The 64,071-nt window shown below is 45.9% G+C and overlaps 6 protein-coding genes across 9 annotated transcripts in view; 3 read left to right on the top strand and 3 right to left on the bottom strand.

The window, feature by feature from the left end:
- Positions 1-5,442, bottom strand: part of LOC307245761 (sodium-dependent neutral amino acid transporter B(0)AT2-like) — a 13,796-nt gene extending 8,354 nt beyond the window's left edge. The window contains exons 1-6 of the mRNA XM_080021427.1: positions 5,349-5,442; positions 3,069-3,282; positions 2,742-2,899; positions 2,529-2,649; positions 2,216-2,391; positions 400-510 (exon numbers count right to left, since the gene is read on the bottom strand). Of these exons, the coding sequence (XP_079877553.1) occupies positions 400-510; positions 2,216-2,391; positions 2,529-2,649; positions 2,742-2,899; positions 3,069-3,282 (780 nt within the window). The 5' untranslated portion in view covers positions 5,349-5,442. The remainder of the gene's footprint in view (positions 1-399; positions 511-2,215; positions 2,392-2,528; positions 2,650-2,741; positions 2,900-3,068; positions 3,283-5,348) is intronic.
- A 1,245-nt stretch (positions 5,443-6,687) lies between these two features.
- eps8l1b (EPS8 signaling adaptor L1b) lies at positions 6,688-18,399 on the top strand. Its single transcript, XM_080020749.1, has 20 exons — positions 6,688-6,801; positions 8,500-8,571; positions 8,971-9,129; positions 9,647-9,796; positions 10,054-10,136; positions 10,634-10,666; positions 11,485-11,597; positions 11,914-11,972; positions 12,119-12,248; positions 12,383-12,471; positions 12,634-12,708; positions 14,928-15,076; positions 15,552-15,696; positions 15,879-15,922; positions 16,260-16,368; positions 17,003-17,128; positions 17,278-17,425; positions 17,504-17,669; positions 17,802-17,934; positions 18,087-18,399. The coding sequence occupies exons 2-20, from the start codon at positions 8,542-8,544 to the stop codon at positions 18,171-18,173; spliced, it is 2,028 nt and encodes a 675-aa protein (XP_079876875.1). The 5' UTR covers positions 6,688-6,801; positions 8,500-8,541; the 3' UTR covers positions 18,174-18,399.
- A 247-nt stretch (positions 18,400-18,646) lies between these two features.
- luc7l (LUC7-like) lies at positions 18,647-25,663 on the bottom strand. 2 transcript variants are annotated; one of them, XM_080021431.1, is made up of 11 exons: positions 25,477-25,535; positions 24,503-24,572; positions 23,257-23,351; positions 21,827-21,925; positions 21,486-21,596; positions 21,226-21,369; positions 20,710-20,886; positions 20,494-20,582; positions 20,354-20,383; positions 20,037-20,204; positions 18,647-19,943 (listed from the first exon to the last, which is right to left on the bottom strand). In XM_080021431.1, the coding sequence occupies exons 4-11, from the start codon at positions 21,920-21,922 to the stop codon at positions 19,817-19,819; spliced, it is 942 nt and encodes a 313-aa protein (XP_079877557.1). In that variant the 5' UTR covers positions 21,923-21,925; positions 23,257-23,351; positions 24,503-24,572; positions 25,477-25,535; the 3' UTR covers positions 18,647-19,816. The 2 variants fall into 2 exon arrangements, with proteins under 2 accessions (XP_079877557.1, XP_079877556.1); XM_080021430.1 differs by lacking the exon at positions 24,503-24,572 and having other exon boundaries at positions 25,477-25,663.
- A 1,776-nt stretch (positions 25,664-27,439) lies between these two features.
- Positions 27,440-36,251, top strand: fam234a (family with sequence similarity 234 member A). The gene is made up of 12 exons (XM_080021656.1): positions 27,440-27,578; positions 28,253-28,558; positions 28,648-28,758; positions 28,856-29,038; positions 30,230-30,354; positions 30,455-30,587; positions 31,087-31,219; positions 31,312-31,455; positions 31,534-31,615; positions 32,268-32,420; positions 33,153-33,255; positions 35,161-36,251. The coding sequence occupies exons 2-12, from the start codon at positions 28,285-28,287 to the stop codon at positions 35,397-35,399; spliced, it is 1,680 nt and encodes a 559-aa protein (XP_079877782.1). The 5' UTR covers positions 27,440-27,578; positions 28,253-28,284; the 3' UTR covers positions 35,400-36,251.
- A 1,687-nt stretch (positions 36,252-37,938) lies between these two features.
- Positions 37,939-40,330, top strand: cox6b1 (cytochrome c oxidase subunit 6B1). Its single transcript, XM_080021448.1, has 5 exons — positions 37,939-38,058; positions 39,214-39,247; positions 39,336-39,450; positions 39,598-39,698; positions 40,096-40,330. Exons 3-5 carry the CDS (start codon positions 39,345-39,347, stop codon positions 40,147-40,149), a joined length of 261 nt encoding a protein of 86 aa, XP_079877574.1. The 5' UTR covers positions 37,939-38,058; positions 39,214-39,247; positions 39,336-39,344; the 3' UTR covers positions 40,150-40,330.
- A 154-nt stretch (positions 40,331-40,484) lies between these two features.
- katnip (katanin interacting protein) lies at positions 40,485-63,779 on the bottom strand. Of its 3 annotated transcripts, none has more exons than XM_080021444.1 (28): positions 63,702-63,779; positions 62,450-62,525; positions 59,990-60,078; positions 59,477-59,640; positions 58,956-59,071; positions 57,482-57,583; positions 57,127-57,273; positions 55,291-55,546; positions 54,892-55,023; positions 54,212-54,369; positions 53,346-53,452; positions 53,057-53,153; positions 52,581-52,790; positions 51,355-51,492; positions 49,335-50,175; positions 46,975-47,739; positions 46,649-46,857; positions 45,911-45,989; positions 45,434-45,611; positions 45,081-45,246; positions 44,758-44,930; positions 44,605-44,669; positions 44,307-44,417; positions 43,604-43,743; positions 43,346-43,447; positions 43,095-43,255; positions 42,055-42,140; positions 40,485-41,966 (listed from the first exon to the last, which is right to left on the bottom strand). In XM_080021444.1, the coding sequence occupies exons 1-28, from the start codon at positions 63,707-63,709 to the stop codon at positions 41,908-41,910; spliced, it is 4,935 nt and encodes a 1,644-aa protein (XP_079877570.1). In that variant the 5' UTR covers positions 63,710-63,779; the 3' UTR covers positions 40,485-41,907. The 3 variants fall into 3 exon arrangements, with proteins under 3 accessions (XP_079877570.1, XP_079877571.1, XP_079877572.1); XM_080021445.1 differs by having other exon boundaries at positions 44,605-44,666; XM_080021446.1 differs by having other exon boundaries at positions 54,227-54,369.
- Between the last annotated feature and the right edge of the window lie 292 nt (positions 63,780-64,071).

Raw genomic sequence — 64,071 nt, 5'->3', positions numbered from 1 at the left:
TTGTATCTGGTTGAATTTAGAAACCGGTGTGAAGGCACTTCAATTTGAGGTTTCTCCAATGGTCGATGTACGCTCTGATTGTCTCTAGCCTCCTCATGTAAGTCACTTTGGACAAAAGCTAAAGTACTACAAGCATATTATTTCCCATAGATTATTCACCAGTATATCCTATATGGACAAACAAGTCTCCAGAGGGGAAAAAAAAAATCAAGGATTATTACTTCAGTTGAATAGTAAAAAAAAAAAAAGGTGTGATGTCAACTGTAAGATGCCAGGTGAGGCGCTGCTGGGATTCGAACCCAGGATCTCCTGTTTACTAGACAGGCGCTTTAACCATCTAAGCCACAGCGCCACGGCATGATGCGCGGGTTGATAGAGAGACGTGCGAACCGCCGATACCTTGGGGTAGAACATGTAGGTGATGCCCTCCCAGGCTCCGTCGAGCAGCAGCCCTCGGATGAGGAAACAGAGCAGGACCACGTAGGGGAAGACGGAGGAGAAGTACATCACCTGGACAGCGACGGAAACAAGAGGGAACACCTTCAACCCGGTCCATGAACACGAACGTTTCATTTTGCGAATTGTATGAGGAAACATTTCACCGTCATTCTTAACTTTGAGAGGGATTACAGAGAATTTGAGACCTTGAATGTACGTCTACACATATTGCACCTGTGACCTTACATTGCAGAAATTCCCTGATCCGTGGGAACTCTTGACACTGAGCTAAACACATGACTTGGCGTGACCTGTACGTTCTGCGTCATTTTGCAGACCTTCCAACCGTGGGAAAATATTTTGAGGACCACAACAGTGAAACAGGGAGTCTATGTGGTGTTTGAGTCACTGCAGCTAAATGACTCCATCAGTTATTTACACTGTAGCCATTTCGTAACGAGGCTCCTCACAACGTATGCGAGCTACTACGGCTAAATACATACAATATACACATTCATAACATTAGGATATACCACTTGAAATGCACCATCTTATAAAGTTACCAAACATGTTCACCAACTAGAGACGCACCGATTGCCATTTTCTAGGCCGATTCAGATTTCTATTCAAATGTGTGTTCATAATAAAACATTGACTATTAAATAAATGTTACGTTGTAGAGAATACAACATGGAAGGGTCACTGACCTCCAATAAAATGGAATATGGGACTGTCCCCATGAAGGAGGGGGGCTTGAGGGCTCTGCGACTGAGTCACAAAGAGAGTCTTTCCCCGCGTATGACTTCAACTGGCAGTGTCATCTTCCATTGTTGGAACACAGGACTGATGACTTGTTGACATTTTGTTAAACCGCGCCATTTAAATGTTCTTAGAAAGTCTTTTTGAACAGGCGCGTACTAGTTCCAAAATAAATTGCAAAAAAAAAAGAATAATAATAAATGGCCGACTCTTCTCGCTCTCGTTCACTGGAAGTGCCTCCCTCACTCACCGTGTGTTAAACCAACTGGATCAAATGGAACGACGCGTTTGAGCGTCAACTACGCTTTTATGTTACATTACGTTGCGTAGATCCAGCTGACATTTCGTACCTGCGTATTTCGATCAAGAATTGTGTGGTTGGTACACAAGATGCTTGCAGGTCGGCAGGCGTGATTTTGTACATTTGGCTGAAGTTGATTTAAATATAGAAATATTATGGTGTAAATAAATATTTTTCTCTGAAGTACAGGACAATGAACTGTCACCAGAAAAAGACCAGCATCCAAAAGCTCTTACCCAAACCTACCTAACTAAACATTTGTAGGTTCTAATTAAGGATTTCACGCCAAATAGTATAAGAAACACCAAAATGGCTATGCTTAAATCCGCCGTCACACCCTGTCAACGCTAGGATGTTTGAAAAAGACTCCCAAATAGCATTTTGAAAAGTACCACACCACCGTCGAGAGCCACATGAGCACACGTCATACCCTCAGATGTAACGTTCCATGTTTTCCTATTTGCAGTTAGCTTTACACTCTCTTGGCCACGGCACCAGTAAGTCAGTGATCCATGGTTCAACACGGAGAGGTTCATCAAGGTTCAAAATCAACATGGCGGCATGAGAAGAAAATGCAAAAAAAGAAGCAGATCATTACACTGCTGAAAGATAAACAGACAGCAAACAGTGAAGCGTTGCCGACGGTGGCCCACATTCTGGAGTTCACAGAACACGGCCCAAAATGTCACGCCTCCTGGCGAAAACAAGAGGGTTTACCTTGGCGGAGGTCTTGATGCCCTTGAACATTCCCAGACAGACGATGGTCCAGGCCGCCAGCAGACAGCAGGTGATGTATGGGTTGAACTGGCCCGTCTCGTCGATGGAGTCGGTGATGTCCAGGGCCTTGCGGTACCAGAAGTACGTGGTGGGGGAGCTCGCCTTGCACTCTTTCACTGGTATGAGCGGGAGGAGAGAGCCGTCAATTGCTTCAATGTAACCGCGGTTGACTGACGGCAGAAGTGGTTGTGGGAGACGGCCTTGGTGGAGGCACGGACTGTGTGTTTTACCTAATGCCATCCGCAGTGTTTACCTGTGGCGTTCCCCTGTTCCGGACAACTCTCCCAGGGTAAGGGGTACTGGAACGAGCTCACAAGGTAGTAGATGCTCCACCCAATGATCACATTGTAGTACAGAGCCACGAAGAAACACACCTGGGGACGACAGAGGAAGCCCCATCAGTGCTCCGGCGGTAATCGAGCACAGACCTGGAACACCGACGCGACGGGAGCCACGGGAAACCGACCACGCAGCTGGAGTAGCCGATCCCGGAGAGCTTGGGGGAGATGTACTTCCACACGCCGATGCTGCCCTGCCGAATGGACTGGCCGGCCGCCAGCTCCAGGAAGAACAGAGGGGTACCGATAGCCAACATCAGCAGCACGTAGAGGAGGAGGAAGGCTCCTAGTGAAGGGAGAGGGAAGACGGAGGTTAGGAGCGAACGATTTAACAGCGGCAAATTTAAAATGTGAATACCGTGGCGCATGAGAAATACACTTCTAAGACGTTTATGAGGAGACTCCAGACACTGAGAGGCTACACACGCCCAGGGTCCATGCTGCTAAGCACCCACCTCCTCCGTTCTGATGGCACAGGTATGGAAACCTCCACACGTTGCCCAGGCCGACGCTGAATCCCACCTGCGCCAGGAAATACTCAATCTTGCTGTTCCACCCATCCCTGTCGGGGGCCTCCGGCGAGCTTGACGCCTCCTCCGCGCCGCCGTCGAGCTCCGACTCCGGGGCGGCGGTACTGACGTTGTCGAGGGGCAGGGGCTGCTTCTCCATCTAGGACGGGGAGGGGGAAACAGGCACAATAATAAAGGGAGTAGATGTGGGCAAACTAGAGAGTGACGGGGTACTTAATATAGTCAGGGTGTTTAGCTTCCTCACAGTGACACCCTTATACGGTGTGACTGACCACACAGTCATTGCTGACGGTGTCAATGACGTCACAAAAGGACCGATTCAAATCCCGACGACACAATGGAACTCATTACGTTTCATTGATTAATATTATAGTATTTTTGATCCACCAGAGTTAATTTTAATACTGAAAAAGGACCCTTTCTAGACATTTTTTTAAATTAAGTTTACGACTTTTGGACTCCTCGTCTCGCATGTATTAGAACTATGAACGTCAGAAATGTCGACTGTGATGCAGAAGAACGTGCCTAACATTGACAAAAGTGAACAAATATTCAATGCATACGTTTTAACATATGTTGAATATATATTCGATCTCTATCTATGTTGAAATGAAGACCTCACCGGTTCAAATTTAAGACAATTTCATTCAAAGACGACTCCAAACATCCTGGCCGCGCTGCTTCCGCACATCTTTTTACGTACCCCCGGGTGTCTGATCGTTTCTAAACGTACCTCCGGGTGTCTGATCGTTTCTAAACGTACCCCCGGGTGTCTGATCGTATCTAAACGTACCCCCGGGTGTCTGATCGTTTCTAAATGTGCCTCCGGGTGTCTCTCACCTGAACGCGGGGAACTGGAGGGAGACGATCCGGGTCGGAGCTTTCGCGCGGCGTGAACGCGACGTGGCCTTTTTAGTGGAAAAAAATAAAATAAAATAAAAAAAAGTCTTTCCCTCCCTTCTCCGTTATTACTGTGAAATAACGCCGCTAACAACGGACGCGACACGGCAGAACGAACGTCCAGCCGATCGATTGTGAGCGCGACCTCATCCGAGCTGCTGCTGCCGATGTGGGACCTCACATGGAGGCAGCCCCAGTGTTCTTCCGGATGATGCAACGAGATGGACCACTCCCACCGCACCACGCGGCCCCACGCTCACTTTGACCGTGACTAATAGTATTATAATTATAGAAACAAAAACACCAACAAAAATAGTAATAATAATAATAATAATAATAATAATAATAATAATTTGTATTATTATTATTATTATTATTATTATTATTATATACTTAAGTATTATTAAAAACAACAATAATTATTATTACGATTATTATTATTATTATTGTTATTATTATTATTATCATCAGTATCATTATTGTTATTCATACTTTATACAAAAAAAACAAACCCCATGTTTTTTCTGTTGTATTTACATTTGTAGTCATACTCTGCTCATTTCCTACTCGGACACTGTATCATTTTGTTCAATAAAACATACGGTAAAAAAAAAAAAAAAAATGCCGCCATACAATTATAATTCAAACAATAAAGCAGAGGAGGGAAACTAATCCAATGAAATGAACAAAACCCCTCCTATTCCACTGTAGCTCCGTGAACGGTGCAGTTATTATATTATATTGTGAAGTTATTATATTATTTTACGACGTTATTATAAGGTAAATATGTGCGGTGTGAGTGTGACCATAGTTATATCGGACGGACCCGCCTGGCACGTCAAGCACAACACGTGGCAATATCTATTCCTCTCTCGCGTTCACCGCCATGTTATAAATAATAATGACATTTAAGCCTTTTAAAACTTACATTCACGGTAGAACGGTGTCTAATTAAACCATTATCCGAAGCCGGGACGAACGCAATGCTTATACCATTACAAACACATCTTTGGCCATATGGCATCGGTTACAGGCGTTTATTCAGATACCGTTCACTATATCCATAAAGACAACACACAGGAATCTTTATTTCTTTAACGTGGGAAAATAACTCCAATAACTGAACAACTTGACTTGAAAAAAAAACCAACAGTTACTTCTGCCACGTAAGCCTGTGCGCACCTAACGAACAGAGCGATGTGTCTGCGTTATCATAGTAAAAACGGTGGTGTGGGTGGGGGTGGGAGGGTTGTATGTTTATTTGCCTGTCGATCATGCCATGCAATTAACAAATTGAAGAAATACCTTTTGGATTCAACTTATATCAACTCTTCCAACGCGCTTTCCGAGCGTCCTCCGCCCAAGCCCAACGGTGGTGCGCAGCCACTCTCGCTCCGCCTGCTGGCGCCGTTCAGCATAGCTCCACCCAGGTTTCCACATCTCCAGCTCCAAGGTGGTGTTGTGAAATGTGACACCACCCTTGTATGCGCACAGCATGCGTCATGACTGCACGGGCTCTTATTGTGTAGATTGTATCATGTCGAACCGTCTTTCATTTATTTTATTTTATTTTGCACTTATTTTCTTAGACCATCTTCTTTGTTCATATTTAAATTATATTGTTTTATTTCATAATTATTGTTGTCTATCTATCTATCTATCTATCTATCTATCTGTCTATCTGTCTGTCTGTCTGTCTGTCTGTCTGTCTGTCTGTCTGTCTATCTATCTATCTATCTATCTATCTATCTATCTATCTATCCATCTGTTCGCCTGTCCACCGGCCCGCCGGTCTGTCTATCTATCTATCTATCTATCTATCTATCTATCTATCTATCTATCTATCTATCTATCTCTCTATCTCTCTATCTCTCTATCTCTCTATCTCTCTATCTATCTATCTATCTATCTATCTATCTATCTATCTATCTATCTATCTATCTATCTATCTATCTATCTCTCTATCTATCTATCTCTCTATCTCTCTATCTCTCTATCTATCTATCTATCTATCTATCTATCTATCTATCTATCTATCTATCTATCTCTCTATCTCTCTATCTCTCTATCTATCTATCTATCTATCTATCTATCTATCTATCTATCTCTCTATCTCTCTATCTATCTATCTATCTATCTATCTATCTATCTATCTATCTATCTATCTATCTATCTATCTATCTATCTATCTATCTCTCTATCTCTCTATCTATCTATCCATCCTCCTTCTTGTACTCCTGGTGTAACTGCATCAGTGACAAAGATGAAAATATTCAACCTTTCCAGGCCTTGACAGAAACAAAATGCTATAGAATCATTATCTGCTTGTCATTCATTTCCCGATAGAATAGTTGTGTGGAACTCCTCTGAACTATGTAGGACTTTTTTTTTTTTTTTGCCAAGTGGCGTCTGATATGTACCCAGGCAATTTCCATTGAGCCTATTTGGGGTATCAATTTGATACACGTACCTGTGCATATTATGTGATTGTGAATCAGAGAGAGTGAGAGAGAGAAAGAGAGAACAATCCCGAAGTTGAAGCGGGCTGGGCGGGGCTGGAAAAGAAGTGACACACCTCTCCCCCAGAAAAGCTTTTTATACTCAGGTGAAGAACAACAGGAATGAGATACCTGCACTGACAGGAAATGAGACGACTCTTACCTTGGATACACACACACACACACACACACACACACACACACACACACACAATAAATATTGATTTTCTTTCTTCTAAGGAGCCGCAACAGAATATAGGGTAAGTTAATGAGCGATTCCTCTATTTAGTCCTAAGCATTGACAGGGTGAAGTGATTTTTTTAATCTATTCGTTTTATTAGAGTTTATATTTTTTGGCATTCTGGAGTAATTTCTATTGAGATCATGACTGAAATAGTTTTCCAGTATGTAATTTTTCTATTATTATTAACGCTTTGTGATCAGTTTATGAATGTATTGACTTAGTTGGACTGCGTGTCTTGCTCATGTGTGTATGTGTCTGGCGTGTGTGTTTATGACAATTCATAGCATTAAGATGATTGGAAAATGAATGATTTGTTATTAAATCATTTATTTGATTTAAAAGGAAAACCTCTGTTCAACAGAAACATATTCTGTGTAGGATACTTGGACCATGTATAAACGGGAGTTATGTGTAGATTTCTCCAATGATGGACGAAGTCTTGTGAGAAGGCTGTAGTTCGGATCTGAAAACTACAGGTAAACGATCAAATCTAGCGGGCAAATTGTAATGACACTGGTGATTTGGGGCTTTCCTGCAGCGAGATGACAGGCTTTAGCCATATTGTCTCAGAGTTAGGAAGGTCAAAGTGAAAACCAACTAACATCAAGGTCGTGGCCGATATCAGCTGATGTTAGTTTTGTACGTGTGGTTCCAACTTTAGGGGTGGAGGGGCCTGTGGAAAGAGGGGCGGCACAACCTACCTACATTGAACTAACCTGACAAAAGTACGCTGCCTCGGGAGGAAGGGATTGCGGCGTGGATGTATTAAAATTTCAAATGCATGTGTTTAAATTTCGCTCTGACTTTCATGAATTAAAAGCGGGAAACTGATTTGGGAAACCTTTTTCTCTATTGAATGGTCTATTAAATTCAAGGTTGGGTGAGAATAGGGATATAAGGTCATACCGTCAGTATGAATTTCATTCATAGATATTATTTAACTGGATACAAATGTCCGCGTTTGCGTGCCTGGCTGAAAATGTGAACGTACCCATGAGCCAGTGCAGTAAACATTTTTGTGGTAACAGTGAGCTCCATCAATCAGAGACGTCACTGTTACACTTCCGGATTAGTGTAGTACTTCTCCATGACATCGCGACCAAAACATGTTTCTCTTCAAACAAGGTTGATATCATACGGACCTGTGGCTCCTACAGGAGCGCTTCTTTTACTTTGTCACGGTTCAATAGATTGATTTTCGTGACTGTGACCACGAAAAAAGCGCGAGACCGGGTTGCTGACCCCCACAGTTGCGGCGCCGCAAAGTACTCAAAGCCTCGTGAAAAGCAGTGAGATTAGCAGCTGAGAACCACAGGGGCGTCGCCCGACCGGTTGGCCGGCTTTCGCTTACGAGGTTACTGAATGAGACGGACAGACGGGCTGGCAAGCAGAGGCATAAAAGAACGTCCGGAAAGACTTGAATAGGGAGGACGCTCTCTGGCAAAACCTAAAAGGCGCTTAGTCATGACCGAGTGGCCGAGTGGCCTAGTGACGTCATGCTGATGATGTCGAGGGATGGCCAGCATCAACACCCACTGAGTCACCTCCATCGCAGGTCTCGTGACTGCACCCATCGCAGATCCACCTGCGATGGTTTCGGAATGGCGTTCCTGACATTTCTCCCCGCTCGGCCGTTGACGTTGCCAGGTCTCCCGCCGCTCAGACAATGCGTCATTCCTTCAATGCTTCTTTAATGGCTCCCGTTGATTTGCAGGGGAAGCCGCACAACACCAAAAAAGGCGAACCGAGCAACGGGATGGGAAGCGTCACACAATACCATGTCAATGTAAGCGCTGCCCGCATCTATTGTTGTAAATTCAGTGTTTTAGCACAGTGCTTCTCAACCTTTTCCATATCGAGGACCCCTACTTTGATACGTGTCAGGTCACAGACGTTGTTGTTGGATATGATACCTTTCTGCATTGAATTATGGAGATGACAGTTAAACTATGATCAAAACAGTCATTTTTCTACATTTTGTCATGTTGCTAACGTATTGTAAATTAAATAATGCTGAAGTTTAACTATTGATGTTTTTGCGGGCGACCCCCTGGCGGTCCCAGGGCCAAACATTGAGAACCGCAGCTTTAGAATACGACACAGACGGAACAAAACCTAACTCAATGTGCTCGAGAATAAACAAGAGATTTTGCCCATTTTCCCCCAACTTTCTCTCTCCCTGCAGCACCTGCTGACCTTCTCGCTGCAGGGCGGGGAGGTGGAGAATGTGGAGGAGGCCCAGACGCGGCTCTCTGCCCTGGCTCACGCCGAAAAGCTGTGGAGCCAGCGGATGATCCTGGAGGTGGGAGCGGAGGCCATCTGGCTTCGGGACATCCAGACTCTGGTCAGTCGAGACGAGATGCCAGATGACTGTTCGCCAATAAAAAAGAGACAGTTCCCATGTTGTCCCACCCACTGCCATCTCAACCAATACCAATTTGCTCACTCACTTTCTACCAAACAACTATACATTTTTAAATAGTCTGGCATATTACACATGTGTTATTTGGCTAGTAAACACAGGACCCAGTGGGAAAACATATATTGAAAAGTTAGGAAAATTCCAAAATCTATATTATTCATAGATAGATTAATGTAAAAATACCTTTGTCACCTGGATGGCTGGCAACAAGTTAAAAACCTCGAGGGTTTTGCTGGATTAAATGGGCTCAGCTGGTGATAACATTAAAAAGTCCAAATACCATCGATAAAAATCTGACAATGAATTAATCAGCAGCGTCATCATGGAGAAATAACGTGGCACGCAGTCAAGAAAGGCCTATAATGAGCACATTAACCCAACGATTCCAATGTCACCGTGATTGCTTTTCCCAACCGGTCCGATGTCGCACCGCGTCCAGGACGAGCTGGAGAAGTACTCCGTCAAATCCATCTACCGCTGCGAATCCATCCGCACCGTGACGCAGTTCCCCTCCCTGCTGCTGCTCGTCTGCCAGAGCGCGCAACAGAAGAAACCGGACGTGCACTTCTTCAGCTGCGAGACGGTGAAGGTGAGCGCGGCGGGAACGGAAGAGGGGAGGGCTGCCGCGTGCGCGGGTCAGGGTGAACGGCTCCATCTGACCTGGTCATTTGGTGGACAGAGAGGGAATTATCTCTCAGGAAAGCAGACCCTGCAACCGGGCTCCCGTTTGTTCCCGAGCTCCTATTTTCCTCTTACTGAATGACCATTCTTCTGCCTTGCACAATTTCTCCTTGACAGAGCACCACACGTGGCCTCGCTAATATGAATAATGTCCTGTTCTCGTAGGCAGAGCATATCAGCGATGACATCGCAGGCGTGGTTTCGGGTTCTGACTCCAAGAGGAGCAAGAGGAGCCCCGAGGCCCCCGGGTACGTACGGTTCGGCCACTGCCGCGGCCATGACTGCTCAGAGGGAAATGGGTTTTTTTTTGTAGATACGGGCACACAGTGGACTTCCATGTCTCCGCATCTCCGTCGCTGTTCGCCGTTCTCCGTGCCTGTCGCCATTGTCTTTTGGTTTTGTGGGAGAAAGAGATGGACAGAGAGAGAGAGAGAGAGAGAACCTGTGTGTGTGTGTGTGTGTGTGTGTGTTTGTGTGTTTATGCTTGAGAGAGAGGTAGATGGGGGAGAGTGTAAAAGCAGCTGAGCAGGGAGTCGGAGTGGACGGACCCGTTTTTCAGGTTTCCACATAACTTAGGAAGGTGCGACAGAGAGAACAAGGCCATTACGACAGCAAGAGCGGAGAGCGAGAGAGAGAGAGAGAGGGAGAGAGAGAGAGAGAGAGAGAGAGAGATGACGGTGGCAGCGCGCGAGCTCAGGGTCTCAGAACGCCGGGACAGAGCTTAAGAGACGCCGTGCACTCCCAGAGGGGACGCGCCAGAAAGACGCCGACGCGACAGGTAAGGCGATCTCTCTCTCTCCCCCGCCCCCCCTTCAGGTATCCCACGGCCTAAGGTGGTGAGGTGTCATGCCGAACCCAACCCGGGGTGTTTACGCCCGGGCCAAGATTTTGACATTGGTCAAACGCCCTCGTATCCTGGTATCTAGTTTCAAGGGATCGTACGCCGGGTATTACGTTTCACGTTGAGGCCTGAGTCAGCTCATTCACACCGTTTAACCGTTCGGCGGCATGAGGGCGAATTGGAGTCGTACCGTGGGTCACATACACACGGACCAGTTTTCAAATGTCTCCTCTCCAGCCGTTAGTGACACTGCCGTGCTGATTCAGCCACGTATGGCCCCGCTGGTGGGCGTTAACCTGTGTACTTTAGGGCTTGTGTTGAGGGATTGGTTGTTACTGACGACGGACCCGAGAGAAGAACGTACGAAAGGACGTCGGTAACGTCGCAACGGCGATTCTGCCGGTGCGAAAATCACGAGGTTTCCTCGATTCACAAGAGCGCTTGGTCACCGCCGTTTAACCCTCGCGCGTCGTGCTCGCCCGTGTTTTGTTTCCCTTGTTATCGCCTTTGTGTTCCTGGACTTTGGACGCTTTTGCATCAGAGAGAGAGAGAGAGAGAGAGAGAGAGAGAGAGAGAGAGAGAGAGAGACGGAGAGAAACAACACCGCAGTCTGGGTGCGAATGGCAACGCGAATGGTGGTATTTTTGTAGCTCGAAGGCTGCGGCATTTTTTTATTTTATTTTTTTTACCCCCGTCGCCGACAACCAACCGCCTCCATTTCCCATCCTCCCCCCCATCCCCCCACCCCCTTCCAGGCTGGCTAGGAGCGCGGGAGAAATGATCGACCCCTACGGAATCCCCAACCCCCCGGCTCCACACGCTCCCAATCCCCCGCCGTCCAACCCTCCGCCTTACCCTGGACCCAGAGGTAGGGGCCGTGTTTGCTTTCTCTTGGATGTTTGTGCACACTCCGCCTGTTGAAGTTTTGAGTTTGTCCTGTCAATAACACGCCCTCGGCTTTAAGTGAGGGCGCATTCTCTTCCTCTGAAAAAAAAGGAGGAGAGACCAAGTAAAAGTAGGAAAGAGGTATCTAAGGTGCTCGGTTCTCGGGAGCACAGAGATTGCATTGTGTGGGTGTGTGTGTGTGTGGCGAGGGGTGGGGGTGGGGTTTGGGGGGCGGAATTCCAAACTCAGGATTATATCGAGGTAGCGATTTAAAACGGATCTTCTCCTCTTTCCCACAGCAGCCAATGGCTTGAGCGGAGGCCCTGACCTTTCATTCCTGAGAGCGGAGAGAGAAGTGGTATGCAGCCCCCATACCCACACACCCACACCCACACACACACACACACACACACACACACACACACACTTTGACGACAACCTCCGAACACTCCCCAGACGGGAAAAATGCTGACTGGCACTTCACCTTCTCCGCTCCGTTCCCAGGGAATCCTCAATCACTGTTTCGACGACATCGAGGGCTTCATGGCCAAGCTGCAGCAGGTCGCCGAGGCCGCCACCGTGCTCGGGCAGAGGAAGAAGAAGAAGAAGAAGAGCAAAAAGCCAAACGCCGAAGGTAAAACGAGGGAATGGAGGAGGAGAAGGCGCGTCGGACCCGCCAACGAACGGTGGAGCCGACGTGCAGGTTCGAGTTACTAAGCCTCACACTCATTCATTTCGTTTTTCTGCCGCCCGCTTCTTCGACCTCAGAGGACCTTCTCACCGCAAGGGCCCGGCCTCCGCCAGAGGAGGAGTTCATAGACGTCTTCCAGAAATTCAAATACTGCTTCTGCTTGCTGGTGAGTATTCAGACACGTCGCATTTCAGATTTGTTTTCATTTGTACTTCAGAGCCACGGCAATAGAATCTAGTGGGGAAATCATTCCTGTCTTGGTGTTTATACCTCTCTCTCTCTCTCTCTCTCTCTCCCTCTCTCTCTCTCTCTCTCTCTCTCTCTTTAGGCCCGCCTGAAGTTCGCAATTGCCAGCCCGTCGTCTGAGGAGCTCGTGCACCACGTATTTAAACCTCTGGACATGGTGAGTCCGCCATGACCAACTCGAACTTTACAGTACACGCACACACACGCCCTGGGACGTGCGTGTGCAGCTGGGTGTGGGTGGGGTGTGTGTGTGTGTGTGTGTGGGTGGGTGGGTGGGTCCACACCTGTTGTCGCCTTTGTCTGTCAAAGCGAGGTCCAGTCTTTTATAGGGTAGTAGATGAATTCCGAAAATACGTCTGGTGTACGTGAGTTTGCTATTTCCGCTGCTGAGAAATGAGCGGAAATAAACAGGTAGCAAATAAAATAGTGGAGATATCTATATTTGGAGGATGTCACAGTCGAAGCTTTTGAAATGTGATTGTGATCTTGATTGAAGCTGAGTTGTTAGTAATGCATCCGGACGTACACCACGTGTGTGTGTGTGTGTGTCTGTGTGTGTGTGTGTGTGTGTGTGTGTGTGTGTACCTGAACTACATAGCACTTCCACCCCAGAGGCTCTAAGCATGTATCGTGTCAAAACATTGGAAAGGCCTGCGTGTCGGAAAGTTTTTTTTATAGTCAGAAACCTTGGGGGCCTTTTCATATTTACACAAAGCACTTGTCTGCCTGCACAGAGAATCACATGATTAAAAAGGCACTTGCTTTTGAGTGAAATAAGGGAAAAGTTTTGATGCAGGTATGCCAACCGGTCACTTGAGAACATTTTGGCCTAGATATGAACTGTACAATCGAAAAGCCATGTGGCACGCTGAAGGTTAAGGTGCATCCCTTATTGGAATAACATTTCATTTAGTCATTGTTGGTATATAGATAATAGCACATAATAACTGAAAATACAAGTGCTTAGTGTGTGTATCCTGGCACTCCTTTGTAGAAAAAGACAAAAAGAGGTGGGAGAGGCTGCTTATCTGTGTGTGTGTGTGTGTGTGTGTGTGTGTGTGTGTGTGTGTATGTGTGTGTGTGTGTGTGTGTGTGTGTGTGTGTGTGTGTGTGTGTGTGTGTGTGTGTGTGTATGTGTGTGTGTGGGTGTGGGCGTGGGCGTGCGTGTGCGTGTGGGTGCGTGTGCGTGTGTGAGTCAGAGAGAGAAAGTCTGGGTGCCTTTATTTACGCTGGGATTGGTCTTTGAATGCCCTTTGCAGTAAGAGAGGGCCAGAAAATACATATTACAGGTCCTCCTCACTTTAGGACCTACCTGTTTGCTGACTGTTCAGGCTTAGCACCAGCTCTCTGACCAGTCTGTATTGTGTGCTGGGTACAATACCACGGCGTCTCAGCGTCAAGCATCTCATCACGCATCACCCTTTATTATTATACCCTATATTATTATATACTATATACAGTGCACTATATACACTATATATACTATACACACTATATACACTATATATACTATACACACTATAAACACTATATATACTATATAAACTATATGCACTATATATACTACATACACTTTATACACTATATATACTATATACAATATATATACTATATACACTGTATACATCTCATTTCATCACCGTTCTCAGTCTCATTCCAGCAGTCAGTATTCACTACACTCGCTTTTCAATCAATTCTCTTAATGACCTGGTCCTAGGAATGGAACTCGGTCGCTCAGTGAGGAGTACCTGTACAGCAAAATCCACTCCATATTCATATCTACGTCTATGACCATATGCTGTTATTATAACTTGTATAACTGGTAACTTGTCATATTTTCCTTATCGATTGGTTGCATTTATTGTGAGTATATGGAGTCAATATGACCATACTTATACTTAAATTATGAGATTTGCCTTAAGTTGACTTTTTTGGTCATTATGGGTTTTTGTGGGTCATATCCAGTGGTGTAAAGAAACAAAGTAAAAATACTTTGTTACTTCTATTTTCTGGGAGTATCTGTACTTTACTTGAGATATTATATTTCTGTTGACTTTTGCTTTTACGTAGCTACATTTTCCCCCTGAAAAAAGTGTACTTTAACTCCAGTACATTACCCCTGAACACCTTTGTTACTCGCTACAAAATTAAAGTACTTTTTCTGCCCACTGATTATAGCCACTTAGATGTATTAGTCTCTGAACTACGCCAGTGAATGAAAGGAATCATACTACTTAACGGTAAATAAACATGACATATGATCCCATTCCATATATAAATATTGTTGGTCGAGACAGTAGGATGGCTCAAAAAGAAAAAAACTTCGCAACAGCAAACACGCCCATAAATCTGTGTGTCTTATCTGTGTGCGTGCAGATGGTGAAGACCACGGGGGGTCCGGCGCTGGGGGCCTCGGTGTCCAGCCCCGCTCTGACCAACTCCGCCGTCTCCCTCCTACAAGACACGCTCGCCGAGGACGAGAGGCAGCTGTGGACGTCCCTAGGTCCCAACTGGACGCTGCCTCGGTCAGTACTAGGTCGGGTGGTGGGGGTTGTATTTGGCGTTGGCGCTGTGAGAATTGCCATTGAAGTCAAATGAGTGATTTGTTATGAAGTGTTTGCAGTGCTATAGTGCTGTAAATTTTAAAGCTATTCGAGAGTAATATTTTTGAAAGACCAGTTCTCGTTGGGCAAGTCTTCAAACAGGCTCTACCTTTATGTGGAGTTCAAATGGTCTGTTTGCACTTGCGGTCAACCCGTCTGTCATCTTCTGTCGGTCCGAGTGACATGACACGACAGTGTCAATAATGGACGCGTGGAGGACGTTGACCAATATCCATTCATTTATCGCCATCCCTTCGTTGAAACATTCCAAACATTCCACCCGACGCCGTCACGGTTGACTGAGAGATCTTTTCTTTTCCGAGGTCACCGAAACCAGCCCCCTGTCGTGTTTGTTCACACCGTTCAACACTGGCTCTTACCCCCGCCCCACCCCCAGGTCTCAGCTGCGGGGACCCGTGGCGCCGTACACACCGGCATTCTTCGACACCTGGAAGCCAGAGTCCTCCAGGGCGGACGGGCAGGTTTGGGAGGATCCGGTCGACTCAGAACACAAACATGAAGCTCTCCGAGTAAAACAGGAGGTACGGAATACCTGCGGATGGCGCGGGTCACACACTCACTACGTTGTGTGTGTGTGTGTGTGTGTGTGTGTGTGTGTATGTGGATAATTTTTAGTGTCTAGGCTACAGGTGTTTTGAATGCCGTTAACCTGTTCTCTGTATCTCTCTATTGCCTCTATGATCTTGCTGTCTCTACTCCACAGCAGCAGCATCAGCGGTCAGTCCCTGCCCCCGTCGTAGACAAGATGTACGTGACACCAGAGAAATAAATTGCTCTCTCTGTATATTTGATCCACACGGTTTTATATAACAGCCTCCCCTATCTATCTATCTATCTATCTATCTATCTATCTATCTATCTATCTATCTATCTATCTATCTATCTATCTGTCTATCTATCTATCTATCTATCTGTCTATCTATCTGTCTATCTATCTATCTATCTATCTATCTATCTATCTATCTATCTATCTATCTATCTATCTATCTATCTATCTATCTATCTATCTGTCTATCTATCTATCTATCTATCTATCTATCTGTCTATCTATCTATCTATCTATCTATCTATCTTCCGCCTTCAGAGATCACAGTGTCCTCCCGCCCGAGTCCGAGAGGCTGTACAGCTGCAGTTATGACTTTGTGGCCAGGAACAGCAGTGAGCTGTCCGTGCTGCAGGGGGAGATGCTGGAGGTACAGTAGCGCAACCCACTCTTCTTGGTCATTGGTCATTCCTGAGCAGGGATGAGTCATCTGGAGTCATATTAACACTTAGAATCTAGGGCGGACCGGATTTGGGGGGGCGAGGCGCAAAAGTTGGACCGCAGAGTCGTTTGAATTGTCAGACGAGCTGGAATAATATTGGAAGGAAAAGTGAATTAGTGGCAGGCGGTTTGGTGACACAATTTCTTGTCGCACAAGAAAGGAGGAATGTGTGTAAAAGCGGGGCAATGTGGGTTTAGTTCACCTTTCTTCGATGGAATAAATGTATCGAGGAAGGTGGAAAATTCCAGGTCCAGAAATTAAAAGTCCTGCCTTGTATTTTCTCCAGCCCCGCCCTGACCTGCTGATCTCACTCTTTAGTCGGATCTCCGGGTTGTTGCTTATGATCAAATCCACGGTGTTGACTCAAAAACCCAGAGTGGAGTTTTACCTTCTGAACTGCAGCTTTTCCAAATTTGCAGTTTTTGCAACAAAAGGTGGCCTTGCTTTCCCATTAGCTCATAATCTTTTCAAAATGTGCGTTTGAACTGGAGCTTCCCGAGACACGGGGCCGCGAATCCTCTCCGTGACCCGTGAACAACACTGACTCCTCCGTGATTGACAGGTGGTTGAGTCCTCCAAGCGCTGGTGGAAGTGTCGTAATCGCTACAACGAGGTTGGATTCGTTCCCTTCAACATCCTGGAGCCTGCGGCCCACATAGACAGCCCTGTTGCCAGCAAGCCTCCAAAGGTACACACACACACACACACACACACACACACACACACACACACACACACACACAGAGGAAGTACACATCCAGCCAGAAACAGCCAGGTATGCACTCACCTCATTTCTTGAGCATTCCAGTGTTCATTTCTGTCACCGCTCATCCCCAGGCTCCAGCTCCGCCGCCTCTGGCCAGGACTTTCTCCACCATCCCCCCCAGCCCTCCCACCCTCCACCACGCCTCCTCCCCAAGCCAACGCCACCGATCTCTGCCCCCCTACAGCCAACACATACCAGCCACCGAGGACACGGATAAAGGTACTGAGCCAAAACGGTTGCCTTTTTCTGTGTCACCGGTGTAAGGATCGTGATCGACGCGAGTGTTGTCATTGGCAGTCATGATGGTGAACGACGAGCTGCTGCAGAGGCTGACCAACGGGAAGGCCAACCTGAACAAGCCGCTGGTCATCCATCGTTCGGCAGAAACCACAGTCCCCCTGGACTACCACTCCCCTCCCGACGAGGTGGCCGACTGGCTGCGAGGGAAGGGCTTCAGTGAACCGTGAGTTACCCCAGCCGACCCAACCTTGCATAGGCAGTATTGATATCAGAAATGACTGAAGCGAATGTTTAGGCTTCATATGAGAGCTTTATGTATGTCATATGTGTGTGTGTGTGTGTGTGTGTCCATCAGCACGGTGCTGTGTCTTGCGGTGCTGACAGGCGCACAGCTCTTTTCCCTCAACAAGGAGGAGCTACGTTCTGTCATTCCAGACGAGGGAGCCAGGGTGTTCAGCCAGCTCACCGTGCAGAAAGCACTTCTCGAAGTAAGCTCCTTTCCCACCGAACACGCCGAGCTCCTCCACGAGTTACGCTTGGTCGGCCTCGCTGTTAAAAAGAAAAAAAAAAAAAAGCGACCGATTTCCGATCCATCTCATTTATTTATCACGACTTTGAACTTGAACTTCTTTGCTCCCAGGACGCTCGCAAAGCCACAGAGTTGGAGGCGGTCATGGAGAAACAGAAAATGAAGGTTGATCTGAAATTGGAGAGCAGCACATTATGAAAGCCGGGCGCCTGGTGGTGTTCCAACAAAGGATTGTATTCAAACAGATACACTTATACCTTGAACAGAAACATGCACATGGCAAACGTTAAGTTTGCTGGTGGCTGCCTCTGACCTCAGTGACTATGAGACATGCATTCCACCAACGGTCCTTGTGACATATTTCCCTCATCTCAGAACCAGGATGTGCAGCTGTGGTCTGGGTTTAATCTAGTTGTTCCTTATCCAGAACGAATGCTTCAGTTGTTTTTGGAAACAACCTTGATTTCTTTTTCCTCTCGACTTTTCTATATCTTTACCATGACTTGTACGAGTGGCTCCCTGTTGGCAGGTCTGCCTGGATGTTGTACCAAGCTAAATTAAAGTATTTTTGTGCAAACAGCACTTGTCCTCACCTTCTTGAATGATTTCTGCTGAAAAACAGGAATCCTTTATTATTCCAGGGTAAGAAGAGGCAGAATGGACAACGCAAATGGAAAGGCTGGATTTTTATTTATTGAGGCTTTAAACAAAGTTATCCCGCAAAAACAAAACAGACCGCATAGCCTACAGACTTCACACATTAGGTAAAACAATTCATCCAATCAAATACACATTCAACAAAGAAGTTGATCAAAATTAACAATAAAGAGTTCTAACAAACTGGAAAATCTAATTCAAAAATGGAAATCACTGCTGCAGCTTAAGGGTCAAATTATAACAGTCAATTTATACCAATGATCCAAGAAAGGTCAATTTCTCAGTCAATTACTTCACATTCCAAGCTTAAGTCAATTACTTTTCAGCATATTAAACGGAATAAATTCTAATACCACCTATTAAAACACACAAAAATTATAGCATTGACTATTGGGGGAAATTTCCATCACAAATACGGCAGAGAATTACATGTTAGTTAATGCAGGCTGACAATTTGGAAGTTAAAATAGATCTTAAATCAAATAACATGGAGCTTGTCAAACATGTCACTGCCTTAAGAGATGGATCCATGGCTGAAACATTCAAGAACTCTGCATCAAGTTAGAGCAACTTTGATTGCTGCGTTTGAGGAACGGCAAGCCTTGAATAGAGTACATTTACAGTCATCGCATATTAAAAATGGCATAAGCCAAAACAAAAATCACAATCCATTCAACAGGCCATTACTTTGCACACAAGCAAACTTGAACCTTTGCCATATGATTTTGGGGGGGGGGGTCATTTACACAAATATATAGATATATAAAAAAAAAAAACAAAAAAAAAAAAAAATAGCATGTGTTGTATATAAAAACAGCCACTTTACAGATATTAAGTTACATGCCACCAACAACCAATTTTAATTGGTGGCGAAAAAAAACAAAAAACAAAACTAAGATAATATGGTTGCTAGGAAGAAAAAAAAAAAATTCATATAGTTCAATATTATGCCGTTATCTATGTATACACTGACACACCAGGTTGGCTGCAAGAGCTGTCAAATAAGAGTTTCGACAGAGGGGTCCGAGGCAGGGCTTAGGAGGCTACACATAGCAGGCAAAGAGTCTGTGTACATGTTAGGCTATGAGTCATGGAGATGGAAGGACAGGTGTGTGTGTGTGTGTGTGTGAGAGAGAGAGAGAGGGGGGCGAGGTGGTGTCTTGAGGGGGGATGGAGTTTGGTCCTCAGAAGTCGGCCATGTCTCTGTCATCTGGACGGCGGGAGTCAGACCTGCCGTTCATGCCGTCTCGCCTGTCTCGCTCACGCTCCCGCGACTGGTCTCTGGACGCCTGCTCGTGGTCCCTGGAGGACCTGAGGAAACGGAACAACAACAAAGAGTGTGAAGGAAAACACTCATCACATCCCGCAATTAGTTATTTGCACAGAGCTGCGAGTTTCCTGTACTTGTGCCTGGAACTCTGTTCGTGGCTGTGGCGGTGCCCGCGGCTCCGGGAGTTGGACCGGCTCCTGTGGCGTCTCCTCCGCTCCCGGTCTCTAGAGCGCGAGTGGGAACGACGCTTCTCCCGTGAGTTAGAATGAGATCGTTTCCTCCTGCGGTCGCGGGACCGGGACCTTGTGAAATTAACCAAACAAAAAAATAAATAAAAAACAACACTTAAGTTTTTGTTTTGATTACGCCAAAGTTTAGTTCAAAACAATTTTAAAAAGAGTCATCTAAACAGTTGAATGTCAAGTACAAATGGCGTGAGGCATCTACTGACCTTTTATGCTCTCTGCTCCGTGATCTGGTCCTGAGACAGGGACATGGAACAAAGGAACCATTAGTCTGGTCTGACTGTTTATCAGTTGAGCACACATTAGTTTTCTTTACTAGAGGGCTTAAAGCATGGCCAGTACCCACCTCTTTTTCATCTTCTCCTCCTTTTCCCTCTCTTCTCTCCTCTTCAGCCGCTCCTGGTTGCGCTTCTCCTGCTTGTCCACCACCGTTTTCTGATCAAACCGGAGAGAGGACACCGGGGTCAGCTGTTAAGTGTTCCTCAAGCATTTATGATAGAAGGGTACAGGAACCCTGTAGAACCCAGCTGTGTCATGTGGGGCGACAGGTTACGGGGCTTACCTTCAGCTGGTCCAGCTTCTCTCTGATCTGGATGAAACCCAGGTGCAGTTTGCCCCCAAAATGGTCGGCCAGTCGGCGGTCGTTGTCATGGAGGCCGAGGTAGGCGGAGCACACCTCGCACACCCTCAACTTCTGCTGCTGGAAGCTGGAGGCGGGCATGGAATTCCTGTACTCCTCCTGGTGAAGGAATTGGCGGAACAGGAAGAGCAAACGGTATTAACAAATCAAGGCAAGATTATAACCGTTGCACAATGGTTACATTTAGCTGCCGCTTTGCATGCACCACTTAAAGCTCAAGGTGTGGAGCCTTATTTCCCCATACATTGTTTTGAAAAAAAATCTGCAGGGGAAAAAAAAAAAAAAAAAAGTCAATTCTCTAGGATAGCACTTTGACTACATCAAGTGGTCACTGATTCAACTCAAATAATCATTTTTATTAAATCAAAATGCTTTGCTTTTGAAAAAGGAGTTACAAATGACGAGAACAGGATAGAAGTGTCATTTCCTCCTCCTCACCTCTGCGTCCTTCTTCCTGCTGCGGACCTTCTCCACTTCCTGTAGAACTTTCTGGGCCTCGTCCACATTTCCCTCGGCTCCCAGCTGTTCCGCCTTGGCGAGCAGCTTCCCGATTTCCTCGTTCAGCTCGTGGACCTTCTCGGCCTGGAACACAACCCAGAGTCAGCCTGTCACTTTCAGTGTTATTGGGCATCACACACCTTTATAAAGACATAAACACACTTGTTCAGCGGGGTGTGCCACGGGTTTCTGGGACTCACCTTTGCGGCCACCTCAGCGCTGATCTCCTCCTGCGTCTCCGCCAGCCGTTTCTTGGCTAGCTCCGTCCTCCGGTCGCAATCGGCAATGAAGGACTCCAGGTGATCCACAGCCTTTGGGAACGGAAAGGAGGATTTAAATACCCTGGAGCTGAGAGATGCCTCCAAACAAGAGAAAGGAGATCACCCGTGCCTCCGTAATGTTGGTAGATTGAAATTGACCTCGGACACCAGATGGGGTCAGGCCTCTTGAGTGGACTGGTGTAGGGGCTCAAAGATCACACCTATTACATTGTGATCTGAACCGCCAAATGTATCTGAATACTTTAAAACCCATCACTTACGTCAAGCTCAAAGAACAGATCCCTCTCCTTGGAAGCGATTTCGTAATCTGCCCGGAGTGCCAGGTCGTGGATCTTTGAGCACTCCCCCAGGTCCATACGCTGTTGGCAAAACACATTCAACTTTAATGGAAATCATGGCTCTGATAGAAAATGTAAATGATACAATAACTTCTGATCTACGAAAAAGGGAAAATTGACAGACACTATTGTAATTAAGAGGGTTTGGCATAGTGGTTGACCGATTGATCTGTCAGCCGATTAAAATGGGCCTATATGTGAGCACTTTGAGACAAAACAAAAAATGTTTGCAGACTAGTGCTGTCAAAAATATCTATACATAGATTCTGAATATTTGAAACAGTTTCAATACTCATTTTACACACTATCGATATACCGGTAGCAACTGCTTCCCCCATCTGTCTTCTCTCTAACAACAAGTGACAGACACTGCTGCTGTGCCCACATAGCTCCCAACATGGCAAGTGCAGAGCCTCCAACTGGTTTTAAAGAAAAACAGCAGGAGTGCTGTTTGGAAATACTTTGCATTTGAGGCAAATCGTGAATGTCCAGTTTTGTTTTTTTCCCCCCTCAAGACAGCGCTGCACCGTGCGTGGGTTCCATGGAAATTTTACTGTCTTTTTATTTTAGGTATATATCTATCTATCTGTGTGTGTTTCCTAACAGTATGAAACTATTTTTTAAACACAACACAGTTCTTTTTAGTTTCAGTTCAATAAGGGAACGGAGCACACAGTGGAGCGCAGATCACAGGTGCCCCAATGCAAACCATCGCGGGTGCCCGGTCACAGAAATCCGCTATCTCGGTTGCCCATTCAGGCTTTAAAACAAAAAATGCGGCACATAAAAAGGGAACCGTGGACATCAAGGGGCAGGTGCTCGGGCACCCTCAACTCCCCCCGCACGTGTCTGCCTATGTGTCCCCACTGTTGCGAGACGCGTCAGTGTCTCCCCATTGCTATGGGACTTAATTTAGTAAAACTAGACGTTTGTGTGAATACTTAACTTGTAAATAATAAATCCTGCACTTCTGTAACAGGGAGACTATTTCCCGATCAGACTTTAATATGGCAGTTTATTTTATTTTTGCAAAGTAATTTTGATTACCGGTGGACTTTTGGTTGGAAAAATTAGTGTGAAATAAATGTTTACATTTAAGTTCAGCAATTTTGTGTTGCATCTTTTATTATTAAATTGTTGTATTTAATCAGATGCAAAAAATGTAATAAAAAATACATAATATCAGCATTCGGCCACCCCGCACTCTAAATATCGACATCATCCATTGGAAAAACGGATATCGATCGACCACTAGTTAGGCATTAATGCAATTACATATACCAATAATATTAACTATGAGCATGGAAGTAATAAATATAGCTTTGAGTATTAGGTGTCAACAGCCTGCTTACCGTTCCAGACAGGATGTCATGTGGACAGCAGTTCAACAGGTGGCTTTTGCAGACCCGCTCATCGGTGAACTTGACCCTCTGCCTGGTCTCATCCCCTGAAACAATGCAAAAATACCCGATGAGAGGGACCTCACATACTTGTTTGCGGCACCGAGGTATCCAATGCTTTCTACTGCAAAGCAAAGTGACAGAAGTATGTGTGTCAATATAGCCACAGTTTAGGGTTCATGTCCCCACCTTGGACATGAACGAGGCTTGACACTAGAATTGGGTCAATATACAATTTTCAATTGAGGAACTAATGCAAGATTTACCAGGGAGGTACTAAGTGTTCCTCTGGTGGCCACGGTTAATATCTGGCTGTGGTAAAGTAAAAGTAACTGGTGACCCTTGTGACACTTCCTTTCAGTACTGCAACTTACATTTCCCAAGGTTAAATAGAAAAATATGTGAAGATAATGTTAAGAGCCGTTACTCAATTTAGCTTATGGTGAAGTCTCAATGATATGGGATGCAAGAAGCTAGGGCTGTAAGAAGATTGATCTGCACAGCAGTATGGGGCTACAGCTGGCAAAAGGCTCTACAGGTTCCGTTTGAGATGATTGGCATGAACAAGTTGGACAAAGCTACCCAACTGCAGGAATATTCCTTACTAAATGGCAACTTTGTAAGCTGTAACCGCCTACACAGACAAAGAGATTGTTTACAGAATAATAGTAAGAAATGTAAACATTCCAGAAAGTTGCAACCAAGTCCTTTACAGATGTGAAACATTGACAACAGAATAAAAATTAAAACCAAGGAAAAAAAAAAAAGTTAGTTTATACACACTGCGATCTGCACCACATACTGTACCCATCTGCATCTTCAAGACCTCAGCTGCAGAATTTTAAACCCGCTGTTGAAAAGTATAAATTGGAACAGTTTTCTTGCCCATACCTGTAGTAAGAAGTCAGGAGTCATACACAAGTCAGATTGCAAATGATCTGTGCAAAGAGTTTTGTTTTGACTATTTTCCGCTGACAGATGTCTATTGGAACATTGACAACTGCTCCTTTCATTCAGCACGACCAGACCTCTTTATTCAGGCTTTCATACACTAGCTCCAGATTGCATATCTAGTGCCACTGAAGATTTATCGATTTGCGTGACAAGAAAAAAAAAAATTGACTACAACAACTTCCGGAAGGCAAACAAATTGTTTGGATATTCATCATAACAGCTTTAAAAATCATGTGTGACTCACGGCTCGATGAACATGAGGCTTTCTGCAACTCCTTTGCAGATTGATGTAGGCTGGCAAAGATACACTGAACCTTTATGAATAAAATAAAGGGGCCAGAATTGTTCAGTTTGTATGAAACATATGTATGGGAAGAATTTGAAATTAATCTCAACACACATACACCCACAAATTCACAACACCCTGTCACACTTACTCTTAAAAAAGATCCAATACTCCCTTCATGAACTGACATTAAATGAGTCACAAAGCTATGCGGGGTGATTTGTAATAAATTGCCAGTTTCAGCTGACGGTCAGATACTTGACTTCTCGTCTATAATTTAATGTTTGTATCCAAAAAGCTGCCAACATCCATTTAACTTTGTTTCAATGGACTCAACATAAGGAATGAAACATAGCAAAACGTACCAATTTGCCACAGTGAAACAGCAATAACATAACATTGACTAACATCTGCAAAAAAAGATCACAAATATGGAAGTATCCCTTCGGGTGATATCGTTCTGTTCCATTTTTTTGGAGATTAATCATTACGTCACTTTTCTTTTTTTTTTTTCAATCGGAGTGTGGAAAAAATGTTCAATTCTTTCAGACATTCCGTTCGTTTTGATTGAGAGTCAGGAGGTGAGGTTAGTGTTGTTAAATCTTACACGCCACTATAGCAGCGTTCTAATATGTGGCGTGTCGTAAATTGTTAAAAGTGTCGTAAATTGTGAAAAGCGGCTCCAGTGGGGGGGGGGGGCGATTTCCAGAAAATCAGGTAAAAAAGAAAAAATCGATTGGTTCGTACTAACGTCAGCCGCAATGGATACAAACGCCAATTTCAAGCGCGACCGTGGAGAGACACCTTCCTGGCCCTACTTCAAGTCCATCCACACATGCACTGTCTGCTCCTCACACGCCGACAAGCCTGTACACTGGCTCCATCTTTGCTAGCTAGCATGCTAGCGCCGCTAGCAACCCGCTCCGACTCACCGTCCCTCGCTGTTCCCATCAGCTGGTCGAGCAACGCTCTCATTTGAGCCTGGGCGGACATTGCCGTAGGTCCCTTCTTCAGACGTCTCTACGAATTGCGAGCGATGGCGCCACAATTTCCTCCGTTTTGTATCCTATAGTCGCCTAACTTATGTGTGCTCTCTCAGCAGACGCCGCTCGTAGCTTCTCTTCCATGAAGAACCCACCAGCTTCCGGTGTTTAATTGAGGGGGGGGGGGGGTACGTAATATCCGGTCAGCTGATACCACGCCCAGGAACGAACTGCGGAGCGTTTTTTTTAAATGTTTGTTTGTACATTTTTTCTTTAATTTTAGGTTTTGATATTAGGTTAAATTCTTAACGTTTTGTTTTCAGGTAGTTTAAATTGTCAATGTTAATGTATATTTCCTTTGCTAATAAAGCCTTTTGAGTTTAACCGAGCGTTCAAACCCGTTAAACCAGGTCCGGTGAATCTGTAACGTTGGACGTTTCTGACGTCACAATCCCTGGTAAACGTAATTCGAAACTGTCCAAAACATCCTACGAAAGGCCATTTTAGTTTTTTGTTTTTTTTTAACGTTATCGATGACGTCACACGCAAACAAACAAACAAACAAACAAATAAACAAACAAACACAAAAAAAACGCCGCGTTATCGCGTCAAAAAGTGACACGTTTAACACGTCGTTTATTTGACGCGTTAACGCACTATTTCCGGCACGTTAGTTGCGCTCACGGCTTCCTAAGGAGGTCGAGGTCAATGGAGGGATGCCCCAGATGCCCCAGCATCAAACTGTCCCTCAAATGTAAATTAGCCAAGTGAAATAACATTATACAATTAGAAATAAATATGCCAGGCAACATGTGATGTTTTTCCACAATATGGCATTTATTTCGGTATATAACGGAATGCACAACAATTGCTCCACAACAATTACAACGTGTACCTGAAGATGATTTACTTTTTGTTTTTTGTTTGCTTGTCAGCAGATCAGGCCAACAAAGCTCCTGAAATTGAGAGGCAGAGAATGATTTTTTTTGTCCAAAACACAAAAACAAAATGAAGCCAATATTAATGTGAGGAGGAAAATGATATTACGGCATTGTTAATTGTAGTAGTCAACACATTAAAATAGTTTGTGGTAGTCCGCTCTTTGACATTATTTATATATCATATTGTATTCCGCCGTCCATTGACAACGGTGATCACTGTACGCTATTGGGGACTTGATTAGTTGGAATGGGCTGGCAAAAAAAACAAAAACAAAAAAAACGCTAACAATTCCAGTAAAACTGAAGTTGACACTGACGGCACTGCTGTACTGCAGCTTTTGAATTTGTTTACAACACTCAGAAAAGCACAACGTGATTGAATAGGCACCCCCAACTAAACACAATTCAATAGAAGCCATTGCACCGAGGGACGTTGACGTTTGACGTTGTCAAAGTCGCCAACGAGAGATTGAAACAAGTTTCGTGAGAATCCGAATTCGACCCTTTTTTTCAGCAACAACGACCAGCCCAGCCCCCGTCCCAGGGCTGTTCTCTCCCCGGCGCCGACCCCGCGGACTGGGGGCGGGGGCGGGAGCGTGTTGGAACCGCGGCGTTCCGCGGAACTCGGAAATGGGTCACGCCCACCCCGTGGTCCCCACTCCCGAGCCAAACGTTGTGTTTGTCGAAATTGGCCAGTCTGTTGAATTACACACACATCCGTTCACGTTAGAAATGCAAAAGTGTCATCAGAGTTCGAAAACCCACTCGCAGGGAGCTTTGCTGACGGTGTGCGCCGACATGTCGCCGTGGCGCCAGGGGTGTTGGCGAAAACGGCCCGCCTCCCGATTCCGACCCAAGCGGCGGTTCATTTGCACCGTTCCAAACGCGGGGCCGACATTTCTCCGAGTTCAGACTTTAACGCAACGCAGCACAAGCTTCCCGACCAATCAGGTTTCAGCACCGGCCGGTGGGTTGGCCCGTCACTTGTTTACGCAGTAGACGGCGGCGTTGACTTGACAGTTGCAGGAGACAGGCCCCGGACCAGACGTCCAACCGACCAGCTTACGCAGTTTGACCAGCCAGCCGCCGAACACGGGAGTCGGGAATAAAGTAGGGGCCTATACACATCATTATTACCGCATTCGCGTTCATTGTTCGTGGTTCGTCGTAACCTAAACGGCGAGTGACATCTGGTCTCGTAAAGTTCCGTCGTTCGGCCAGCTATAAGCTAAGCTAGCTGCGCCTGTTCACCACCGGGGGACCACTGGGTCGCTTTAAATAGTTTGCCGTGAGTGACTGAAAAGTTGTAAAGGTAAAACTTAGAGCACTTATTGTCGAGATGTCTTCGATGCGTATAGTCGTTATTGGCGTAGGTAACGTTCTGTTGAAAAGTAGCCGTTCCTTTTCAAGTGTTCTGTGACTAAAGGTTATATCATGTGTGTGTGGCTGACTGATGATCCCGCTGCAACCATGGCCCGCGCCTCTGGCTAAACGGATAATAATAGGGTTTGCTTCGACATCATTGCCAGTCATGGGTTTGTTGTTGTTGTTCTGCTGAGAAATCTCTGGAGTCAGAGCTGGCACGTCTGAATAGGCTTCAAATCCACAAATAGCTGGATCTGCTGCCATTGTGTTTTCGCTTCGTTTCGACGAGTGTCTCAGTTTCTCTCTGACTGTTGTCCCATTCCTGTCGAAGGTGAATGGGCCACACAGACACGCGAGTAAGGATTTACAGAGTTTTGACGTTCAAAGATTCAGCGCCACGGTATGGTCTTCCCTCTTAGGTTCTCTGATGTTGTGATGCAGTGAGACGACCATGGAGGCCACTGAACGTGCCACGGAAGCAGATCCCCTCAAGAGGGGGGAGGGCGGCGCCGACGGCGTGCGAGGGCTGTCCGCGGCCGATCTGAAGAAGAAGAAGAGTTGCACGGACGGCTTGGGCTTTGCCAAGCTCTCCCACTGGAGAACCGCCGTTTTCTTCCTCTCGCTCTTCCTCTGCCTCACCATCGTGTTTGCCTTCTCCTTCATCATCCCGTGTCCCGTCAGACCTCAGTATTTGGTCATCTGGAACAGGACCTTCCCCCAAGCCGGTGAGGACAGGGTGAAGCCTGTCCGCATCCGTTCCACCTGCGGCTTGTTTAACTCAGTCGACTAATTGTTCTGTCCATCTCCTTCACAGCCACCTTTGATTTTCTAGCCCTAGAGGATGCAAGTAAAGACAAAGTGAAGGACGTCCTGTTCGTCCTTAAGGACCAAGAGGGCAGTCAGAACAACACGTGTGAAGCTAAGGGTACGGCGGCCTTCCTCCGCTTTGACTCCACCGTCGGATCAGCGAATCAAACCGAGACTTTGGGGCTGATCCCAGGTTCAATCTTTGTGTGCCCCAGGTCTTCCCACCCCTTGTGTGTTTGTGGTGGCCGTGGAGGGGACGGATGGAGACACCATTTGGGAGCGTCCGCTAGCTCCCGAGTTTCACTGGGCTCAGTGCAGCCTGGGCAGAGATACAAACAGAGACTGGGACTGTCTCCTGGCCCACTCTGACCAGCTCAAAGCCATCGACAAGCACACCGGTAAGTCGTCCCTGCTCAAAAAGTCAAGAATTCCCTGTCCTGTGAAAAGCCGTCTCCAGCCAATTACATGTCTTGAGCCTCATGCATGAGGCTATAAACCAGTAGTTCTCAACTGGGTCGTTCTAATGAAATCACCATAAAACATGTTGATACACATATTCACAGAGAATGTAAAAAAATTCTTTCAAATATTAAAGTACACAATGCCTACTATATGGGCGACTTAGTTGTTTTTAACTATTATATTATTCCAGTGTTTTTCTCTGTGCTTTTCTTAGCAAAAAATGAATTACCATAATGCATCCGAACAATTAAAAATACGTGTTGTTACAGTAATGTACCCATATATAAGCGGAACAATGTAGTATTTAATATTTTGTAAAGAAATAAATATTTTAAACATGGCCAGAGTATTGAGGGAATGTAGTGATGGAGTACACATTTTTGCACTGTCATTGTGTGATTCGCCATTTTAAGCTGCGCTAAACTAGGCTGAAGTGCATTCATTAATGTAACACCCATCTTTTTGTCCGGACGCGTTACGGTAATTGATGTTTTGCTAAGAAAAGCACAGAAAAAAACACTAAAATAGTGAGCGAGCCATATAGTAGGCATTGTGTACTTTTATATTTAGAAGAATGATTTCACATTCTCTGCGAACATGTGTATCAATTCATTTTGGAAAGTGTTCTGTGGTGGTGTCATGTAACGACCCAACCGGCTTTGCATCGGGACCCATTTTTGTCCTGAGTCGTTATGTTTGGGTCGCGCCCAAACATGATTCAACATTTGAACATATAATAGTGCAGTAAAAATTGATTTCCTAAGATTTTTTTTGTTTATTTGACCTGGCTTACATCAACTGTATAATGGGGGGATTCCTGGGATATTAGTGATATGAGGTCATACAGTTGGAAACAGGATATAGAAATTCAATCTTGGCATCGGAAATTGAAAGACAGAAAAAAAACGAAAAACATAATAGAGTTTTGAACAAGTGGACATATAGGTGTATATATGTATAGGTGTACCCATGGTCCACTCAAAATTGACTGGACCCACAGGTCTGGAAGCACAGATTCACACAAAATCAACAAGATGACATCAATAATGGAGACCTTGTGAAAACGAGGGGTCCTTGTGGTCGATCGCCGTTGAATGAGCTTTTGTTTTGTCTGTGTCGTCGGCCAGGTGTTGACAAGTGGCAGCGACCTCACCCCCTAGGACAGAGCAGCACACTGCCCGTTCTGAGCCTCCCCGATCTGGATGGGGACGGCGTGGAGGACTTGGCTCTGGTGGCTCCTGCTCTCACACAGGTCAACGTCCAAAATGAGATGGCAATGTTATTTTCGGAATGGAGCTGGTATCCGTTTCCATATGTGAATGCCTCTCCCGCCCTTCTCCTCGTGTGCATAGACCCAGCTAATGATTCTCTCTGGGAGGACGGGCAACCAGATGGGATTGGAAGTGACTCTGGACTCATCTCAGACGGCCAGACACCTTCTCCACTCCACGGAGAAAGGTTCTCACTATGTCCTGGTCCAAAACGGTCAGTTGCACAGCTGCTGTCTTTATCTAATGTATATATTCTACCAAGGCCATTTATTGTTATTATTAATATTATTATTCCCCCTTGGTTTTGTTATTCAAATTGTAAAGTAATAAAACATTTTCCCTCACCTTTTTTACGACATAGATTATGCCAGGGAAATGTAAATTTAATCCAGTATGGTTGGAAATAGATGTTTATAGGAGATGACATGAGATTATTAATATATAATAGATTTACTAATATAAATAATGGACAATGAGACAAAGATTATATTTTAATCAATAAAGTATATTTATATCTAAAATGTATTATTTGTTTGGCGTGAAGTCCTTGAAAACTGAAAAAAGTTTGAAAAAAAGTACTTGAAATTCCTTGAATTTCACATTGTAATGCCAGAATTAACCCTGAACACGGTGATTTAGAACAGCTATCTCCGTTGCGTCCTAATCTACGGTAGGCGGGAGTAGTGAGTCGTGTTTATCTTATTTGTTCTCAGACACTGGCTTGTACGGACTGGCACTTTTGAAGATTGCCAGCAGGGCCCAAGTGGACACCAGGGCGGGCCTCAAGGAGGATAAGCTATGGGAGAGCAAGGCCAGCGCTGCGTCCGACTTTGTACCTGTCTATCAGTAAGAAGAGCCCGGCGTGAATCTCGGAATAACCATCACTCTTATTATTATTATTATTATTCATTTATTAAATTTTTTTATTTTACTTGTAGGTCAGACTCTCTGAGACACGTGCTAAGAACCAAAGCTAGCGGCGATCCCTCCGACCTGCTGCTGGTGAGTGCGGAGGAGGTGGTGTTAATAGACGGAAACACTTTACAGCGACTGTGGAGCGTCAACACCAGCGCAGTCCTCAGGTAGCGGATTGGATTTCTGCCACAGATTGGCTCTGGAGGGTTTTTACACCGGTTGTTCAATATGTTGTTTTTATTCAGGGAGCCTTCGTTCGGCCACTTCAACAAAGACGGTGTACTTGACGTGGTCCTCGAGGAGGAAGTTGGCAATGAGACAAAGCGGGTATGTTTTTTGCAAAACACACAAACATGACTAATAACACCCAGGGCTCCAGACTGCGACCGTTTGGTCACGTTTTGCGACCATTTTTGGAGACAGAGCTACAATATTTTATAACTAGGAGCACCAGCGCGACCTGCAAGTTTGCAGGCCGTTTTGTTTTTTTGTTTTTTTTTAATCATTATCGTATATCATGTGAAACACTAGGAAGGAGCAAGATTTTTTTGTTGTGTTTGTTAATGACAGTAATGTACTGACCACATACCTTATGTTTACATTTGTTAATTTATTTGTGTCTATGTATAAAAAAAACACCATTTAACTTAATGATTTTTTTCTGTTAAAGCACTACTTCACTTTGTGACTTTTTCTTTTAAAATAAAATGGCACATTGCAATTTCTGTAAATTGTCTATTTATTACCAAAGAATTTATCAGAAGTACAGTTAAGATGGAAAAAATATGAATGTGTGTCAATTTCAGTGGTGCTCCTAAATTTTGTGCTGGTGCTCCTAAAACTTTCAGTCGGGAGGATCAGGGCTTCTAGTGGAAAAAGTTAGTCTGGAGCCCTGAAAGCTGTGTAATCAATCAAAATGCTGATATAAAAAAAAAAATGTACAATAGTGAAAAAAGTAATAGTCTGTCCCTACGATTAGGTGGTGATTGTGGACGGGAAGTCGGGTAGGTTTTTGTGGCAAGTGAAAATGTTGGCGAGTCTCAACTCACCCAGACCTGCCTCCGTCAACACCATCAACTCGGTCTCCGTCTTCATGTTCTGGGGAATGATCCCCGTGGAGAATAACTCCTCTGTGAGTACTCTTCCATCATCGTTAATTGATATATGCTCTGTTTTGTCTGAACAAAATTCAATGGTAATATGAAGCCGCCACAGGGTTAATGCCCAAAAATCAAACATGAAATGGGAACTCAATGTAGCTAAAACACATTGGGGCGGTTTCACGCGCGCAGATTAGGGCTAATTCTAGTCTAAATCCCACTTTTAATCTGGATTTACTGAAATGGCGTTTTCTCAGTCATAGTTTAAAATAGTCTCCAATTTGCCTTAGTCTTGGTTTAAAAAGATAAAAAATAAAAAACAGATTTCCACAAGGAAAATTACAACTAATCTAGGTATAATTGAAGGCTTAAATTCAATCTTTGGATAATTGGGTGTGGGCCTCCAGGTTGACCTCAACAATAGAGGAAATGGATTATCTGGACTCAAACCAGCACCAAGACAACAGAAGGAGCTGACTAGTCCTTCAGGACCTCAGTCTAGGACTGTCTAGTCTAGAACTGATTAATCTTAAATTAAGCACCACTTTTTAAGTTATGGATTAATTGAATAGGATTATTTAAATCCTGATTTAGATAAAACCATGTCTGCAAAACCGCCCCCTAACGTTCGCATCCGATTTAAGTATCGGACCCTTTACCTCGGCCTGTGTCCATGCCTCCCTCCTTGGCTTCCAGAATGAAAATACTTCATTCAGCCTGGTTTATGGGTTATGGATCTAAATTCACTGCGTCCCTTCCCTCAGGTGGCGCTGACTATGGACCGCCGCTCCTACATGCTCCACCCTCACTATTCCAAAGTCCTGCTGGAGTCCACCAATGTCATGGATCACATCTTCGCATTCAAAGGTGAGCTTCCCCATAATTAAAAATCAGCGACGCACGTTTTCCCAAGACAGATTTCCTAAGAATTATTTACTTTTTTTTTTTTTTTTTAAGTTGATTTTAACGGTTGGAAAACAATGAGTAGCTCAGAAGGTAGAGCAGGTCGTCTAGTAATCGGAAGGTTGCTGGTTCGATCCTCGGCTCCTCCTGGTAGCCAGCTGATGTGTCCTTGAGCCAGACACTTAACCCTGTAACTGCTCCCCGGGACGCGCTAAATGGCAGCCCACTGCTACTAGATATGTCAGTTACTAGTATGGGTGAAATGCATTTCGTTGCCTTAGTACAATCTAATCTAATGTAGCTGGCCGTAGTTGATCCCATGGCTGACGGGACCGCGAAGAAAAAGCTGGCCACTGATATTATTAGGGGTCCAGCTCACAGGGTTGACGTCTCCTTTGAACCCGGACGTCGCAAGCATCTTGTGGTTCAAGCTTCATCCAAATCGCAGAATTCGAAATTCGAACTCCAGATCGAGCAGAAATGTTTGAAAAACCGACCAAATTTGACCCCAAGTATCGAGGTGGTCGTGCGTCACCAACAGGCCAACGTTCAAAAAGGAATGGAACGAGATGAGTTTTAAAGTAAGACGCTTTATGACGTCATCATACTGTGTACTATGAATACGCAGATTATGGGTCAGAATGTCCATTCACACCGTGTCCAGTGTATGGTGTAGACTCCATCACTCTGTAGTGGTTAGATATTACAGACTAGATGTGTGTGTTTGTGTTAATGTACCTTTTTACCTGGTAGACGTCTGTGAATCTGTTGGATTGATATTTTATCTCATTGGTCCCCGTTACTTTACCGGATTCATGAAAAACTATTTATCCACGGAAACTCGTCACCACCTCGAGTCCACCCGTCCGTGCGAATGAGTGATGTGGCGTAAAAATAGAACCCGTGAAATTGTAATTAGTCACAGAAATGCGCCAACGTTTTTTCGTATTTCATGGAAACGTAACCTATCGAAAATGTAATCCAAGGAAAAAAGTCACCGCTCAAGATGCGTACGTTCGATTACCTTCGTAAACCTCCTTAAATACGACACTTCAAACATGTGACCCAAACAGCCAATCGCACAGCAGGAGCGCCGGTGCCTCCGCCGAGAGCTGACAAGGCACGTCTTCCGGAAACGCCAATTTGAACTCAAACTCAAACTCGCGCTCCTCCCAACCCGAGCCCGGCGGGCCCCCATCCCCGCAAAAGGAGAAGGATTAAAGAAAGAATCTGCGGGAGGAGAGAGCGCCTCAGGCCGCTCCAAACGCCCCCGCATATAACCACAGAGCGCAGATTCAAGAACCTCGGAAACCTGTAATATGTATCTAACATGACTAAACTGGACCCACTGTATTGCTGCCTGCAGCTATGTTTATTATTATTATTATTATTATTATTATTATTATTATTTCTTTATTGAAATGAACCACAGAGCAATAGATTTTTATTAAACAAAGGAATTGGGTGTCTATGAGTGGTCTTAATGATCTATTGTCGTGTGGGGTAGGGCATCAGGATTCAGTTGAGACTGACAAGTTCACTTATGTGGAATTTTTTTCTTCTCCGCTCAAAAAAAAACCCCCCCCAGCAGCACTCAAGTCTTTTTTTGGTGGCTTTGATGATGTGTAAACCTCCAAGTTAACCATTTAATTACCTCTGACCGAGTCCAGCGCCCCATTCATAATGGAGCCCGCTGTGTGTAATTAGGGATCAGTGTGGGGCCGCCGCATGCATGTCTGTGTGTGGGGTATTGATTGTGTGTGTGTGTGTGTGTGTGTGTGTGTGTGTGTGTGTGTGTGTGTGTGTGTGTGTGTGTGTGTGTGTGTGTGTGTGTGTGTGTGTGTGTGTGTGTGTACGTGTACACTCCAGCCACACTGCTGGAGCGCGGACGCCACGCCTGCTACATCCTGCTCACGAGCCTGGGAGGAGGAGGAGGAGGAGGAGGAGTCGGAGGAGTCGGCAGCGGTAGCGGTGTGATGCTCAGCAAGCGCAAGCTGAAGGAGGACATCCCCGGCAGCAGGGTGCACCGCATAGGCACCGGCAGCACAGACGACACCAACGAGAACATCAAAGAGGCCTTCAAGCGTTTGCGCTTCAGCGACGAGTGACGGGTGGGACGATGTTTTTGGCCAAACCGCCGCGACCACTGTACAGTAGCTACTTTTAATTTAACAAACCTGCGTCCTGACAGCTACGACTGCCTTACAACTGCTGAGTACCAAACTGTTCTGTGTTCACTTTAGAAGAGGGTTTGTTGATGCTTAGGGGTGACGTATCATTTTCTCGCTCATGTCCTAACAATCAAACTTCTTCAACCCCACTCTGCTGAGAAAAGCCTGTATTGACGGGACTTGACTTGCTGTGTTGTTCAAGCACTTTGAAAAAAGACGAAACGTGCATTCTTAAATGCCGCATTACGAGTTAGATCTATGCAGTCTGATGTTGCATTAAATATGAACAATGACATTTCAAGATACAGTACGCCTCTTAAGTTGCTCCCCTTACCGCAACTGTTATTAAATGTTTCATTCATTTGCAACAGCAACCGGCCTTACAGGGCTCAAGCTGTATCCTGGTGAAACTCTGTGGTGGATGTAAATATGTTTTCTAAATGTTCCGACTTTGAAAATGTTTGCCATAGTAGCCTTCTTGTCGAAAGAGTATTGAATGACAATCAGTCAAAGTCTGTCTCTGTTAGATTGAATCCAAGATGCTGTAACACACTGACAGTACCACTACACATTGAGGCATTAAGGTTACATTATATGTTTTAAGACGATGCTAGAGTACTTCTAGGATGGGTTTATTTCAAACTGTTGAATGTTTATGCATAAAAGTGGTATTTGAGGTTTTTACTTTTGCCATACATATTTACCTGGGGTATGGGTACTTGTTGGAGATTAGGTAAATGAATTTGACTTAAATTCTGTTTTTAATTTGAACAATAAACTGGTTATGTTTCGAAATGAGTCTCGACTTCATTCCATTGACCAATATTATTTTCAAATGAGCAGTTTGAGTTGGAAAAAAAAAAATCATGTTTGTCCCTTTTTCTTGCCATACTAAGTGAAACAAGTTCACATGGGAATTTGGGGTATTTAACAGAAACAGATATAAATGGATACCAGATTGTGGTTTTGCCTACCACATGCCGCCAGGTGGCCTGTTCAGGGCCCTCCAGCACAGAGACACAGAAGACTGGGGATTGTAAACACCAGTTTATTATAGAGAGTGGGCCAGCAGGAAAGCCCAGGAGCAGATACATGTCATGACACAGGCTCCTATCCTGAGTGTGTGTGAGGATGGGGGTTTTACCTGCTGCTCGTTGGACCAACCAAAGAGCAACAGGTATGCAGCCACTCTGATCCCAATCACCTAGATCCAGGTTAGCTGTGGCTGCTCAAAACAGAAATCCAACCACAATGCTCCTATTGAAGTCATGAGGGAGCTGACTACCACATAAAATGTTTTTGCACAATGCAGAAATCAAACTGCCCACACGAGGGCACAGTGCATTGCACTGCTGTTTTACAGCAAGAAGGTCCTGGGTTTGATTCCCACCTGGAGGCTGTTGGCACCTTGCTCACATGGGGTTTCCTCCACCTAACGTCAGTAAGGACCCCCACTAAAAACATGCACACATCATCGTCTGACCAGCGATGGACACTTATCACCAGGTCCCCGGGCACGTTGACGAATGCTGCCCACTGCTCCTGGCTGCCCCCCCGCCCCCCCGGAGGAAGACAAGCCAGGATGGGTGAAACGCAGAGGCCTCATTTCACCAGCCACCATCCAAAGCATGTGTGTGTGTGCATGTGTTGTAGTGTGGAGTGTTGTGTGATAATTAAAGATTCTTCTTCTTTCCTTTGTTTCACACACAAATGGTTCAGTCATGTGGAAACACCTCTCGCTGTTTACATGTGGAAAAGCGACAGAATTCGGGCCGGCGTGGTGGATACAGTATACCACCCGCACAAAACAGATCAGACATTCAACAACGTGACGCGGTCCTCGTCAATGGTGCTCAGATCCTTGGGCTTGCCCATTTTTCCTGCCCCCAACGCATCAACCTCGAGGACTGACTGTTCACTTGCTGCCAAATACATCCCACCCCTTGACAGGTGCCACCGGAACGAGAGGATTACTCACTTCACCTGTCGGTGGTTTTAATGTTGTAGTCGATCGGTGTATATTGCTTCTATGCTCTACTTAAGTATGCATTCTCCAACATTGAAGTTGTGCCAAATTCAAATTCCTGGAGACTGATTTCCCGGTTTAGGCCCCCCTCACCCCCTCACCCCAAGTCTTACTGCTTAAAAACGGATCTAAAATGGTGCCACCAGTCACGCAAACCGCGCTCCATTCCCTGTCAATGATTGACAGCCTCCTGCGAGCGTGACGCGTCCGCCATGATTGAAATGCCCACAACCAACACCGACGAAAATGGACGAGCGTCACTGTACACGACGTCAAGTGGTTATAACGCCATGAGTAACGCCATGAGTAACGCCATGAGTAACGCCATGAGTAACGCCATGAGTAACGCCATGAGTAACGCCATGAGTAACGCCATGAGTAACGCCATGAGTAACGCCACGCGTCACGTGGCTGCCGTCGGCTCCGCTCCGCCATACCGGCGTCGCGGGACCGCACGCGCCGGCGTCGCCGCGTCGCCGCGCTGGTGCGCGCGGGACGCACGAACCGCATCCGTGGGGCGCGCGAGGCGACGAAACCACCGCCCGCGTGGAGGAGGAGTGACGCGTCAAGGTAACGCTCGCTATTCATAATAAACACTCATCGTTCAGGATATATACTTATTTATATGTAAATATATATGATTTGTTTTTTGTTTGTTTATAAACTACTTGAATACATATTTGACGCGACGCGGTTGTTATGGCGACAAAACGAAAGCGGGTTTGTTGGCGGATATTGATTTTTAGTGACGTTAAGTTTTTCCCGATTTGTGAAACAAACTAATAACAAAGCAAAACAAAACAAAACAAAACAAAAAAAAAATAACAACGTATTTTCCCCCAATTAATATCGCTTGTGAGTTGAGGGAACCTTAAGGTGGCGCGCAGTCGAGATCGGCTCCTCTCCCCGCTAAGAAAAAATAAATAAAAATAAAATAAAAAGGCGAAATCATCGATCACTCCTAGAATCATCTGATGCGCCGCAGAGCAGCACCGTTGAAAAGGAAACAAAAACAAAACCCCTTCTCCCTTCGAGGATGGGGCGAACAAGTCACCTTGAATTTTTGGGGTGAACAAGGTCGACTCCAGATTCAACTCGTGTTCGCTGGAATTGAAAATATGTCGCAGTGACTCAACAATTTTAACCGTTGAACGGAGTGGGGCCATAGTCACTACAAATAATATAAACTGTATATTTATACTGATCTTCAATATGTCGATCGTCGTGACGATCTATTTATATTCATCTGTATCACTGCACCACAGCACTGGGAAAGGACCTGCACGTTTATTCTTCTGCTCACATATCTTGCCTTTTTTTTTTGTATTTATTTCGATTGGATCGTTCTAATCAGAGGTGGAGGATCCAGGTTTAAAAGGAAAAAAAAAAAAAAAAAAAAGAACCATTCCAACTCCAGGAACTTAACGCTGTGTGCCGCCATGTTGCTGTGATGTCGGATCTGTTATCAGCCTCGACATTCCATTTCCTTGCAACCTTTCCCCAGTCGGACACACTGGGGAAAGGTTGCAAGCTTATGGAATGTCATGCTGTGTTCCATAGAAGTCGGAACTTTGTCCTCTCCAGAGTTCCGACTTCTAGGGAACGCAGCATGAGCACAGCTCCGGGGTCCGGTTCAATCCCGCCACGCAAGGGGACACGGCGGGGCTTTTTCCCCCCACCTCTTGATTAAACAGTAACTTATGTTTTTCTTCCTTTGTTTTGCAGTTTGCCCTTTATCGTTTCACCGCGCCGCGCTTACGTACGTAAAAAAAACAAACCCAAAAAACCCTTTAATTTAATAGTTCGTTGCATCCAATCGTCTTCTCAGAACCCTTCGGTCTTTGCAGGAAGTGAAGATGGCCGAAGACATCCAGGCCAAGCTGAGCAACTACCGCACGGCACCCTTCGACGCCAGGTTCCCCAACCAGAACCAGACCCGCAACTGCTGGTCCAACTACGTGGGTGAGCGCGGGGGCTGGAGGCGGAGCGCTCAAGACTCCTGGGTTTCCACGGCTCTTTAACGAGTCATAAAGTCATAAAGAGACGACCCTTCCATTGTATACGTTTTGTTTTTTTGTCCTAATTCGCTGTCGTTGCTCTATTGATAAGACTACCATCGCTGCCAGAAAGCCCTGGACGCTAAGGGGGTGGACAACGCCCCCTGCGACTGGTACAAGAGGGTCTACAAGTCCCTCTGCCCCATGTCATGGGTAAATATTGACCCCCTTTCTAAATTTGTCCCATCGACTGCATTGCCCACAATAAAAGGAGGACCAAGGATTCTGATGTCAAAATAGATTCGGTGGTTTCCTGCTCTGTGGATTGATAAACTCAAGTCAAAAATGTAAAAAAAAAAAAAAAAAAAAAAAAAAAAATTTGTTACATAACTTCCTGTGGAACATAAGTCAATGGTGCAATGACACTTTTTGTGGCCTGGCTGCAACTAAAGCTTTAGGCGGGGCAGGGCTTAGGCTTCTGATACGTCAATTCAAAGTCTTTATGAGATGACTATTTAAAATGTCAATTCTGTTTCCTAAAACCTGACTTTGCGCCCCCACCACCTCAGAATTTAACATGCAGCGTTCTAATCCAAGTTTCTCTTTTTAGATTCAGAAGTGGGACGACCAGAGGGAAGAGGGGACATTTGCAGGGAAGATCTGATGCCGAATGTGTACGAGTGGTCGGAACGCTGATCGTTTCGCCACAATCCTTCCATTTAACCACTGCTGCTCTGGAATGGGAGCGCCTTGTATCCAGCCATTCCTTAAAAACCCAAAACAAAAAGGAAATGAATTGTACTGCAGATTGTGCATTAAAATGTCTCAGGTGATATGTATGGAGAGCCAAACTATTTTTGTTTTCATTTCATCCCAACATTACGTTAAAACACCCGGTGTACCTTCCAGATAAGTTCAAATTAATCCGTATCATTTTAATCATTTTGGGGACTCATTAAAAAAAAATGAAGATTCTTAGCTGGTGGTGGTCCATTTTCTATGCACAGGCTATTGTCTCGAAGGAATAATAAGGAACTCAGAAGTCACTCATGTCGTTTTCAAATATTCTTACCAAAAAGCGAGGATTCATTTTTTTTCCCCAGAAACCATTTTCCTCTTTATTTATTCAAATATACCTACATCAAATATACATATATGAACAACATTAAAAAATAATAAAATATTTTTTTAACGCAGAAAGTCCAGTTGAAGCCATCTTCACCTGTAGCCCAAAGGAGATTCAGAAGGCTTAAAATATTTAAATTAAATACATAAGAATGCCTAACATTTTTAAGTTGGTCACCTCAGCCAACACTGAGGTCACTTCCATGCAACAAAATACTACAAAGTATATGTTATACAACACAGGCTATTTAGTGTTTTAATGCAGAACTTCGATTTATTTTCCTTTTTTGATATTGTGATCCTTTTGAGGTATGTCAATAGTGTTTGCATATTAGAAGTTGTTAGAAGTAGCTACTCTACTTCAGAACAATACTGGCAACTGTAGAATCATCCCTTCCCAACCTAATTATTGGGAATATTTTACAGCTTCGCTAAAATCGAATCAGCTAAAGAACAACTTCCTGTATAGCTTATTGATAAAAGGTCACTTGGATAGAAAAGGATGTTATATTTGGAAAAAATTGTGTCATGGATTTTATGAAAGGGAACCGTGTCCCGTTATTGGTGTAATCTTAATTAAAGTCTAGCTAAAATGCAACCCTTAAATCCAGCTCACGTGTTTCATGGAAGGGAAGGGAACTGATCAGCCATCAAATATGTGTCTTCCAGAGGTGACTTACTCAGCATAAAACGTATGCTTTGTAATATAATATATTAGACGAGAAATTCAATGAAGAGTTACTGCATAGCAATAAGATTGTTTGGTGCACAAAGCAGGTCATCAGGCCGTGGGGGCTCCGGTGCTGATAAAATCGGCCCACGTCCGATCGGTGGTGAGCGCATCTTTGACAACCTGTGCGACGCAAGCAGCATTAAAGTACGCAGCACGAAAGTCACAAGTAGCAGCCACAAAGATAGTGAGAGAGACTAGGCACAAGGGTAGGGCTGGTGGTTACCCTGACGCTGCGGGAGGGAGGGAGGGATGGGGGGGGTGAACAGGTCCTGGATCGTGTATATCTGTGCGTTGGGGAAACTATAATCCAACCTTGCAGCGCGGTCCTGCCGGTGCCTACAAACCCGGCGCTGGCCGTGCCGGCTCCGCCCGCCTCGTGACGCCTTGAGAGTCCGCCACCCTCTGCGGTGGAGAATTTCGAATGGAGGCATTTTGAGGGGAAGCTCAGTGCTCAGGATTCACCCACCGCAGGTCGGGTCATGGCTTGAAATCCAGCCTCGTTGGCTCTTGTGTGAGCGGCGTGGCTTGAATCCACGTCGGTCTGTCTGTCGACCGGTCAGTCGGTCAGTACCTCCTCTTCCCGTGTTTTCCGATGTCGGTCATGCAGGTTTTAGGCCTAAGTGCTGCGTGGATAGAACACGAGCATGTATTCAAATTGAGCCTTATGACAATTAACTGACTGTGTGACATCACATGGCTGTGCTCGCTCACCTGGGTCTGCGGTGGGTGTTTTCTTACTGTGATGAACGATCTGATTCTCGTTGGTCATCTTCACGTCCTGGTCTTCCACATAATTGCTGCAACACAGAAGGAAGGGCAAGAGACGGCAACGTTAGCAGATCTTTCAGCAGGCAGCGGGAACAGGAGAGGACACGACATGGGGGGGGTGGGGGCTGATTGACACCAAAACTGGAAGCCTGCGGGGTCCAGGCCTTGGGACCGAACACAGTGCTGGAGAGATATGGGGGTGGGACGGGGTTATGGGCTTGGGGAGCTTCAAGCGTCACAAGGCGAGCAGTGGGTTCCAGGTGTGGGATGGCTGAGGGGGATATCAAAAGGCACTGGAGGAATCTTCAATACAGGGACCAACCACAAAGGAGAGCCGATACGGATCTTGGGGAGGGGGTGGGGGCGTGCTACTCACTGTTGGCGATGTCTGCTGCCACGGGGGCTGGAGTGGAGAAGAGCACAGCCCCGTTCAAAACAAGTCGCTACCGACCACACCGTCTCACCAAAACCCACGACATCAATACATCAGAGTGCTCCCTCTACGGAACTCGGCTTTGCGCCGAGACCGCCCGAAACGTAATTATGGGTTGGAGAGAACGCTGGCTGTCGGAGAGCCTCTATCATGGAGCAAAACGAGGAGCAATTAGGTAAGGCGTCACGAGTGGCGAGCTGCAGAGCGGATGCAATGCAGATCGCAGGATGTCTGCAAGTTCCCATACGAGTAAAAACCTTTTTAAAGTTAAAGCCAATGGCAACTAAGAGGAACCCTCGAGTAAAAGCAGCGGCTATATCAATCCTCACAATAAACTTGAATGTAAGGGCAATTCAAAACCTAGAGGGATTTTTAAGTAATTCCAACTATACTAACGATAATGACAACTTTTAAAGACCAACAAACCCCTTGTAATAAATGAATATCATATTAGTTCCAAGAGACAGTGCGGCACAAATCAACCAAACTTTATAGCACTCACGACAGCCGATCATATTTTTGTTTTTGTCCGGCTTGTTGTCATGACTACCTGATGACGGTATTCCTTTCTCGGTGAGCGATGTAGGCGTCGTCTGTGAAGAGGATGGTGTGGTAGGGCACCACCGGGTCACAGCTCGGCAGGATGCCTCTCACCACGTGGCCCACGCTGTCCAGTATGCCGTTGTACACCAGCAGGTCATCCACCAGCAGCTGGACAGACAAGGACACGTTTTTTTTTTTCATTTGCCGTCTCCTCTAAAACGAGCGATGGCCCAGCGTGACGAGGATGAGGCGTCTCACCCCAAACTCCTTCACCCCTCTCTGCGGCGTCTTGGAGTAGTTCCACAGCTTGATCATGGACACAGTCACGGGCTGGTCGAATATGACGTACACTCTGTTCACCTGCCACAGGACACAGGAGGCTTTACTCAAGTCATTCCACACACACACACACACACACACACACACACACACACACACACACACACACACACACACACACACACACACACACACACACACACACACACACACACACACACACACACACACACACACCATGCCCGGCAGCACCGGAGCGAGCCACATGTGCCTTCCGTCGTGGGTGCTGTTGACGCCGTCGACCAGTTTATCAGGCGTCCTGACATCACCGTTGACGCTGTCCAGCACGTTGACGCTGTCTGGGAAGGCAGCGATGTCTGGGAGGCGGCGTGTTGAGGAGCGGGCATGCTCAAATAGAAGCTGCTACCAATCCACCCCACTAGAGTCTCTGCAACACGTTTGTTTTGTACAGAATCAGGAGCAGTGAGTTCACAGAAATGGCTTTAATATTACAATACTATGCGAGTAGAACCTGCATGTTTATTTCACAATTTCTAAATGTAAAAATCCAAAGATTTATTTAAAAAAATAAAGTCAAATAAAACATCTACTCATACAAAATTATTGCGTCAATGCGAGAAGCAATTTCATAATCCAAAAATCTATTTTAAAGGAAAAAAATAAAATAAAGCCTCTACTCACACAAAATTGATTGTGTCAATGTGAGGAGCAGTTTCATTTTGCTCACAAAATAGATCTCATAGAGAATAGAACCATACTTCATTGAAAAATATATTGACAGATGGATTTCAGAAAGCAAAAATCAGTGTGAGAAAGTTATTCCACAGTTGTAAATAACTTTTAAGTTAGTTCAGTTAATTGTTCCATGTTACTGTGTAGTTTTAAATAGCTGTCATCAGATCTGATGCTGAGCGGATACTGTTGTCACTGAGCGCGATCTTCTCGTGGCTTTGGTCGTAGAACTCGAGTCCGTTCAGGCCGATGTAGTAGGGGTCGCCCCAGGTGGTCAACAGCTGCAGCTGGAAGATAACTGCCGTTCAAAGGTCAAGGTACGATACCAAACGGAAGATGAATAGAAAAACAGATCATCTCTATATAATGGCCTCACAGGTCTTAATACACTAACTCAAGAACCTGTCTTGGTAACATTTTACTTTGTCTATGAGCCATAGAGGGAGGCACAGTGTGTACCACTTCTTATTGAACAAAAAGGATACAGCCGCAAGGCATGATGGGAGCTTCATAGTCCATGCTGGCCTGCTCTTGTCTCTTACAGCCTCTTCTGGTTGGAACAAGACATTACAGTTTTCAAGACGCACATCTCTCACAGCGGCAGTCTACAGGAGCTGAGTTCAAATTGCTGTCCCTACTTTTGTGAAAGGTCCTTGGTGCCCTTGCCGTCTGTGGTGGGGGTCTGCAGGAAGTCGATGAAGAGAATCTCCTGGGCAAAGTCGAAGTGACAGTTGCCCGGCCCCTTCCTGATGAGGAAGCCCTCTGCTGGAGAGATGGCAACATCGTCCAGGAACACGTGGACCACCTTCACCTGAAGCAGGAAGGGTTGGGAGGGTAAAAAAAAAAAAAAAAAACCCGCTTTCAGGAGGTAGACTTCTTCAGTATGAAAACAAACCCATTGTAAACACATATTGGTATTGCAAATATTATTATTTGAATATGTGCAATGTTCCCGTCTCACCCCTCGGTAGGAATCCTCCGGGGACTTGTTGTAGTTCCAGACGCGGAGCCCTGCGATGGTCTGGGCCTGGTGGAAGGTGACGCACAGAGTGTGCGCCTCCCCGTAGGAGAAGGGGATCAGCCACATGTGCTGGTCCTCTGTGGTGATGTTCTGACCGTCTATCAGCCTGGAGAGGGCTTTCAGGGTTACTTTTGAGATACTATTTAAATTCAGCTTTCGATAAGTGCAATGCGAATCAAGTTATATTTAGAGATTTTTTTTTTTCTAAATAGAAAAATACTCCGGATATGCAGCTTATTACCCACCATGCTCTATCCCAAACTCCCACCACAGAACATTGCTTGCAGTCTTACTTGTCGAGCGTGCGTGGATCCTGTCCGTACTCGGGCAGATCGTTGAGGTCCCGGGGGGAGGCAGCCATTATACCGAGGTCTAGAGGCAGACTGTCCCCCTCCTTCCCCACCACCTCCAGCCCCGTTAGACCCAAGTAGTGGGAGTCTCCCCAGGTCATCACCATCTCCAGCCTGAGGCCTGTGGAAGGGCGGAGGTGTGGTTAGCATCGTCACTACACATTTAATATAAGGCAAGACAATTAGGTCTGCTGCCTGGTCTGGTCCAGGACTGCTTCCCGAGAAATCCTTACACATCACTGTGGCGGGCCAAGGGGGGTGGTCAAGCCGCCGCTGCAGACAGGCGGTGCAGGCTGCCATCCCGGGGCCGCTCACTGCGGCCCCGGGATGGCAGCTCTCCTGCTCTATGGCAGCTCTACTGCTCTAAATATATACATTAAAAGTACATAGAGGTTTTGATTGAGGACAGCTGGTACTCACACTTGCCAGTGTACATCCCAGGAATCTGCTCCGTGCTCTCTTCAGATTGGCTGACGCTGGGGTTCAGATGGAGTTTCAACTGGGAGGAATGCATACACAATACAAACAGGCCTGTACTTCAAGTTCAAGTTCAAGAGGTTATTTGTCACATACATATACATACGGTCATACATATATGCAGTGAAATGTCATGACACCCGGTGATTACGCACAATAAGCTCTATAAGCTCTAAAAATACTTAAAATAGAAAAATGTGAGTAATCAACACGAGATGCTCGCGCCACAATCGTGATTCTGGGTTCTATAATTCTATAATAGAATCAATGACTTACTGTATATGTCCTTTCAAACACCCTAATGGAATCTAGAGATCATATTTGTATAGTTAAGTCCCCTAACAATTTATGGACATATAGTGATATATCTCTGTCAGTTAATTTTAAATATAATGGTTGTGAGGTAGGTCTCAATGTCCCAAGGCCCGTTGGATAACTCCAACTGTCACATTTGCACACTTGAGTTAGTTGATTTGCCACAGCAAAATGATTTACTATGAAAAAAATTACAATAAACAAATGTACATACAGCAATGTACGTCGACGGAAATCTCATTCAGGTTTCCATGAATTTGGGTAACCGTACTTTTTGAATGGCTTTACCAATCTACTATAAAGCATGAACTTCCCATAAGCGCGGGAAGACTACCCGGTACAGAGGACAACCCGCTGTCCACTCACAGTGAGGTCCTCCTCTCTGAAGCCAGCCTGGGTGAATGGTCTCTCCTCTCCCTCGCCATCTGCTGTGCGAGGTCTCTGCAGGTCCTCCTCGTGCGCCAGGCTGTCGGAACCATCCCCCTCGCTCTGGAAGGTCTCGTCGAAGCGAGACATCGCCTCCAGGATCTCGTCGTCAGTTGTGAACAGAATGGTGTCCCCAAACTGGTCAAGTCCTAGACCAGAGCAGATGAAAAATATATATAAACATCATGTTTTTGGAGTCTTAACATCTCTACACTGACACCAGTAAAACCTCTGAAAGACAAAAAGCCAAAGTCTGTTTGGTTTACCTCCAGACAGAGTCCCAGACGCCTTGGCGATTTCACCCCTGAAGATGCACCTCCCATCCAGGAGCATCTCCACCTCCTTCACGCCGCGGAAGGAGTGGATGCGAGACTTGTTGTAGTTCCACACGCGGATCATGGCCACCTGGCAGGGGGCGCCAAAGTCTAGAAAGATGATGTGGCTCCGGCCCGGGGTGAAGGGGGCCAGCCACAGGTGCATGTCGTCCTGGGTGCGGTTAACCCCGTTAATCAGGTTGGCGACCACCCGCGGGTCTTTGCCATACGCCGGTAGGATGTTGATGTCTGGAGGGTCGGCGTGAATGTGCGCGGGCCGGAGCGGCTCCCCACTGGAGCTGAACACCTCCAGGCCGTTGAGGCCCACGTAGTGCCGGTCGCCCCAGGTGGACAGGATGTTGATGACCAGCCTCTGGCCTTGAGGCAGCACAGGGATCTCAAACTCATCTTCCCTATCCATGGCTGAATCATCCTCCATGTCTTCGCACAGCACCCCCTGGGGGGCCAGGGAGGACAGGGGGCTGTGTTGGGAGGCGGAGGCACGCACAAGGACGGTGGGGGGGCCGCGGCCCTGGCGCTGGAGGAACTCATCGAAGATGTCTCCCTCGAAGCCCATGTTGGAGATGCGCCCACGCTGGCACTGGTTGAACTTGACCAGGGAGTCCCAGGACTCCATGAGGGTGTTGTCCTGCTGGCTGCGCAGTTGGGTCCTTGGGGTCCGCTGCCTCCTGGCCATTACTAAGGATAATGGCTCATCTGCAGAATGCACAAAAACAACCATGGTTGCATCTATGCAAGGTACTGACATGTAATCAACATTAAGACTATTATGTGAAGCTAAACGGCTTTGAGCAGCATCGAGTGCAGCAAACTCAAAATACATTTGCTAAACAATGATCAGTGTTTTAAAATAGAAATAACCATTATTAATCGATTGTATACACTATAACTTAGTTCACAGATTTTTAAAATAAACCAAAAGCACAATGCATGCTTTGTGTGTGTGTGTCTGTGTCTCTCACATACAGTAAGTTACATAATACTGATTATGTAAGCCAGCACTCTACAATCAGTGCCTGACAGATGTTACATGTCACAAAAGGGAAATTAAGTGACGTCATAGCCATTGTAATACTTATGGCTATTAAGTATAAGTATACATTCAACACCGCTCAAGCAACAATGATGAATGAACCACCCCCAACCCCTCACCCTTAAGACTTCATTACCCTGCAAGATATATGAAAACTGAAATGACACAATAGGAAAACCCAAGTTGACACTTTTAGTGAGTGAATCTCTTTTTAATCATTTGTTTCTGTTGCGGTAACTATGTCGGACTTTATCTGACAAAGTCACTTCCCCCAGAGCTTCTGTATTTGTGAGTTAACAATGGAATCTCATTTAAGTTGCCTGGAGATCAAGGCATTCTAATGGGTGTGAAAGTCAGATTTCCTTTAATAAACCAAACTGCCCCATTTTATGGTCTCATTTATATCCCTGGAGATTCCAATTTCCTCACTGTGTTTCAGTTTAAACTAAATGTCATTGTTCCAGTGTAAGTTTCATTGTATATTTCTGAAGTGGTACCTCCTCTGAATCAACCAGTGCGTCTGAAATGGTAACTACATACTACATACAACATGGTCATACTACCATTCAGCGTGCTTTAGAAGGCCAGTATGCCATTTTGGGCCCAGTTCTGCAGGGTTCCATCAAATCATTCCCTGATGCCCTGGTTTATTTCTTGTTCAAGGTTCATCGTTGGGGGCGAAACCTACCTCTGTGCCAACACTTAAGGTCCACACAGTAAACATTCCTCCTTCTGTCGTACCCTGACAAAATGATAACATAACATACAACTCACTGCTTTAGAGGAGCTCTGACTGCCCTCGAGTTGCCTGTATAATATCAAATCAAATCTACAACTACCAGACAGAAACTGCTAGACACTGTAGCAGATACAGGGGGGCTCTGGAAAGAGATCACTGAAAGCACATGTCCCAGAAAGAGCTCACTGACTCGGCACAAACTGGCATTTAGTAAATGAGCAAATCAACCAGTAGCTCTGGCCCAATGTTATGTCATTGAAGAACCAAAATATCGTTTTACCAGTCTAATTCTTTCATTTCTGTGCTTGAGTGTTCCAGAATTGATCCAAACTGCAACACATATCCCCCTGCCTAGAACACAAATTTGATGAAATCTTTTGACAGTATAAAAAAAACAAAAAAAACAATCGCATCATCTAGCCATCTTTTTGCAATGCAAATGAAGGCTACTGATGGCCAGAGGCATCAATATTCGAAAAAGCAATAGCTTGACAAGTGGTGGTCAACAGTCTAACTTACCTGCGCCTGAGTGTGTATCAGCAACAAGCTGTGGCTCCTCCGTTTGTCTGGAGGTGACAGTCGCCTTCCTGGCCGAGCCCCGCCGCCCGCTGACCAGCCTGTCCGCTCGCTGCTCCCCGAGCTCCTCCAGCAGGTCGCAGTTCAGCTCCAGGGAATCCGCCTTCCACGGGCCGCCGTTCGCAGTCATGTCCACCGTTCTGCACACTCGGCCCGGGTTACACGACAGCTCTGGCAGCATGGAGGAGGAGGGCAGGGAGGAAGAGGACACCGTGGGGGCGATAGGCTCCACAGGCTGTTGAGGCACCAGCCACAGGGGCTTCTCCCTCCCCGCCTCGCAGCCCTCAGGGGCCCCCCTGCTCAGGGGCTGCAGCCACTGGGGGGCCGCCCGGGAGGAGGAAGGCTGGGTGGTGACCGTCTGCTCCGCGGGTGCTGGTGGCTGGTCGAGCGGCTCCAGCGGTTGCCTGAGAGAGAGCGGCTCCTCTGAGGCTGCAGGGTCAAAGGAGTCCCTTTTCGCCGCGCAGCGCAGAGCGGCGGTGGTGGGGTGGGCTTGGACAGGAGCGATGAGCGGCAGCGGGGTGTGTGCTTTGTCCTGCATGTCTACCCTCTCCTGTCGCCCCTCGAAGCCCCACTCGTCATCGCGGCGCTTTGGACTGGCGCCCCGCAGGCTGTGGCCCGATGACACGGGGCTGGGAGAGAAGGATTCCAAGAGGTGGAAGGCCTGGAGGTCGACGGTGGTGCTGTAGTCGAAGACCTGGTTGCCGCAGCCCTTGTCCAGCTCGCCTTCGAACACCAGCGTGCTGTTGAGGTAGAGCTTCACGTGCCGCGCCCCTACGTCCAGCTCCTGAAAAGACAAAAAAGAAAAACCTTCCTTCACAGTCCCTCCCAAACCAACACATTAGAAAATAATCAGCATTTCGATTCAAATGACTTGAATTGTACTGTTATGTGTTAAATAATTGTTTGAGTTGTTATGTGTTTAATAATTCATATTATTATGAATAATACTCCTACTTAGGATGAAGAAAAATTGTTTTCAGCTGTGTTTATATAACGGTAGTGCACCCTCTTGACTGATAACAGGCAGGCACTTAACAGGCACCTACGCATACTAACAAAGGTAAATGGGTGGAGGAAAAAAGTGATTCTGATCCCAATCACAAAACAACCCAAAGATGAGTTCATAGTAAAGGGGCGTTATGCCCGGTATTTATTCTTTGATGATTTAAATCGTATAGAATACAAACTACAAAGCTAGCATTAAGTAGCCTTCTCCCAGAGACGCACTCATGGCTGCCATGGAGACGTCGCGCTAAAGCCAACCTAAATCTCCTCTATCCTCTAAACAGTAAATTACAGTAGTCTCCCAGTCTGCTATACATACATATATACATACATATACACACACACGGGGACACACGCGCACACACGGAGACACACACACACACACACGGACACACACACGGACAATCACACACACAACTCCTCACCTCACAATCTCAGGTGACCACCAGTCCCTATACACATACCCAAGCATAACGCTGCCCTTTCGGGTTGAAGACCGCAAGGAAGACTGTGCAAGTACACTCTCCCCACACAGACACACACAGACACACACACGTCCAACCCCCCGCAACACTAATCCTCAGGGGCTAATCTCTCTCTGTTCCACATTTGGACAGACTCCCGTGTGGCTTGGCCAGATGCAGCTTAAAGACAAGCACACCCTCTGATGAGGCACCCACACCAACGCGGTCGCCCCCAAACCGCCAGAACTACGCTGGGCATGGTGTTGTACGGAGGCTGTATGGATGACTAACACCATTGGCTATCTGTGGAATAATCTCCGCGCTGGGGAACAGGATAATTAAAAAGAAAGCGAGGGAGAGATTACGAAATCGCGATTGAAATGGAAGTAGAGTAATTGCAGCCTCAGTTGAATCGCATCCCAGCGAAGAACATACAAAAAATAAAAAAAAACACTTCAAAACATTGAAACAAACAGAATGAAAAAAGTACAAACGTTGGGGCTTCTGTTGTAGTTCCAGATCTTGATGCGGGATATTCCAAAGTCAGGCGAGCGCTCGGTGTTCCTGATGATGAAGTAAAGCTGTATGGGCGGATGGAAGGGACACATCCACATGTGACGCTCCTTGGTGGTCTGATCCCCCCGGAGGAGGGGGGGGGGGGTGACGAAAAACAAACACAGGAATTTTTTTTTATTTAAGAGTAAAAAACAAAATGTTGTCACACAGGGTTGTAGTTAGGTCAACATCCAGCCGGTTTGATGATAGGTAAGCGACAACTTTATGAATACAGAAACAACAAATTTACATTTCACAAAAAAAAACAAAAAACTATATGGAATGAAAATAACATGGTAACCTAGTTAATGGAAGAAGGAGGAGGGAATTCTTGGAAATGTCCTCCTTTGCTGTGGGCATTCCAAGGCAGCAGCCAGAGAGGAGCGCCTCCAATCCAAACATCCCATTGGTCGGCTCTGATAACCGTGTATCCTTGTACGTCCACAGTGCTATCTTACTGCAACCGTGATTTAGTAAGAGGAATATGACGGCTCATTCTGAACACCTCTTTGAAAATCAATAGGAGCCGACATGCAGCTTGGAGTTCAGCATCTCACATTTGAGAGGGTAACCACAGCTAGAGGCTGTCTGGTCGTCCGACTCCTCAACCTGTTTCTCTCGTTTTCCCTCTCTAGAAAACAATCTCCCGTGGGCAGGAGGAAGTTATTTTCTGGAGTCCGGGAATGTGCACTTTATTAACAGTCAAAATGCTGACTGACTTAACAGATGCTCCCACCGTTGTGCTTTGCCAACTGTCGAAGCTCCGACCAAACAAAAACAAAGGTGAGGCCGAAGACGAGTGGAAAATCAGGGTCAGCAGCAGATGGAAGTGACACACGAGGGGTAGAAAACATGACGTTGATTGAGTTTGTGACCTGAATTTGAAGGCCCAAAGGACATGAATTCATCGTTTATAGATGACCCAGACCCTGTTCATATCTAAAACTAAAGTTTTTGAAGAATTGAAAAAAATTCTGCCTCTCCCCCAAAGAGGCTTTGTTGGGAATAATTTCATATCATTATATAAAAAATAAAAATAAAAAAAAGGTAGAACTCTGTTTGAACTCTCTTTATGGATCTAAACCTGAAGAGGCCCTTATAATTCTATTTGCATGGACAAAAAGCTGCTTTCCAGTTCCAGGTTGTGGGGGACATTTGGACCCACCTTGGCCTTGCCGTTGACCAGGGCCCCCAGGTTCCCGGGGAAGTCTGCGTTCCTGATGTCCAGGTCGTGCGGCGACACGTACAGCTTCCTGTTCCTGGGGCAGATGAACTGCATCTCCGTCAGCCCCACCTGCAGGGCGTTGCCCCAGTTGGACAGGATCTCCATGGTGACGTACAGAGCAGGCGTGACCTCAGTCGAAGAGCCCCTTCTCTGCCGTGACGATGGAAACAAAGGAGTAGAGACTTAAGTGATCAGAAGGGTCGACTGGGGTTGCAGTGTGGATGCAACTAAATAAAATAAAAGTGAATTCTGACCACTGCTATGATAAGACATGATGACATACCACAAACAATTGAACTTGTGCCATTTAGTTTGACTTGCACTATTGTGTACTATTCTGCCCCATTGGTCTTGCATTGGACTCATCACCTCAATGACCTTGGAACTCGACAGACTTTGGACGACGCGTTACTCACCGCCGGTCCGCTGTGCTCCATCTGGACTGGCGGAGAGATGTCGTAGCCCGGGATGGCTTCCAGCTTCTCCAGAGCCTTGAGCAGCCTCTGCTGTTGCCTTAACATAAGAACGGCAACAACAATCCAGATGTCATTCTTTATCGTCTTAGCCGAGTGCTGGGCTATCGCAAACACGGCTCATTTACAGTACTGTTCAAGGTCGGCGGGGAAGCACACACCCATTGTGGTCTACTGTGAAATGTTCTAAATCAGGCGCATTTGTGCTGGGCCTTCAGTCGTGGCAGTGTACCTGGGGCCCATTAGTGTGATCCTCTGCATGGCCTTATTGACACCGTTCTTGTCTTTATCTAGGCCGCTGTCGCACAGGGAGCTGTTCATCGCCTGGTGTCCCCTTGCCTGGACGAGAGGGAAGCAAGGTGTGGGATTTACAGCTCACTGAGTCTTACAGTTTAAGACAAAGACCAGAATGCACTGTGAACTGCCAACTACTTTATCTCTACTGGGTCAAACGTACGATACAAGCCGTGTGCCGACCGACAGGAGATAAGAGACAGACAGGGAACGGGCGATCTAGAGAAGTGCTACTTGTCTTGTTAGTAGGCTTGCCACAGTGTTTGGCTTTACTGGAGGTAAATGATACAATGCAGTGTGCTGATCACTGATTAATACCGTTTGTGTCAGGGTAAAAAGCCTTGAAGGCTTAAAAGTGCAAGCTAAATAATTATGGGATGAATATCAAACATACATTAGTAACAAAACAATTGTACGGATTATCACTTTAAATTTCAATGGTCTGGTGTGTCATGTCACAGGATTTAGTTCATCCCAGTGTAAGAACTAGCAGTAGTTTTATTTTCAAAATAGTGCCTCAATGGAAGCTAATGACCCCCCTCTAGTGCTGACAGAGTGTAACACCGGTGTAAATTACAGGGAGCGCCAACACCAGTGGAAAAATGGTACCACCATGACAAGCCTGCTGACAAGTGGTGTCAAAAAATAGCTGCCATTCACCTGCAGTCTTTAGAGTATAAAACGCATGCAGAAAAGAAGACAGCTGTTAACGAACAGACGTTTCGATAAGTAATGGAGTGGAAATAGGAAGAGTGAAGGGGCTGAGAGGGGTCTGGCTAACGCAGAGCCAGGGGGGGCTCTGACCGCGCTGCGACTGACGTTCCGGCCCTCGGGGCTATGGAGCGGGCTGTTCTCCCTCTGCACGGCCCGCAGCACCTTGCTGGTCGTCTCCTCCGAGTCCGGCTCCTCACAGGAACCCTTCCTGACAGCCGACAGGGGTCTCTCCACACGACTCTGAGGCCCTTGAAGGAGACACGGGGGCATTTTCAAAGGTGGCTCAACCTGCTGTTACTGTTCCAGGAAGACAGTACTCTGGCCTCTACACCTGGTTGCTTTGTTAATTAACCGCACAAATGAAGCACAAATACTCAAATAAAATCTCTTCATTTAAAGCCTGATTGACTGTTTGGGCCCTTATCGTTCTATCATGTGTTCTATCATGAATTTATTACCATAGTTAATTTATCTTCATAGTAAATAAACCAAAGCGATATAGAAAAATGGACAGTATATGTGGAAATATTCTGCCCAGAATACAACAAAAGTCAGTTACTATCTAGCCCATTGTTCTTCTCAAATGTTGGGGGTGAAGGATAACAAAAAAAGCTCACTCTAAATAGATTTGGAGAGAGCTGCTCAATAGTGACAGTAAAACAAGAAAAGAAACACTTATCTTAAATATTACAATTATTATCCACAAACTGATGGCTGCCAACCTTTCCATGCACCGACGGCAGTTCTACGTCATGTTAGTGAGGACTTACTATGAACCTCCCTGTCCTCCTTTGACGGTGGCCTGTCCAGTGTTTTGCTCTTCACCAGCACAGGTTTGGTGGGGAAGTAGGCCTCAATGTTGTCTTTCCTCTTGGCTGACAAAGAGCGCTCAATCTTACGACCTGGAACAAGAGAGGGAGAGTGAAACAAAAAGTGAAAAGTCTAAGCCCCTTTAAATCCCCGTGCCTCGCAGGAGAGGAGGATGAGCGTACACGTCGCCGCCCTGCCTCCAGCACATGATGCCAGACATGCGTCTTGCAGAGACAGCTCCTCCGCTTCCCTCTTGACATTGTGGAAAGGTCAGTGCTGACGAGGCAGACGGCGGAAGGACAAGCAGCCTCTCCCGACAGCGTACACCCAAAAAAAGTCAGCGTGGAAGCGGCGCCTACCTTTAGACGACGGTCCGAAGTCCAGCACGATCAAGCCCGCCGGGTCACCGCTGCCTCGGCTGTCACTGGGGAGGGGCTGGTGACGGGAGGAGGACTTGAAGGAGGAGGAGGAGGGGGGAGGCAGGCCCAGCTCCTCCAAGCTCTCGGTGCTCTCCTCCCTCTCCAGCTGCTCCTCCACCCACTCCTCCTCCGACTCCTCCCCCGCCGAGCCCCGGCCGCTGCCGCGCACGCTCACCTCCAGGCTCCGCCGCAAGACCTCATGGAGAGAAAAGGTCAGAGGTCACACACACACACACCCCCACACCCACACGCACACACTTTTTTTTAAATAAAAGGCAGTCAGTTTATTATTATTGTCCCTATCTGATTGCCTTCTTATAATGTGAAGCACTTTGAGTTTCATGTTGTGTATGAAAGGTGCTATACAAATAAAGGTTATTTGGGGTCCAGCCCGCAGCTTGTTTTTGAACTGATGCTGCGTTCCATGGTTCCAAAAATATCTGAAACATGGCAACCGCAGTATGCACAGACATGGCTGAGGCCTCGTTGGAATTGGGAAGTTTCAGACGTCTTCTTGTTGTTTGAGTTTGATTAATATTGATGCACATTTGGAGCAGAAATGAGTGGAAAAACTGTTGCAAATGTACCGGAGTTGAAGAACACAACATGATTAGTTTGAGGAGCGGGGCGCTTTACGACATCATCATCCAAAGTGATAAAGTCCAAGCTTCGCCTCTCGGAAGTCGATCACATCCAGCAACTGCATAGTGTTTGCTGCGTGTAGACAGACAAATGAGCTGATGCTGCATTTGATGGAAACTCGAAAAACTGTAACTCGTGCTGCGTTTGACAAAACCCTGAAAACTATCACAGAAGGGCGTTTTCGCACCACAGGAAGTTCTAAGAATCTTTGGAGGAACCGTCCCTTCCTTTTGTGTCCCCACTGTATGATCCAGGAACAATCGTAATTGGTAAAACACCATTCTTGAGGGACATATTTTGCTCCTACCCCAGGCCAGAGACTTAACGACACAAGAGGAACATTCAGTGGCATAAGTGCACGGTGATTGGTCAAACACATGAACCAATGAAGCACCGGCAACCGACAAATTTAAAAACATGTTTAAAACATTAACAATAATCGACAAAAAAAAAAACCCCATGTCTTTACATCTACATTAAAAGAAACAGCGTCCCTCTGCCCGACCTCGACGTGGACACAGCGGTCTTTATTACAGATGCTTTTCGATAAAACAATCATCTGACATGTGTTGTCACCGCGCCTCCAAAATTACCACTCCACTCTATTTTGCAAAGAAAAAAACACGTTTGATTCAAATGTGTTCAACTGGTCAAACATTTGAGATTGAAGAAGTGGTTGAAATTGAACTTTGGAATTGGTGTCGATTAATACGTTTTTAACGTACTAAACTGGACCTGGTGTATTTCTGCCTGCATCTATATTTATTATTATTATTATTATAATTATTATCGCCTGTGTTTGACGACAACATTGGGAAATTTTTGTACACAATCCATGGCAATTATTTTGGGGGGTAAATCTGATCGGTTTGTTTCCATTCCTATCAGAGTCACCAGTCAATGCAGATAACGTAGGCTAGTTTTCAGGGGGTTTTGGTAAAGTAATTTTCCATTTATGTGAAAACAAAAAGCACCAAATGGCTAAATTTGTAAGCATGTTTTCAATTTGAGAATAATATGAGGTAGTGAGGTATATTGGAGGGAGGAAAAGGGTGGCAAAACACCTTGATAAGCATGGATCATGGTTGATAAGCAAGCCAAACATAGTGAATTGTTAACAGTGTGCCCTCTCACCTTCACCTCCTCCATGTTGAGCAGAACCTTCTCGGTCTCCGCATCCAGCGGGCCCACTCGGGTCTCACCCTTGGCGCGAAACGAGCGAGAGACCTTGCAGGAGTCCCTCGGGGAGCGGGGACTGTGGGGGGAGCACGGGCTGGACCTCTGCGAGGAGGTGCCAATGGACAGATGAGGGGAGTGTGGAGAGAGAAAGAGAGAGAGGCGCTAAGTCCTACAGACAGCTGTGTCTGACACATAGCCCTTCCCCCGAAACAGCAACAGCCTTGAACGAACGCACACACACACGCGCACGCGCACGCACACGCACACACACACGCACACACACACACATACATACATACACACACACTACCTCCATGTCTATGCTGTCGTAAGGCTCAAAGTCATCAGGATAGCGCCTTTCTGGGGATATTCGCAAAATGGCTCCATTCCTTGTACGAATCCCAACAGAGCCCTGCAGACAGAACACAAGAGGATTCTATGGAGCTCAACAGCGACCGCCCAATTTTTGAACGGCTCCAGTTCCCGGAAGTGAATTACCCATTGGTGCACTCAATTGACTTACATAGAGTTTAAAACTGGAACCAAGCCAACCAACCACCAGATGAATCGTGACCAGAAACATTTGATTCAGAGCAAAAAATAATAATAATAAAAATAAAAATAAAAAAATAATTGGAAAACGGAAAAAAGGCGAAGGTACAAAACTGTGAAAAAAATGATTTTAAGAGTGAAGGAACAACACATCCCATAAACCATTGCGAATGAGGCCTTTCCAGCGACTTCCAACCGAACGACGGTTTAACGCGCTTCTTCTTGAGCCTTTGTCATTATTATAGTGTTTATATTGTTAATAACCGTGTTGTAATATATTGTAGTTTAAGTTGTGTGTAAATATAGTATTGGAGTTCACTGGTAGCAGTAACTCGCTCGTCGAAAGTGACGTTCGCGGTTGCGGTAAATATTTCCATGGTAACGGTGAGCATCAGAGACGTCGCTGTTACACTTTAAGATTGTGGGTTAGAACAAGGTTGAAATCACCGAGACTTGTGGCTTCTGCAGCTCGTGGTGTCTACCTTGGATCGCTACGACGTTATGGCTAATAATCAAAACCATCCATTCAGAATATGAAGGGGATTTTTTACATCCGGAAACTCACTGTTGAGATGTATTTCAGCGTCTTATTTTTAATTACACTCAAAGAATAATAACAGCAAGTCCTCTATCTTAATTGCAGGATTTATTCCAATGTTTTGTAATTACAACATAGCTGGTCTTTTTTCTTAAATCCCATAAAAAAAAAATGTTGTCTTAAAACTGCAATACACAAAATCATCCTGTAGAGGGGGTATGACCAAGCTTAAAACCCAGAGACACAATTAACGCCACAACTACAAAAACCGTCCTTAGATTATCTCGACAACTGTTCATCCGATTAACTTTACACTCGGCGGGTTCATTGCTGGGGACCCAAGGACGTGCAGTGTCGAATTTAGTACAATTCGGACACACGACACGTCTAATATTTATACATTTAAAATATATACATTTTCAATAAACAGCGAACGGTGAGCCAGCAAGGGGCGGGACTTGAGGGCTCTGCGAAAAAGTCGGAGTCACAAAGAGTGTCTTTCCCCGGTGTACGACGGAACCGGCAGTTTCATCTCCCATTGGTTGAACACAGGACCGGATCATTGACATTTTGTTCAACCGTGCCGTTAAAATGATTCAGAAAGTCTCACATTTTGAACGGGCATGCACCAGTATAGCAAATTCCAAGACATCGACAAATTCCAAGGGAAAGGCTATATCCCACGAGGCCCTACCAGGCTCCATTCTCTCCTCCGGATCCGTCCGGGGGCGGTGCGGCTCCTGTGCCTGTCGGGCTGCTCAGGATGACAGCTATCCTCGGCTAGCCGACAGGCGCTTCGAAGGGAGGCATCTACAGATGAGTCACAGAGAGGAAAAAAAGAAAGGAAGGAAAGGAAGGAAGGAACATGGGCAGAGTATTCCCTAAGAGGAAGAGAAAGAAACACACACACACACATACAGTCACACCCACAGATGGTGCAGACATGCACTTGCCACCAGACACAACTGTCACTATCATTTATTCAGTGAAAGCGTGGCATGCGAACATGCTAAAGCCGGCGATTAGGTGCTTTAAAAGCCCCAAAAAAATCCCAAACTGAGATGAGTAGGGCCATACCTAGAACCCAGGTATCAGGCCTGTAACGGCCCGAACGACACGTGTGAAATCTAGTTCTAGATAGATTCGTCGAAGCTCTTATATAAGAGCTGTGGCCGCGTGAAAGAGTGGGTTTATTTCGGTCCTGCTGGGGCGTACCGGCTGTGTGAGCGGCTCTCCGTGCCGGCGGCGGGGAGGGGAGGCGCTTGGGCTGCTTGCTGCAGGCGTCGGCGTTGGCCCCGTTGAGATAGATGGAGAAGCCTTGTTCCAGGCGCTCCAGCTCAATCTGCCGGGGTTCTTTGGTTTTAAGTCGCTTGAGGATTCTGGGGGGGGGGGGGGGGGGAGACAGTTTGAGAGCATCGGAGTCAAATGACCGATTAGGATTCACGCTTACCCTACTACAGCAAAGCTAACGGTTCACCAGATTAACCAAATCCGTCATTGAGATTAATTTCAAGCCCAGAGCCGCCTCAAATTAGTTCAAGTTACTTCAACTCGCGCAAGTGAGTTTGAACGACATTTTTTGAGCGGGAATTGTTTATCTCAAGAGGGAATCCGGCACCTTTGCGTTTGTCTTTCCAAGCACGAAGAGCCAATCACGGCCTTCCAATTAGGGCGCGCCTGAACACCTCCGCTGAGAAATCCAACCCGTGCCACTGGCTCACACTTCACCTGTTTTTGTGCTGAAGAGCCTTTAAATATTCATCATGAGTCTCCTCCACGGCAGAGGCAAAGCTCCCTCCTTGGCACCGCCGGCCGTCCTTCAAAGACAACAACACGTCCCCGCACATACGTTCATAAGCAAATGTTACACACACAAAACAACTGAAAGCCAGAAGAATCGCTATTAAAGCCGAGTTGTAAAATATGAACGGAAAAATAGATGTTATGTTATAGTGCAGTATAATGAAAAGCATAAACACAAAGGGTGATCTTTCATGAAATGTCCTCGCAGCCGAAGTTGTTTAATCGTATCCAAATCAAAGAGTTAAACTGGATGCTACAGTACCCAAAATTGTACTCGTCTCAACTCGAACCACCGGCGCGAGTCTGCGGTGAAAGGTGCAGGCATGGGTGCGTTGCAGGGAACAATCATTTCTGAGAGCTACAAGCCCATGCATGTGTTGTTAAAAAAGAAATTAAAAAAAATAAATAAATGGGAGCATCGTGCAAAAGACGCCAAGCACCACAAGGCCTCTTACTCAGTCTCTACAGGCCAACTGGGCTACGGTGTCTGACACCCCGAGCGGCGGAGAGGAAAGAGAAGAGAAGAGCAGAGAGAGATGTCAATAGTGACAGGGATCCTCTACAGCGAGCACAAGGTGAAGCACTACTCTAAGATTTGGCACGGCTGCAGGGGCGTGTCCAGGATCTTATTTTTCTTTTTTCTCCGGTGGCCGTGGAATGTCCAGAACCAGTGATGGAGCAGCGTCACAGCCACTCGCATCAAAATGGGCGATAATAATAAGAATAAGAAAGATTATAATAATAATAATAATAATAAAGTAATACGATTAAAGATAAAGATAAAGATAAACTATAAACTATTTAAAATTAATTAATTGTGATTACAATATACAGCAAAATAACAAAAAGCAGTAAAATAAACAAACTAATCAACAATAAAAAGCAAAAGAATGTCAATATGCAACATACTTAAAAAAATAACTAGAAGACGGGAAATTAAATATACAATAACCTTACAAAAATTCATAAAATATGTTTATTTTGCGTTACGTTTTATTATCATAAAAATGTGGCAAATATACAAGAAACCTAATGATAACCAATAAATATAACCTAGAACCTAGGGGCGCCACATGTGTTTATATTTATTAACTTTATTTTCCTGGATTTTCTCACATACAGCAGCACCCCCTTCCTCCTCCAGCCTGACAACTGTGCCCATCACACCTGTTCAACACATTCCTGTTTTTACAGTCAATTTTAAACAGCAATTACTTTGGCTGCGTCCATCCCATAGACTCGGTATGACCTAGATCCAAATCCCCACCGTGACGTCAGAACCGACACCGCTAACACTGAAACAAGAGCCCCTGGAAATAGAGCGCTGCAGGAATGAGTCCTAAAGCCCGGAAATTAGTTTCTGCACTTCCGGTTCCCTCGTCCTGAAGTCGATAGGTTTTTTGAATGGGCTTTTGGTTCGATGCCTGAAATAAGGTCTGTGGAGAACATAAGCTTAAGGGATTTTCCCGTTTTGTTTCGACTACATAGAATACGTCAGTAAATACCCCACTTGTGAATTATGAAGCTTTTACGTGTGTTAAAAAAGGCGGTCGATAACAAGTGGCTAAATGAGACCACAGGAGGTTGTCGGGGCCATTACACCTCTTCAAGGTGAACACATCTACTCACTAGTCTACTCACAGCCTCAAGCGTGTTTATACTCTCACTGTTGCAAACTGTTCCAACTCACACTTTCCAGGCTTTTGTAGAAGAGATAAACGCACAAAATCAAAATGTCGAAGAGATGTGACTGCGGTGTTGTTCGTTCATAGCCTAACGCTAGCTTTTTACTTCTGGTGATCGCATTTACGCTTTAAAAAAAAATCATAAAATTGGTGCTTATTTGTGAACATCATCTTGCTGAACAAAACGTGTAAGTATCAAACTTCTGTTTGCCACAGCGCTTATTGTCTGCAGTAATCCAAAAACTAATGGAAAAATCTGATTGGCGCACACACTGGCTGGCTCACACACACACACACACACACACACACACACACACACACCCTTTTCTCTCTCATTTTCTCAACTCCACTTGCAGACTAACTCTGTGTTGTATTCTCTATCGATCGATCGAGAGAGATCCCAGTGACTTCTTGTCGGGGGAACTAGGAGCATGCTAACTTCTGGGCTGGTCGACTAAAACCCCTACACCTGCAGCACTCTACTTTGACCATGTTCTCCATTATTACCAGGGGCCACAGGTGTTTCAGGGCGGCCATGACCCGTGGACACGCCCTTGCAAGTGGTCACCATTATTATGGAAAGGAAAACACCTTTACTGCAGTTAGTGTTTTGCCCTGCTTAATCACCTGAATTCTATGTCTATATATAAAAAAAAAAATATATATATATATATATATATAAAACATAGGATATTCCTACCTCGCTGTCCATAGTAGGCTGCGAACGGTGATGTTTATGAAACCATACTCCGCTTTTTGGGGAAGATGTCACCGCTCTTCAATGTGCAAAGTTACAAATAAATCCTGTTAGAGCTCACACGTCACATGTCACGTATCAGTCTTTGATTTTTTTTATTTTTTATTTTTTACTCGGGGATGTGACGCTTGATAGCGACGCGTGGGTTCTGGCTCCACCCCCGCGAGACGCAAGGTGTCTACACCGCGGAGCGGCAGGTATCCATTACTATGACGACACTTGGACGTGACGTCCCAAGGGCCGCCCGTCACGGACCCGCCCAGCGGAAGTGGATTGATCGCTTCGAAGTTTCAGCGCCGTCCGTATTTAGACGCAGGGCGAGTTATCAGCTAAAGAGCAGACATAAGAATAGATAGCTTATATCTACATATCTCTGTGTATAGGCCTGTTTTAAAACGCACTTATGTTTACCTGGTTTGCTATGCTTCTACATCATGTATTTTACGCGGTATGTAAAGCACTTTGAATTTATGATGAATGCAACAATGAACAGCAGAGGTGTAGAGGATTGACAAATTGAAAGAGCGACACCTTTATCGAAATTAAAAACCCGTAAACACAACCGCACCACCCTCCAAAGCCCCTGTGATACACTTGCCCCTTTGACCCCGTTTCCACGTGTGCTCGGCTCCAACGCTGACGGCGGTCAACAGTTCGCTTTCCCCGCCGCACACACCAGTCGCACAGTCCGATTTAATAACGGTCACGTAAAATCGCGAGGGGAAAAAACACACGTCGTTTAATGTCCGGATCCCGCTGTCAAGTACGTGAAAACAAAAACCCAAAAACCAAATGGGTGGCGATACAAACCCTCCCCGGTTGGAGGCTGTTGCACGGCAGCGCGGGCAGAACAACCGCAGCTTAACGGCCCGAGACGCGGCTCCGCACACGGCGCGTGCGCAGAGACGACACTAAGCTACGGCAACTCTTGAGGACGAAAAAAAAACAAACAAACATATGCGTTCGTTACAGGGATTACAGAGATGCAGCTATTCAATCAATCCGCATTCAGGTCGCAAGAAAAGGAAGAAATAAGGTCCGCTAAATAAGTCAACAAAGCGGTGGACTCATCTCAGCCGCAAGCTAACGAGCGTGTAGCTGACTTGCTAACATAGCGCGGAGCCACCCAGGCGCCGGGAAGGCAAGCCCACGGGCAGCGGCATTAAAAGCAGACATTTCCAAACCCTTTACCTACATCGTCATGTCATGATGTTGTCATGTCGTTCCCCACACGACATGGCTCCGTGTTTGTTGTTGCCGGGAGCTGTGTTTGGTTACCAGGCTAACGAGCCACCAATGGCGAAAGCCCCCTCAGCCTCGGACACACCCACCTCCTCCTCCTCCCCGGCCCGAATGCGGCCGATCGTCGTGTCGAGGTCCGTCATAAGGATGTGAATCTTACGGCTTTTAAGTGGTAATTCGTAGCATTATTTTCCTACCAAACCCCATCGGATACTTGACTGCACAGGCACTTTACAAGAAATACCCAATCAGTGTATTTGCGCTATGCGTTGTGCTCCTCTATATGCTGCTTCCATTGTCAGTGGCGGGATCCGCCTCTCCTG

The sequence above is a fragment of the Zeus faber genome (assembly GCF_960531495.2).
Source record: "Zeus faber genome assembly, chromosome: 20".
Lineage (NCBI taxonomy): Eukaryota > Metazoa > Chordata > Actinopteri > Zeiformes > Zeidae > Zeus > Zeus faber.
Note: the sequence above shows the minus strand (reverse complement) of the source record. Positions and strands in the feature narration are given on the sequence as shown.

Excerpts from the sequence above, each read along its gene's own strand:
- eps8l1b (XM_080020749.1), top strand. The coding sequence starts at position 8,542 with ATGGGAAGCGTCACACAATACCATGTCAAT. Across the intron at positions 9,797-10,053 it reads TCAGCTGCGAGACGGTGAAG|GCAGAGCATATCAGCGATGA; the intron begins GTGAGCGCGGCG and ends CTGTTCTCGTAG. Across the intron at positions 17,670-17,801 it reads GGGAAGGGCTTCAGTGAACC|CACGGTGCTGTGTCTTGCGG; the intron begins GTGAGTTACCCC and ends TGTGTCCATCAG.
- luc7l (XM_080021430.1), bottom strand. The coding sequence starts at position 25,537 with ATGTCCGCCCAGGCTCAAATGAGAGCGTTGCTCGACCAGCTGATGGGA. Across the intron at positions 23,352-25,476 it reads GATGGGAACAGCGAGGGACG|GGGATGAGACCAGGCAGAGG; the intron begins GTGAGTCGGAGC and ends GCATTGTTTCAG. Across the intron at positions 20,384-20,493 it reads GAGGAGAAGATGAAAAAGAG|GACCAGATCACGGAGCAGAG; the intron begins GTGGGTACTGGC and ends TCCCTGTCTCAG.
- fam234a (XM_080021656.1), top strand. The coding sequence starts at position 28,285 with ATGGAGGCCACTGAACGTGCCACGGAAGCAGATCCCCTCAAGAGGGGG. Across the intron at positions 30,588-31,086 it reads CTATGTCCTGGTCCAAAACG|ACACTGGCTTGTACGGACTG; the intron begins GTCAGTTGCACA and ends ATTTGTTCTCAG. Across the intron at positions 31,616-32,267 it reads TTGGCAATGAGACAAAGCGG|GTGGTGATTGTGGACGGGAA; the intron begins GTATGTTTTTTG and ends CCCTACGATTAG.
- cox6b1 (XM_080021448.1), top strand. The coding sequence starts at position 39,345 with ATGGCCGAAGACATCCAGGCCAAGCTGAGCAACTACCGCACGGCACCC. Across the intron at positions 39,451-39,597 it reads CTGCTGGTCCAACTACGTGG|ACTACCATCGCTGCCAGAAA; the intron begins GTGAGCGCGGGG and ends TCTATTGATAAG. Across the intron at positions 39,699-40,095 it reads CCCTCTGCCCCATGTCATGG|ATTCAGAAGTGGGACGACCA; the intron begins GTAAATATTGAC and ends TTCTCTTTTTAG.
- katnip (XM_080021444.1), bottom strand. Across the intron at positions 45,247-45,433 it reads GATCCACGCACGCTCGACAA|GCTGATAGACGGTCAGAACA; the intron begins GTAAGACTGCAA and ends AGCCCTCTCCAG. Across the intron at positions 41,967-42,054 it reads AACACCCACCGCAGACCCAG|CACTTAGGCCTAAAACCTGC; the intron begins GTGAGCGAGCAC and ends CTATCCACGCAG.